The sequence below is a fragment of the Bidens hawaiensis genome, unplaced genomic scaffold (assembly GCF_021521415.1).
Source record: "Bidens hawaiensis isolate Kalapana, Puna unplaced genomic scaffold, B.hawaiensis_p1.1 tig00010577_1, whole genome shotgun sequence".
NCBI classification, from domain to species: domain Eukaryota; kingdom Viridiplantae; phylum Streptophyta; class Magnoliopsida; order Asterales; family Asteraceae; genus Bidens; species Bidens hawaiensis.
In genome coordinates, this window is record NW_027491810.1 from 198,136 (window position 1) to 270,224 (window position 72,089).

The 72,089-nt window shown below is 36.5% G+C and overlaps 6 protein-coding genes and 1 pseudogene across 6 annotated transcripts; 4 read left to right on the plus strand and 3 right to left on the minus strand.

The window, feature by feature from the left end:
- Nucleotides 1-26,077: 26,077 nt before the first annotated feature.
- On the minus strand, nt 26,078-26,845 carry LOC143535725 (uncharacterized). The gene has a single exon (XM_077029902.1). The coding sequence runs from the start codon at nt 26,843-26,845 to the stop codon at nt 26,078-26,080; it is 768 nt and encodes a 255-aa protein (XP_076886017.1).
- Nucleotides 26,846-34,520: 7,675 nt separating this feature from the next.
- On the plus strand, nt 34,521-52,099 carry LOC143535716 (serine protease SPPA, chloroplastic-like). Its single transcript, XM_077029896.1, has 13 exons — nt 34,521-34,932; nt 35,767-35,950; nt 36,044-36,181; nt 36,742-36,912; nt 49,212-49,315; nt 49,506-49,567; nt 49,879-50,042; nt 50,659-50,725; nt 50,930-51,084; nt 51,155-51,260; nt 51,333-51,420; nt 51,484-51,627; nt 51,729-52,099. The coding sequence occupies exons 1-13, from the start codon at nt 34,528-34,530 to the stop codon at nt 51,873-51,875; spliced, it is 1,935 nt and encodes a 644-aa protein (XP_076886011.1). The 5' UTR covers nt 34,521-34,527; the 3' UTR covers nt 51,876-52,099.
- LOC143535718 (serine protease SPPA, chloroplastic-like) lies at nt 38,149-39,380 on the plus strand. Its single transcript, XM_077029898.1, has 5 exons — nt 38,149-38,279; nt 38,374-38,479; nt 38,576-38,663; nt 38,742-38,885; nt 38,966-39,380. Exons 1-5 carry the CDS (start codon nt 38,177-38,179, stop codon nt 39,194-39,196), a joined length of 672 nt encoding a protein of 223 aa, XP_076886013.1. The 5' UTR covers nt 38,149-38,176; the 3' UTR covers nt 39,197-39,380.
- A 1,269-nt stretch (nt 52,100-53,368) lies between the features above and the next one.
- On the plus strand, nt 53,369-56,037 carry LOC143535726 (pentatricopeptide repeat-containing protein At1g18485 pseudogene; annotated as a pseudogene).
- Nucleotides 56,038-56,297: 260 nt separating this feature from the next.
- LOC143535727 (uncharacterized) lies at nt 56,298-57,388 on the minus strand. The gene is made up of 2 exons (XM_077029903.1): nt 56,737-57,388; nt 56,298-56,706 (listed from the first exon to the last, which is right to left on the minus strand). Exons 1-2 carry the CDS (start codon nt 57,386-57,388, stop codon nt 56,345-56,347), a joined length of 1,014 nt encoding a protein of 337 aa, XP_076886018.1. The 3' UTR covers nt 56,298-56,344.
- A 6,199-nt stretch (nt 57,389-63,587) lies between these two features.
- Nucleotides 63,588-68,270, plus strand: LOC143535717 (serine protease SPPA, chloroplastic-like). The gene is made up of 13 exons (XM_077029897.1): nt 63,588-63,755; nt 64,628-64,811; nt 64,899-65,036; nt 65,147-65,317; nt 65,403-65,506; nt 65,642-65,709; nt 65,800-65,969; nt 66,052-66,121; nt 66,198-66,352; nt 66,428-66,530; nt 66,607-66,694; nt 66,774-66,917; nt 68,030-68,270. Exons 1-13 carry the CDS (start codon nt 63,687-63,689, stop codon nt 68,243-68,245), a joined length of 1,680 nt encoding a protein of 559 aa, XP_076886012.1. The 5' UTR covers nt 63,588-63,686; the 3' UTR covers nt 68,246-68,270.
- Nucleotides 68,271-70,016: 1,746 nt separating this feature from the next.
- LOC143535728 (serine protease SPPA, chloroplastic-like) lies at nt 70,017-70,950 on the minus strand. Its single transcript, XM_077029904.1, has 4 exons — nt 70,844-70,950; nt 70,661-70,748; nt 70,456-70,593; nt 70,017-70,248 (listed from the first exon to the last, which is right to left on the minus strand). Exons 1-4 carry the CDS (start codon nt 70,948-70,950, stop codon nt 70,033-70,035), a joined length of 549 nt encoding a protein of 182 aa, XP_076886019.1. The 3' UTR covers nt 70,017-70,032.
- Between the last annotated feature and the right edge of the window lie 1,139 nt (nt 70,951-72,089).

The window sequence follows — 72,089 nt, forward strand, 5'->3', positions numbered from 1 at the left end:
ACAGATGTTACTTTATGGCCGTTTTAGCATACACAGCTAAGTGATTTTGCTTGATGAACCGTTTAAATTATTTTGTATGGGCTTACTTGTATAGGGTAGGCCTTGGGATGATGTTATTGTATGTTCGTACGTATGTTTGTACATATATTATTGTATGGCCAATAATTGGCGATGTTATTTAGTCGTTATCGACTAAGGATGTTTACGTATGCCAACTTTGTGTTTGCATATGTTGGATGAGATGTTACGTGTTTGGGTTGTACGTGTGCTCGACCCTGATGTTAATTAGTCGTTATCGACTAAGGTTGTTTGCGTATGCCTACCTTGTGTTGCATACGTTGGATGAGATGTTACGTATTTGGGTTGTACGTGTGCTCGACCCTGATGTTATTACTTGGATGATATTTATAGGGATATAATCATATAGATGTATATGTATGTATGACTACTTATTGTTGATGATGGCCTAACTGTTCATATCCTGTTTTATCTTAAAACTCTTGGAATGATTATTATAAATGTTAAATTATTAAAACTTGAACTCACTTAGCTCAAGCTGACTTTGTGTGTATGTTAGTGTGAGTTTCAGGTTAGGAGGAGGATGCTTACCGCTTAGACGTGCTCGAGGCTACTTGGACGGTTGAAGGCATATCTAGTCGGAGCGTTTCAATAATGAAGGAAGTTCTTTTAATTATTACTAGATATATTTAAACTTGGTTTTGGGCCTAATTCCCGGGTTGGGGAATTTGTTTTAGAACTTATGATTTTCCGCTTATTACATACTCTAACCGGTTTTCAAATAAAATGTATTGTTTTGGGTTAAACTTTTGTTAAGTTTTGGGATTCTTGATACTTATTATTCCGCTGTTATTTACTCTAAACTTGTTTTAAACAAAACGAATTTTCTTGGTTTTAATTTTTATGAATTTTTGGATCTGATTACCAACTGTAGGATTCCCGGGATTCAGGGTCTTACAAGTTGGTATCAGAGCCCATGGTTCGAGGGATCCGAGCATTCCCGAATGCTTTGACTCGAACAATAGAAGGAGGGAATAGAAATGCCAACCGCGATTAGCCGCACGTCAAGAGGTAAATTTTAATTATGTAGTCATTCTTACAAGTTTAAGATCACATTTCATGAATAATTGCTTAAGTGTAAGATGGGAAGCTGATATGGTTAGGGGCAGGGGGTGCTTAGGATGGGGGGTAAAGTAAACGATTAATAACACTTGATCAACGTTATTAGCAGTTTACCGTTACCTTCCATGTTCTAAATACTACTTGTGTCTGACTATGTTAGGGTTCCGTCTTTATAGGGATAGGATATGGCTAATGCTCGTGTCGTTAGCGTTAAAGGTTCATCTCATTCCTTAAATTCTCATGTTCATTTCCCATCCTCTCGAACGCTTTGTGCGTAATTGTTTAGCTGAGGCGTAGCATGCTGTCACCTTGGGTTCCTTTGTACTTGACCGCTTAAATTCCTCGCTCCTTCAAGGATGTATGTGTAACTGTTTAGCTAAGTAGGAGTGTAATGTTATCCCAGGTACCTTTTTACTGGATGAATTGCAGGTTTCGGTCTTATTCGATTCGGGTGACAGTAGAAGTTTTGTGTCTACCGCTTTCTGTTCCACGTTGAATAAATAACCTGAGCGTGTAGTCGATGTATTTGAGGTTGAGGTCGTCATAGGGAAGTCCGTTTCCGTGTCTAGGGCTACTCAGGGTTGTTCCATCAAGTTGTCTGGGTATAGATTTCGGTGCGTCTGTACTTAATGCCGCTTGGCTGTTTCAATGTGGTGCTTGGGATGGACTGGCTCGCAAGTGTTGATGCTCAGATCATTTGTGGTCAAAAACTTGTACGTCTAAGGGCCCCGGATGGGACCCAAATTACAGTCTTCGGTGATCGGAATGGTGCGACGCCACATATCATATCTATGCTTAAGGCGGGAAAACTGACGCAGCAGGGGTGCGGGGCGTATCTGGCATACACTATAAACGTGAAAGCTGCGGTGGCTACCGTCAATGATGTTCCTATTGTTTGGGATTTCCCGGATGTATTTCCAGATGATTTGTCAGATGTGCCGCCGGATCGCGAGGTCGAGTTCCAGATAGACCTTGTGCCGAGCGCAAAACCCGTTGCTCGAGCCCCTTACCGTCTAGCACCAAATGAAATGAAAGAACTTATGGCTCAATTAGAAGACTTGCTCGAAAAGGGCTTCATTTGACTAAGCATCTCACCTTGGGGTGCCCCGGTCCTATTCGTCAAGAAGAAGGACGGTAGCATGCGGATGTGCATTGACTACCGTGAATTGAATAAACTCACTGTGAAAAATCAGTACCCTCTATCAAGGATCGACGACTTATTTGATCAGCTCCAAGGAGCTAGTTGGTTCTCGAAGATCAACCTTAGGTCCGGGTATCATCAGTTGAAAATTCGTGAGGAAGGTATCCCTAAGACTGCCTTCCGCACTCATTATGGGCATTATGAATTCCTCATGATGTCTTTCGGTTTGACCAACGCACCGGCTGCGTTCATGGATCTTATGAACCGGGTGTGTAGGTCGACGCTCGATCGTTCGGTTATTGTGTTCATCAACGACATTCTTGTGTACTCCAAAAGCGAATCCGATCACGCCGATCGTCTCACGGAAGTTTTGGAAGCTCTGCGAAAGAACAAGTTGTACGCGAAATTTTCTAAGTGTTCTTTTTGGTTACGCGAGGTTCAGTTCTTGGGTCATGTTATTAACCCGAGTGGTATTTTGGTTGACCTTGCAAAGGTGGAAGCCGTAAACGAATGGGAATCTCCTAAGTCTCCATCCGAAATTCGTAGCTTTCTGGGCTTGGCGGGGTATTACCGTCGCTTCATTCCCGATTTTCGAAAATCGCTTCGTCGTTGACCAAATTGACTAAGAAGAGTGTTAAGTTTGTGTGGGGTCCTGAGCAGGAGGAGGCTTTCCTCGAATTAAAGAACAGATTGACGCATGCTCCGATTTTAGCATTACCCGATAGCACTGACGATCTGGTTTTTTATTCTGATGCCTCTTACCAGGGGCTTGGGTGTGTTTGATGCAGTAAGGCCAAGTCATCGCTTATGCCTCACGGTAGTTAAAGCCTCATAAGGCGAATTATCCTACTCACAATTTGGAGCTGGCGGCGGTTGTGTTTGCACTTAAGTTGTGGTGACATTATTTGTACGGTGTCCCTTGTTGGATTTTGTGACTAAACTGCCTAGTACTCCTAGGGGTAGCTATGACACCATTTGGGTAATAATTGATAGATTGACTAAAGGCGCTCATTTCTTGCCGATTCGTGAAACCTCTAATTCTGAGCAGCTGGCCGTTGTGTTTATTCGTGAGATCGTTTCTAGGCACGGGGTGCCGGTATCTATTGTTTCAGATAGCGATACGTGTTTTACCTCCAGGTTTTGGGAAAAGTTTTATGAGGAGATGGGTACCAAACTCCTCTTTAATACCGCTTATCACCCGCAGATGGATTGTCAGTCCGAGAGGACCATACAGACTCTTGAAGATATGTTGCGGGCTTGTTTTATCGATTTTGGTGGTTTCAATAATGAAAGATGTTCTTTTAATTATTACTAGATATATTTAAACTTGGTTTTGGGCCTAATTCCCGGGTTGGGGAATTTGTTTTAGAGCTTATGATTTTCCGTTTATTACATACTCTGAACCGGTTTTCAAATAAAATGTATTGTTTTGGGTTAAACTTTTGTTAAGTTTTGGGATTCTTGATACTTATTATTCCGCTGTTATTTACTCTGAACTTGTTTTAAACAAAACGAATTTTCTTGATTTTAAATTTTTATGAATTTTCGGATATGATTACCAACTATAGGATTCCCGGGATTCGCGGTCTTACATAGTTCCTTTATACGAAATCCTACCTTACAGCGCGGAAATCAAAGGCATTTTAATATATTTAATTGATTCAATAGACAATAATTAAATAATCAAACCTAGACGGACTCCTTACGAAGAACTAAATCTAGCAAGATCAAATAATAAAGATCTATTAATAACCTAGCACTTTACATATTTAGGTTAGCAGTACACTTAGGTTTTATTTAATTAATAATTATTATTCCCATGATCTAATCGCGAATCAATCATAAAGTAGTCAAAAACACAAAATAGATGATCTAATAGCAACCTATCATAATGACAAACAATAATCAAGAAAACTATGGAATAATAATAATTAATCAAACAATCCTAAATATCCATACGCATCAATTTAATATAATTAAACCTTTTACTAAATCATAAAACCATAACGCTAAATAAATCCCAAATCAAAACACAACGTCAAAGTAGGTTCATCATAAGCCTAGGCAGTCTATAATGTTTACCCTAACATCATAAAATAAAACAGAACGGTAATAAAGGAAATCATGGCGAAAATAAATAAGAATGGAAGATTAAAGGCGATAAAACCCGTGGTCTTCGTCCTTGGATTATAAGCACTTCGCCAGCTGATTCCTTGCCTTCAAATCCTCCAAAAGATCACCTCTTGAGCTCCCAAATTCTTCCAAGTTGGCAAAGGTATTCAAGTTTTGATTAGGGTTAAGTTTATGGGTCTTTATATAGACTTTCAAGGCCCATAAAATTATTAGAGAATATTCTGGAAATCTAAGCCCATAAACTTAATATTTGTAGAAGATTCTAGAAATCTGAGCCCATAGACTTAATATTTGTAGAATATTCTAGAAAACTGAGCCCAAAGTGCCGTGCCACGGGCCTTCTCCCATTTTGCTTGTTTTCGCTTGTTCTTCGCCCTCTTTTCGACATGATTGAAACCCGGAACCAAAAATATGCAAATATGTTAGTAATATACAAATCTTACATAAAACCAAACATAAACTAATAAAATATTAAATAAAATATACAAGGGATTTATATATATTTAGCCTTATATCAAAGGAGTTTTCCATGGTAATGTTCTTATGTGGCTAACCACTCTCACTAGTACTAGGGGAGGGTGCGAAACACCCGACGCGCACGGACACGAACTCGGTGATGGGCGCAATGTGGCATCTTGATGGCGCACTTTGCACTTCGCACGCTCGCATTACCATTCCTTCGCGCGACGCGAAGAAAACAGGTAAGGAAACTTCGCGCGACGCGAAGTAGCAGTGAAGTAACCTTGTCCTGTGCTGACACGTGTCAACACGTGGCAGGTCTAGAGTGGGACTCAGCAAACCTATTGGTCTACTTCGCACGACGCAAAGTGTGATTCGCGTGACGCAAAGGAATAAAATAATAATGGCTACTAAGTTTGTCCTTCGCGCTATACGAAGAATCCTTCACGCGACGCGAAGAAGCACGATATTTGCCAATAAATAGGCAGCCATGGGATGAAGTTTCAATCACACTCACATCACCTCGAATTTCTTGCCATACTTTCGTCATTTCCGACACGCCCGTTGTCTAGATGTACGTGCTAGTAGAAGTGCTGCCCACGTCAAGTTTAAGCTTTTCGTATAGACAAGCCATACAAGGTAGGGGTTCTGCCTGATTATTTTATTATATATGGCTTAGACTCTAGTCGGGGGTATAGTCTATACCTTGATCAGATAATTAAGTGAAATGTAGCTTTCATAAGATAAAATTATAGATGAAATTTTATTCTTTATTTTATACAAAGATATTCCTTATGAAAGGAGAAATTTGATATAAAAGTTTCATCATGATGATGAAACGTACCATATATATATTTTATAAACGAAAAAAATATCAAGGCAAAGGTTATACTAATAGATAAAGGTCTAAAGCTAGATCATAGATCTAGTTATTTATAAAATGTTATTCTCATACTATAGGTCCGAGATAAAGATCAAGCATTTATCAATGAGATACATTGATATAACAAAAGGTGAATACACTCAACCTTTTTATAGTGTGAATATTTTTACGACATGAATACGTCTATGTACTGTCCTTTTGAATGATATTTACTCTTGTAAACTATGGACTGTTATCCATATGTAAAGAGTTATGAAAGTATTTGCATAAAGGTTGGTTCAAATCCTCTAAAACGTTTTGATACAAGGTAGTACTAAACACTCAGACTAAAATACACATGTGTCTGGATCCTTACATATATGTACTGTAGTGGGCACACTACAGACATACTGACCATGAGGCAAGTGACTGTCTCTAGGGCGAGTGAAGTCCAATTATGTGGTTTGTGCGTATGTTTAGTTCCGATGAGATGGGATTGAGACCCACTGAGTCGTTGAATGCTATTATTGTTGTGTCATTACGAATTGTGAAAACCTTTTATTGAGTCAGCGTGTTCACCAACATATAGCTGACGCATTTTGAAACTGTTTTCAGGGAATCAGGAGTAATGTATAGTGGTGGATATGCCAGTGGAGATAGAAGATCACTAAGCATAGAATACAGCTGATGGCTCAGCTAATTTTGTAATGAAGCATATGTAAAACTTGTTTTTAGAAAAGTAATTTTGTAAAACAAACAATGATATTTAATTCCCTATGTTATGAAAGTAAATATTTTAAATTAACGTTTTCCGCTGCAAACTTTGATAAATTGACATAATTGGTACTAACTGTGAGTCACACTCCTAGGCCCAGAGGCAGGGATTGACAGGTTGGTATCAGAGCCATCGATTTTAGCGAATTAAGTATTTGATAAAAGTACTGAGGCTTTAACCAATTTAAGTTTATAAAAGTACGAATAAGATATATATGCCTTTGGTGAATTTCTAGAGATAGTAACTAATAGTACCTCCTATTTCTCGTCTATAGCATGTCGAAAAGAGGAAACTCAAACGTAGAAGTTCATAGTGGACCCTTAAGGAATACGAGAGGGAGATTAAAAAAAAATGTCGAAAACCAGGAAGTGAATGCTATCCCTCTCGCCGGTGATCAATTCGTTCGAAAGGAGGATATACAAGAACAGATCGCAAAAAGAATTGCTGAAAATTTTCCAGCTATGATCGAGACTATGAGGAAGAAAGAAACATCGAGCAATGAGAAATCCAACAAGTCTAAGAGAGAAGAAGAAGAACAGGTTAGCTCTAACGCTGATAGCGATTATGAAGAGAATAAACCTAAGAAATAAAAGACTAAGAAGGGTTGTAGCTATAAAACATACCAGAAGTTTAAGCCTAAGGATTTCTATGGAAACGATGGTGTCATTGCTACACTGGGATGGCTTGAAGAAATAGAAGCCATTAATGTCATCAGTAAGTGTACTGAAGAAGAGGCAATTCAGTATTCATCCCAATCATTCAAAGGGGAAGCTTTGCAATGGTGGAACACCCTTATACAAGCCAAGGGTAGGTTAAACATGTACAAGATAAGTTGGGAAGAATTTAAGGACCTCGTAATCAGGAAGTTTTGTCCGATGAATGAGAAAGATGAAATTCAAATCAAGTTCTTAAATCATAGAGTTGTTGGGACGAATTTTAAGGACTACAATACTAAATTTCTATAGTATTGTAGGATAGTACCACACTTGATAACGCCGAAAAATAACAAGGTCACTCGTTATATCTGGGGTTTGCCAAATAAGATTAGAGATATGGACAGATCATCTCTACCTCAACTATTAATTCAGCCATGGAATTGGTTGGGTATATGATGAATGGTTTGATCAGAACTCGTGAAGAAGAAAAGAAACAGAGTGTATTCAAGAAGGAAGTTGTGTTTAAAAAGAATGATAGGGAAAACAGGAAACAATATCGTGGAGAGAGAAAGAATTCCCAGTCACCAACTCCGTTATGTAAGATATGCAACTGAAGACATTTTGGGAAGTGCAGGTTTAATCAGTCAGTCACCTGTACTAATTGTAAACAAGTGGGTCATGCAACAACTGATTGTTGGAAGAATAAGATTGCTTGTTATGGTTGTGGAGAAATGGGACATTTTCAAAATGAATGTCTGAAGAAGAAAACTGGAGGTGATGGTGCAAGTGGTAGCGGCACTAAGAATGAAGGCAGAAGGGGGAATGCACGTGTTTTTGTGCTCAACACCAAGAAGGCAGTTGAAATGCCGGATGCCATAACCGGTACGTTTCTCGTCAATAATATTTATGCTAGAGTTTTTGTTCGACTCGGGTGCAAACCAAAGTTTTATAGATAAGAAATTTTGTAGTTTATTAACCGAACCCTTAGTTAATTTAGACAAATCTCTTATAGTTGAAACGGCCGACGGTAATCAGGTTAGAATATCTGAAGTCTTGAATAAAGGCAAAATTCTATTAGCAGGACATGTCATACATGTCTAGTTGTTACCCATGACATTGGCAGGCTTTGATATTGTCTTAGGTATGGACTGGTTATCCGATAACCAAGCCCGTATCTTATGTGATAAGAAAGCGATTGAAATTCGTACAAATGGGAAGACAATCTAAATCGCTGGAGACAAAGATGCAGGCCATGTTAGCTTAATCTCGATAATAAAAGTTAACAAATGTTTGCATAAAGGATGCTTAGCATTTATGGTATATGTGACAGAAGAACCCAAAGAAAAGAAATTAGAAAATGTACCAATTGTTTCAGAATTTCCTGATGTTTTCCCAGAAGAATTACCAGGAATACCACCGGAGCGTGATGATGAATTTAAGATAGACTTGATACCTGGAACCGCTCCAATAGCCAAATCCCCGTATAGACTAGCTCCAATAGAGATGAAAGAATTAAAGAAGCAATTAGACGAACTGTTAGAGAAAGGATTTATAAGACCAAGTTCTTCACCTTGGGGAGCTCCGATCCTATTCGTGAGAAAGAAAGCGGATCGATGAGGATGTGCATCGATTATCGCGAGTTGAACAAAGTAACGATTAAGAACAAGTACCCACTCCCAAGAATCGATGATTTTCTTGATCAACTACAAGGAGCAAGTTGTTTTTCGAATATCAATTTACGTTCAGGTTATCATCAATTAAAAGTCTTAGAAGAAGACATTCCAAAGACCACATTTAGAACCAGATATAAACATTTTGAATGTACAGTTATGCCTTTTGGACTTACAAATGCTCCCACAGCATTCATGGACATGATGAATAGAATTTGTAAGCCTTATTTAGATAAATTTGTAATCGTATTCATCGACGATTTACTTATTTATTCTAAATCGAAAGAAGATTATAAGGTTTATCTTAGAATCTTTCTTGAATTACTTCGTCCATGCAAGTCTTTTTCACCATTAAACCCGTTATCGAACACGTTAGGGTTGAGTTTTGATGATAACAGTTTGCTGACAGATTCGTATACGTTTATTGTAGGGTCTGTAATGCGACAATAATCCATTTTTTTTGATCGATTCTTGATTCCATGATGTTTTACTTTGAGTCTAGTTTCCAGAAAGGTATAATATATAATTTTTTGAGAGATTTGAATGGTTTTTATGAATTTATAAAATCGAGTGTCAAAGCTGATGTGGGATGACGGACTCTGGTCTGTCTTCCCGACATCATAACTCTTTTTCAAAAAGTCCAAATTAGTTGGTTTCACTTCTGAAAGTTAATATTTTGAGTTAAAAATCAAACCCAATTGGAATGCTTTAATTTGGTTTGGTAATGAATTTTATAAAAATAAAACCATTTTATTGCGCACTGAAATAGCTGCAAGTGTATTGCTGTGTTGGGGGAAATTTTATAATTTTTGTGTCCACTAGAAAAATATAATAAAAATAATTTTATTAACCTAAGACATTTATTAAAGTCTGGTAAAAATTTAATAATTTATTTCATAGGTTATCCTATGTAATAAAATGTATCTTCGCATGCTAAAATCTGCACGTTCTACTTGTTATTGATCGATAGGTTCGTTTTAGGCTTAACCGGTGGATGTTCAATTGTGTTCTTGTCGAGGCTGTTTGAAGTAAGTTTTTGCACCACAATTTTCCTAGGTATGTCCCGTATATCATACCTAAAAATCATGTCCATTGGTGTTCGTTAGATTGGTCAACTAGTTGTAGTTAGATTGTTAGTGTTCGGTTGACTAGAATTGTAGTTTGATGCGTTTAACGCGAGTGTTGAAGTGATTAACGACCAATTCAGCTCGGGGATACTTGGTTTGATGTACGGGCTGTTGAAAAATCATTTTTATAAGTTATGGGGCTGAATTGGTTGTCGGTTACTCCAACGGGTCGGTACAACGCGCAATTGCGGTTATTGAGTAGTTGGTGCGTTGTACTTGCGAGTTACCGACCCATTTGACTCGTGTAGCGTCGTGTGGACTTGTTGGCTGTGATTTTATCATAATGGGTCCACACGGGTCTGAGTTGGATGTTAAAGGCCTAAACGACTCTTAAACGCGCGTATTGGTATCACCTAGTGCTTCCGGGGGTAATTTGGGAATTCTTTATTCCCGGGAGTACCTAAGGGTCGTTTTGGTGAATGTGAGACCTCGGGGGCTGTTGTGATTAAGTTTAATGAGGTCGAGGGTTTAGGTAACTCGAACCATGTTAGAACGTCTCGTAGGATAAACGAGTCATCTTGATGTCATTAGTATTGACTGAATGTAAACCGACAGGTGTTTGAGTTTTGGGATTACTTAGGTATTCTCTAGCTCGTGGTGAATCCGTGTCTTGTGTCAGGTGAGTTCAGGATGCCCCTTTTCACTCTTTTCAAGTTTTGGGCTAGCATGCACACCTAAGTATTTTTCTTACTTGATGAAATGTTTTAAACGATTTTATATAGGCTTGCTAGTATATGGTAGGCCTTGGGATGTTAATATATATATATATATATATATATACACATTATTGTTTGGCCTATATTTGGCGGAGTTGTAGTCGTTTCGACTACGGATGTTGCGTATGCCTACTTTGTGTTTGCATGCGTGGATGTTACGTGTTTGGGTTGTACGTTTGCTCGACCCTGAATGTTATACGTGGATGTTATGTATATATATTGTTATATATATAGGGATATACTTGAAAGGATGTTTATATATATATATCTTTGGTATATGTATGTATGAGAATGTTTAGTCTTCGGTAACGATGACTTAATGGATGCACTCTTTTTACTTTAAAAACTTTTGGTATGTCTACCATATTTGTTATTACTGATATTATTTACTTAAAACTTGAACTCACTCAGCTCAAGCTGACTTTGTGTGCATGTCAGTGTGAGTTTCAGGTTAGGATGAGGATGCCTTATCGCTTGGATGTGCACAAAGCTACTTGGACGGTGAAGGGCATACGTGGATGGAAGAATGTACTTTGAACAATTTAATTTTAAATAGTTTCATGAATTATGTTTTAAAGTTGGTTTTGGGAAAAATTCCCGGGTTTCAGGGAACTTACTTCACTATTTATGTTTTTCGCTGAATTTACACTCTGAGATGTTTGTTTTAATGGAAGAAACCGTTTTCAAGTTTAATTACTTTAATCAATATTTTGTATCAATACCAACTGTGGGGCTCCCGGGGTTCGAGGCCTTACAATTGAAGCGATAGCTAAATGGGAAATTCCTAGATCGCCAACCGAAGTTCGAAGTTTCCTAGGTTTGGCTGGATATTATAGAAGATTTATCGAGAATTTTTCCCGCATAGCAGTTCCCTTAACTTCTTTAACATGAAAGAATGTTAAGTATGAATTGGGAACCAAATAACAAGAAGAATTTGATTTACTCAAACAAAAGCTTACTAATGCACCTGTACTGGCCTTGCCAAAAGGTACAGAAGATTTGTTGTATTTAGTGACGCATCTCATTCAGGTATGGGTTATGTACTAATGCAACGAAACAAAGTAATAGCTTATGCTTCTAGACAATTGAAAGTACACAAAAAGAATTATACAACTCACGACCTGGAGTTAGGTGCCATAATTTTTGCCTTAAGGTTATGGAGACACTATTTATATGGATTTAAGTTTATCGTGTACACTGATCATAAGAGTTTAAAACACATCTTTGATCAGAAAGAACTTAACATGCGTCAAAGAAGATGGATGGAAACCTTAAACAATTATGATTGTGAAATCATCTATCACGAAGGAAAGGCAAATGTAGTAGCTGATGCATTGAGTCGCAAAGAACATGAAAAACCCAAGAGGGTTAGAGCCTAAGACTGGAACTACAAATAGATTTAATTGAACAAATCAAGAAGGCTCAGAAGAAAGCAATTGAAGAAAATAAAATCTCCGAAGAAAAACGTAATGGTACAATTGATTCTTTAATCAAAGGAGATGATAATATACTCAGACTTGGAAATATAATCTGGGTACCGATTGTTGATGATTTACGTGAAAGGATCATGAGTGAAGCTCATCGATCAAAGTATATGATGCATCCCGGTAGTGATATGATGTATCAAAATCTTAAACCTAACTACTGGTGGAAGGGGATGAAAAAGGATATTGCTCTGTATGTAGCCAAATGTTTAACATGTTTGCAAGTCAAGCCTGAGCATCAAAAACCTTCAGGTTTACTTCAACAACCTGAACTACCTGTTTGGAAATGGGAGATGATAACAATAGATTTTAATATAAAACTCCCTAAGACTACTCGTCAGCATAATGTTATCTGGGTTATCTTCGATAGGTTAACTAAATCTGCTCATTTCATACCTATCAATGAATCTTACTGTATGGATAGATTGGCACGAATATACGTAGACAACACAGTATCGTTACATGGTGTGCCTTTATCTATCATATCCGATCGAGACAGTAAATTTACGTCTTATTTCTGGAAAAGTTTTCAACAAGCGTTAGGAACTCAATTGAATCTTAGCACTGCTTATCATCCTCAAACTGATGGGCAAAGCGAAAGAACAATTCAAACGCTTGAAGATATGCTCCGAGCTTGTGTGATTGATCTAGGAGGAAGTTGGGATGATCATCTTCCTTTAATGGAATTCTCGTACAATAATAGTTATCACACGAGTATTCAGGCCACACCATTTGAAGCATTATATGGACGGAAATGTAGAACGCATGTATGCTGGTCTGAAACTGGAGATAATCAAATGTCTGGACCTGAGATAGTCCAAGAAACAACGGATAAGATAATACATATCCTTGAACGACTTAAGACAGCAAGAGATTGACAAAAGAATTATGCTAATATTCGCCGTAAGCCGTTGGAATTTCAAATAGGTGACAAAGTTTTGTTAAAAGTATCACCCTAGAAAGGTGTTGTACGATTCGGCAAGAAAGGAAAGTTAAGTCCGCGTTTTGTGGGACCATTCGAAGTATTAGAACGAATCGTTATTGTCGCTTATCGTTTACGATTGCTAGAAGAAATGAAAGGAATACATGATGTATTTCATGTTTCTAACTTACGCAAGTGTCTGTTGATGAAACTTTAGCTATGCCTTTAAAAGATGTTGAAATCAACGAAAATCTAAAATTTGTAGAACAACATCTACAAGTTGAAGATTTCCAAGTGAAGAAACTTAAACAGCGAAATCTAAAGTTAGTCAAAATAAGGTGGAACTCCCGAAGAGGATCAGGGTTTACTTGGGAGTTAGAATCGGAAATGAGAAAGAAGTATCCCCATTTGTTCTAGCGAATCTCAAGTACGAGATTCATTTCAAGGTGGGGAGGATGTAACACCCATAAAGTTTCAGTCCAAATTTGACAAATTTATAAAGATAAAGGACCAAAAATATTATGAGATGCGTAATGGGAAGAAATGAGAGAAAGAAACAAAAGCATATTATGTTAAGGAAATAAGGAAGCTCCATCCCACATGGTAAATGGGAAAGAAATGAAAGCACTTTATAAGGAAGGAGTTTTCCATGATAATGTTCTTATGTGGCTAACCACCCTCATAAGGGCCGCTTTAGTAGTTTTGAACTGTGGAAGAGAGATCGAGATATGAAAAGCTACCAAAGACAAGGGAATGAAAATGAAAATTTAGTTCCTTCGCATGGCGCGAAGAAAACAGGTAAGGAAACTTCGCGCGACGCGAAGTAGCGGTGAAGTAACCTTGTCCGGTGCTGACTCTTGTTGACACGTGGAAGGTCTAGTGGGTTGACTCAGCAAACCAATTGGTCTACTTCGCGCGACGCAAAGTGTGCTTCGCGCGACGCAAAGGAAAAAAATAATAATGGCGGCTAAGTTGGTCCTTCGCGATACGCGAAGATTCCTTCGCGCGATGCGAAGAAGCACGATTTCTGCAGATAAATAGGCAGCCATGGGATGAAGTTTCAATCACACATCACCTCGAATTTCGTGCTATATTTTCGACATTTCCGACGCGCTCATTGTCTAGAAGTACGTGCAAGTAGAAGTGTTGCCCACGTCAAGTTAAGCTTTTCTTATAGACAAGCCATACAAGGTAGAGGTTCTGCCTGATTATTTTATTATATATGGCTTAGACCCTAGTCGGGGGTATAGTCTATACCTTGATCAGATAATTAAGTGAAATGTAGCTTTCATAAGATAAGATTATAGATGAAATTTTATTCTTTATTTTATATAAAGATATTTCTTATAAAAGGAGAAATTTGATATAAAAGTTTCTTCATGATGAAAAAACGTACCATATATATGTTTTATAAAAGAAATAAATATCAAGGTAAAGGTTATACAAATAGACTAAAGGTCTAAAGCTAGATCATAGATCTAGTTATTTATAAAATGTTATTCTTGTACTATAGGTCAGAGACAAAGATCAAGCATTTATCAGTAAGATACATTGATATAACAAAAGGTGAATACGCTCAACCTTTTTATAGTGCGAATATTTTTACGACGTGAATACGTCTATGTACTGTCCTTTTGAAAAATATTTACTTTTGTAAACTATGGACTGTAACCCATATGTAAAGAGTTATGAAAGTATTTACATGAGGGTTGGTTCAAATCCTCTAATAGTACTAAACACCTCAGCTAAAATATACATGTGTCTGGATCCTTACATATATGTACTATAGTGGGCACACTACAGACACATTGACCATGAGGCAAGTGACTGTCTCTAGGGCTAGTGAAGTCCAATTATGTGGTTTGTGCGTATGTTTAGTTCCGATGAGATGGGATTGAGATCCACTGAGTCGTTGAATGCTATTGGTGTTGTGTCATTACGAATTGTGAAAACCTTTTATCGAGTCAGCGTGTTCACCAACATATAGCTTACGCATTTTAAAACTGTTTTCAGGTAATCGCGAGTAATGTATAGTGGTAGATATGCCAATGGAGATAGATGATCACTAGGCATAGAATACAGTTGATGGCTCAGTTAATTTTGTAATGAAGCATATGTAAAACTTATTTTTAAACAAGTAATTTTTAAAACAAACAAGGGTATTTAATTCCCTATGTTATAAAAGTAAATATTTTAAATTAACATTTTCTGCTGCAAACTTTGATAAATTGACATAATTGGTACCAACTGTGAGTCACACGCCTAGGCCCGTAGGCGGGGAGTGACATGAGATACACAGTTTTTAGGGATGATTGGCTATTATAGAAGATTCATTCAAGGCTTTTCCAAGGTAGCCGCACTGTTGGCCGGTATGACTCGAAAAACTATAGTATTCAATTCGGGTAAGCATCAAGAAGAAGCATTTGAAGAATTGAAAAAAAGACTTGCTCAGGCTCTAATCCTTGTTTTACCCATTGGTAATGAGGATTTAGTAGTTTATACGGAGCTTCACGTCGTGGGTTAGGTTGCGTGTTGATGAAACGAGGAAAGGTCATAGCCTATGCCTCCAGACAGTTGAATGTTTATGAAAGTACGTACCCGATGCATGACTTGGAGCTAGCAGCAGCAATGCATGCTCTCAAGATTTGGAAACATTACCTGTATGGTACTAAGTGTACTATCTATACCGATCGTAAGAGTCTAAAGTACTTCTTCAAGTAGAAAGAGTTAAATATGAGGAAGAGAAGGTGGTTAGAATTGATTAAGGACTATGACTGTGACATCAAGTATTATCCTGGAAAGGCTAATGTGGTCGTTGACGCCTTAATCCGAAAGAACGAAGAAGTCATCGCGACGTTGAAATCTTATAAGTTGATCATTAACTCAGATTTCTTTGGAGAGATCAGCAAGGTACCGTCAGAGGTGCTTATGGATGAAAGGTTTATGAAGAAAGAAAGAATCTTTGGGTAACAGAACGAGTTGATAAATAACACTCATGGGGTAAAGACCAGATTTGATCGGTGTCTTCCACGCCACGGGAATCTTAGAGGTCAAATCCTAGATGAGGCTCATAAGTCTCGATACTCGATTCATCTAGGATCTACCAAAATATATCAATACCTGAAGAGAGACTACTGGTGGTCGGACATGAAGAATGAAGTAGTAGATTATGTCAGTAAGTGCTTAACTTGGTTGCAAGTCAAAGCAGAGCACCAAAAACCGTATGGAAAGATACGGACACTGGAGATACCCGAATGGAAATGGGAACACATCATCATGGATTTCATAACTAAGCTACCGCGTACAGCAAGAAATCATGACACTATCAGGGTGCTTGTGGACCATTTAACGAAAAGTGCTCACTTTCTGCCTATACGAGAGGCTATCTCGTCAGAAATGTAAGCGAACGTGTTCATAAAGGAGGTTGTGGAAAAGCATGGAGTGCCATTATTGATTGTGTCCAACAGAGATATTCGCTTCACTTCAAGATTCTGGAAGAAGTTCCATGAAGCTATGGGGACAAGACTGAACATCAGCACGGCGTATCATCCTCAAACAGATGGGCAGTCTGAAAGGACTATCCAAACCCTTGAGGATATGCTACGTGCTTGTGTGTTATACTTTGAAGGAAGTTGGTATAATCACTTGCACTTGGCAGAATTCTCTTACAACAACAGCTACCATTCGAGTATTGGTATGCCGCCGTTTGAGATGTTATATGGTAGACGTTATAGAACTCCTGTATGTTGGGGAGAGATTGGTTAGAAAGAGCTCGGAAGTTTAGAAGTCGTGCAAGAAACCTCTTCAAGATTTGGTCAGATTAAGGCCACAATGAAATGAGGAGCCATATCCGATTAGATGAATATGATTAGAGAGAGAGAGATAGAGTATGTGTGTGTGTGTGTGTGTGTGTTTCTGGAGTGATTTGAGCATCGTAACGAGAGGATTCTCGAAGTAATAAACTTCTCATTACTTTAGGAATAATTACAAAGGTATATATAGATGAAAAGGTCATTCGTTAAACATCCCCTTAACGAATGACACTCATTCGTTACTATTACATTAAGTAGGCGAATGGCCCTTTATTCGTTTAACCCATTCGTTAACAATCTTAACAAATGAGCTTTACAATTAGCAAATGGTCATAGCACTATGTATATTCTAGAAGATTGTAAAGAAAAACAAAACTCGAATATGCTTTCATTTTACAAAGTAATTTTTTTAATCTTTAAATTATAAATATATGCTTAAAAGTCGATCCATTTTTTGTAAAATCAATCAATTTATCTATAATTATTATTACTATTATTATTATTATTGTAAATTGTTATATAAATTTATAAATTATAAGTATATGCTTTAAATCTATCCATTAATTTTCGGTTATTTTAGTAAACTATATATGTGTTAAAATGTGAGGATGGTATATACCAATCACTTTCAAACATGTAACAAAGTTTATCATATTTAATTGGAAAATTGAAATTTAATAATCCCAACTTTTTGTTATTGGCCAATAATAATCCCAACTTTGTTTATTCCCACAAGTGGTCCCAAATTTAAAAAATTTGGCTCTCAATGGTCCCACATTAAAAAAACCTAACGGCGTTAAGTTTTTTCCGAATTTCAAACTGATTTATTTTGATTGTAAGGAGGATACGAGTCGATTAACATAAAACTTAGCTCGGAATGATGCTTCAAATGGCTTGATTAGTGCTTCAAATCGGGTGTTTGAATTTAAAATCAACAAAAATTAAGTTATTTGGAGTATCGTTTCGAGCTAAGTATTACATCAATCGACTCGTATCTTTCTTCCGATCAAAAGCCCTAAAAAATCAGTTTGAAATTCGGAAAAAACTTAACGTTGTTAGGTTATTTTTAACGGGGGACCATTGGGAGCCAAATTTTTTAAATTTGGAACCACTGGTGGGAATAAACAAAGTTGGGATTATTATCGGCCAATAACAGAAAGTTGGGATTATTAAAATTCAATTTTCCTATTTAATTTCTTAGTTTTTTTTTTAACAAGGATTGTTTCGGGTTTTTTGTGGAACTTAATTAAATTAAATTTTTATAGGTTAAAAGTTGGTAAATAGATTGTTTAGTCCAAGTTAACTACATTTAGATCAAAATTTGTTACGGATCAAAAATGGAAAATTTGAGTATTATTAAAAGTTTGAGAATGCAAATAGATTTATCATCGAATTTGTTACGGGTTCAAACTGTTGGCTTAAAAATGTCAAAACGGATGAAAGTAGAACTTTAAACATAATTCGGGTTTCAAAATTATTTTCAAGGGAAATTTTGAAAATAACCAAAAGGTTCGGGATTTGGCAAATTGACTATTTTTCCTCCGACTATTAAAATTTAAGAAAAGATTGCGAATACTTTCGACATGCTACTCCTAGACCTATCAATGCTTTTAACTTTTGTCAAATTTGAAATATTTGTGTAAGCATTAATTTTTCCGGTAATCAGAACGTTGTATAGTAAGCATGTCATACAAAACTATGCTCTAATGAAGCAAAATATTCACAAAATTGAATGGATTAACATGCTACTTTTTATGTTTTCATTATGACAAAGTCGAGAAGCCCCCTAAAACTTATCAAAATCTTTTTCATGGTGTAGCTCAGTAAAACTTAGTTTTTGAAGAAAATGAGTCGTTACAATTTAATATTCTCATTTCCTTCAATGAGTGGTAAATTGATAAATATATCAACAACGGTAACACTTATTCTGTATTTAGACTGGGTGGTTAGAACTACTATTGTATGAGAAGTCTTATTCCCGAAATTGGTTAATAACCAAAATTCTTTTGATTATACGTATATGACACTGAGAATGAAATTTTCAATAGAAAGAACTTTTTCGGGTACGCTTCTGCAGGTGCATTTTTTTAACTAAGTTCATTTAAAAAAAATCATTTTGTGATATAAATAAAAATAATTTATGTACACATAGTATAAATACAAGCATAGATGTAATACATTTTTTTCCTATACATTATGTAATTATTTAAAGTTTACTTGTAATTTTATAATTTGGATCATGCCGTGTTTGACACGGGTTTTAAAGCTGGTTAAAGTAATAAAATATGAACATGGTTAACTCATATTTGTTAAGACGTATCGTCCAATCATATATTTTTTTAAGTTCTTTTGCACTATTTGTGTTTTCTTTTACATGAAACAAAGCATATATCACATCACATTTAGAATAATGTTTTCTTTTTACGACAAACCATGATACACCTAATTAAACTACACTTTTTTTAACATCCTACTTTCGTAAATAAATAACAAAACCGTTATTTAATAAATTGTATGTTATTATTTAATTATATTGAATAATAATTAGTTGAGTGTGGGCTTGAAAACTAAACAATGGATTGAGGGATGGTGGTGGGCCTTAAGGCCCATGGGCTTGGGAGTATATAAACACCATAAACCTTCCTAAACACCAAAAACCCTCATTTCCGTCACATTTGCCTCCACACACGCAAACACTCCTCTTTCAAATCCGGATCCAACTCCGAGCTAAAGGAAAGTAGATTTCGTGTCCACGCATCATCAACAACAAGAAACTAGCACAATTCACATGTTGATTTAGATATGAACCAAACCAGATCCAAGAAAGGTACGTTTTTATATTAAAAGGTTAAGTATTTGAAGTCGGATTGCTATGAAACTTGGTAGGATAGTGAATCAGACCTTAGAAGGTAGGAAAAGCATAAACTTGATCTTAAACAAGCTGTTGGGAATGATTTGGGACGAACAAGTGACATTGGGACCATGTATGGAACAAGTAGATAAGGTTGTTAAGACCTTAACTCGTTAAAAAGGGTAAAACGAACCTAGGAGGAATGAACGAAAATGATTATAGCTAAAAGACATGAAAACAAGATTTAAATTGAATTTATAGGAATTCAATTCGTTTTGAAATTCGATTCGATTCGTTTTGGGATTCGATTTGATTCATTCTGGGATTTGATTTGATTCATTTTTGGGATTCGATTCTATTCGTTTGGAACTCAATTCGATTCCTTTAAAAAGTCGATTTTCTGATGAAGTTTAATAAAGACTTATTAACGAAAATAAAATTTTTTCAAGCTAATCTGGCAGCTTAACCCCAGCCAGGGGCTCTGCCCTTGGACCCTGGTAGGGGCTGCCGCCCTAGGATCCTGCTATCGAAGCGCTGCCCTCGAACCCCATTCATTAGGGGCTTCACTAACCTAGAAGTATGATCTGATTAAGAGTAGTAAGTGATGCTTGTAATTTGTTACATAGTTAGCCGTGCCTAACTAAAAAAAGTGTGACCGTTAACTCCGAGAGAAACAGGATTCATGTGAGTTTCTAACCCCATTTCTCTGTTATGTATTTTTCGGAGCTGTATGCATACTCCTATGCGTTTAGTTAATAGACTTACCTTAAGTGGTAAGTGTATGTCGTATGAATGTTTATAAATGACACTTGATTGATATAGAAAGAGTTAAGGGTACGTATGTAGATGTATATGCAAATATATAACTAAATGTATGTATGGTTGTATGGAAAAGAATGTATGGTTGTATCATTGTATGGTTGTATGGTTGAATGGTTAAAGGGTTGCATGCGAAGGATAAAGGATTGTAGACCCTAATAATATATGCGAAGGTTAAAGGGTTGTAACAATATCTGCAAAAGTTAAAGGATTGCAAACCCAATCTGCGAAGAACAAAGGGTTACACGCCCTAATAATATCTGCGAAGGTTAAAGGGTTGAAGACCCTAATAATATCTGCGAATGTTATAGGGCGAAAAGCTTTTTAAAACATAAAATGATTATGTATGTAGTATGTACTAAATAATGAAAGTAACTTAAGGATATGAAAGTATGAAAGTTTGAAAGAATGTATGTATGTATGTATGTATTTATGTATGTATATAAAAGGAAGGTAGACAGGTTAAGTATATAATATGTATCTTCGGATACGTATATGTAAGTATGTATATGTAATCAGTGGCGAATCCAAGAAATTTTCTGTACAGGGGTCGGAACTATTTTTGGGTTGGTATTCAGTTATATACATACATACATATATATATATATACATTATACCGACCAATATATATACATATACAGGGGTCGGAACTATTTTTGGGTTGGTATTCAGTTATATATATATATATACATATATATATATATATATATATATATATATATATATATATATATATATATATATATATAATTTGTTCGAATTCGGCCATTCTCTTTTTGGTCTGGTTCAGACGTCCTGGTCGGGTTGAATCGAGTCAGGTCACACATATATATATAGTCAAACTAAATATCATTAGAAATGTATAATTAAAATATAATTTATTTAAATTTGTATTCGACGGGTTCTTATTTTTTTAAATCTAACCAAGCATCATCTACTTTGTCATTGGCGGAACTCTAAAATAGACATTATACCGACCAATATCTGTTTTAAATATTGAAAATATTGATAAGTAAAATAAAATAAAATATAAGCAATAAAGAAACAAAAAAAAGTATATGTGTTTATTATGTAGATTGTAACAAAAATAATAAATAAATTATAAGTTTGAGATTTATTATATATTTTTGAAGTTTAAAACAATAATATAGATGTTTTGAAAACAAGAGAAATCTTGTATGAAACCATCTAATCCTTTCTGAAACAAGAGAAATCTTTTAATGAATTAAAGTTTTTATTTTTTTAAGTGGGCCTTTAAGCCAACGCAGCAAAAAAAATAAATACGGCAATAGTTATGTATCTCTTCCTTCTTTCTTTCTTTGTCATCCAAACAACACAGGAGGGTGAAACAACAGCCGCCTAGCCGGAATAAAAATTTCCAAACATTCTACTTCTTTCTGCCTTTGTTCTTCTTTCATCATCCATCGAATTTTGAATTCCACAGGGATCGGTGTCAAAATTTCACAGGGGTCGATCAGGATTTTAACACAATATTAACACTAATTATTTTTTTTTCACATGGATCGGCCGACAAATAGGTCCGCCCCTGTATGCAATGTATGTTTCCTGATTAACTAGGACCCACTCAGCGTAACTGACTTTTAATGTGCACGCAGACAAATAGAATGAAGTAGCTGGCTTGAGAAAGGCACATTACATGGACTGAGTTGGCTGGAATATAGAGAAAAAAGTTATAATGAATCATGTTATGTTGTTTTATGTTATGTTTAAGATAGGTTTGAATTCTGTTAAGACAGTATTTAACGTTTATGTAATATATGATTTGAATGTTAAGTCTTCCGTGCAAAGTTTTAATTCACTCTAATATTTAGAACTGTGTTTATAAGTAAATCCGACATTCAATGTAGGGCACCGGGTCAGGACCTTACACTTTTTTCTAAAGTAATTTCATACTCTAACTCTCCAAAATTAAACATGAAACTTCACGCTAAGATGCATAAGCTTATATGAATAGGCCAAGAACAACCGAGCAACTACCCAAGTGGCATCTAGAACCATATATACAGAAAAATACATTCCACTATACGTTATTACATCCAGGAACATAAACATTTAGACAAGATCTTATTATACTTTTTATCATTATTACTATTAGTTATTCAAGGACTAATTGATGGAACTTACCAAAATGTAAACACACAATAATTAATATTGAATAACTCCTGATATATTATATAGAAAAAATATAATTCAAAAAACCTATTACACACTAGCACAACCAGTGTAAAACTGACAATAATGATTAAACAAAAACTACAAAGATAGCACACGTTGTGCACTACTCCCCGGCAACGGCGCCAAAATTTGACGTGAGGTCGAAGACTCACTCAAAAATAAACCAATAACAACTAACTAGATAGTGATAAATGGGTATTGAACACAAGGAGCTTGTGGAATATGCGTTAACGAAGTAGTTTAGCAATTAAACTATTGTAAAAAGTAAATGACAAAAATAATTTTCAAGTTGGTTTTTGATTTGATTTTAAGAACTAAATTAACTAACACGAAAGTTGTAAGCAATTGCTTAAACAAGTATTCCTCTTGGTGTTCGGGTTATTACGCAACACTCTTGTTAAAGTTCAATGGATAAATCATAATATCTTGATTTTGTGTAAATGTAATTGTTTGTGATTAATCAAGAACTAAGTACTCGGATTCCTAGAACGCAAGGTCGTTACTTGGTAATCAATCAATATATTCTTAACCTTAATTTCTTCTACTAAATCTCAACTGTCAACAACACCAAGAACGTATAGAATGAAACTAGGTTAAAACGATACGGACAAATTACAAACAATCAAACAAACATCATGATTATACTAACATAAACGATTAGATAATCAATCCAAGTGCAAGAACGATAAACATAAAGTGTTTTGTAATAACCTTACAACCAAGAGAAATACCTAAGATTTTAGCCACACATGATTGGTTTTCATCAATCCAATGTTTAATCCGATGTAATCAAAGACTATGATGTTAATCTTCAATTAGAAACACCCAAAATATTGTTCCACGGCACCAAAATCACCCACACCAATTGTCTAGAACGGAATGGCCTCAAAGGCATGTCAAAAGGCAAATATAACATCTTTTTCGAGATGTGACCGTCACCAGCGCTCAGGGTCCACCGTAAGCTACGGCGGCCACCGTAGCTTACGGTGGCTTCAGAATCACTATGGTACACAACTTCTGTTTACGGCAGCCTCGCTACGCTCGACCTCTACTGTAGCTTACGATGGCTACCGTAAGCTACGGTAGCCTCAGCACCAAAACTCTCTTGCTTGTTTGACTTGTTGACTGCTATCACCAACTCTCGAGTCCTTTGCTCCTCTCTATCATAGTTCACTTGAATCTCCTTTTCTCAGCACCTATACCTGCAAACATACACAATATAAGGTAGTAATCCTTGAAATAACAAGTAAACGCACATGTTTTAATTAGAATTACTACACTTAAAGGTGGCTCTACAATCCACCCGTCACATTCCCACACTTACACGTTGCTTGACCTCAAGCAACTCAATCAATTTCTTTCATATATATATATATATATATATATATATATATATATATATATATATAATCTCTTAAGCTCAATAAACACTTTCTTTAACAAGGTTTCGGTCAAGGTCCAAGATCATACCCTATTCCTTGTATTTCATATAAACTATAGTCATACTTCACAATTTCAAACAAATCAAACAATCAAATCTCTAGCCAAACCTAACATGTTTCTTTAATTATCTCATGCAACATCCCATACACGATTACATCTTAATCCGGTGCCTTAATCACAATCACCAATACTCGGACAAATGTGCAATCCTACTATAATAAGATCATACAACTGTCAAACCTCCACCTACAATTGCTTTAGTAATTGTGAAAATCAAGAGGTCTTATTTCGGGTTGTAATAGGGCCAAGTGTTAAGGGTACGGAATGGGAATTTTTTGAAAGTAGCGCGCGTGATCCGATCCGGCCAAGTTGTTACATACTACTCATTAAACTACTATAAACTTTGCTAACTATAATACTGAACTTTTTTTTACTTCATACCACGGTGTAGTGGAAACAGCTAACAACTGTTCATCCGGAAATCTCTCATTGATTTCATGTGAATCTTCAACACCTTCCAAAGGAATTCTCGATAAGTGGCCCGCCACCACATTTTCACACTCCTTATTATCTTGGATCTCCAAATCGAACTCTTGTAACAATAAGACCCAACGAATCAACCAGGGTTTAGCATCTTTCTTCTCCATGAGGTAACGAACCGCACTATGATCCGAATAGACCACAACCTTACTTCCCCATATGTATGACCGAAACTTATCCAAGGCGTACACCACCGCAAGTAACTCTTTTTCAGTAGTGGTGTAGTTCAATAATGCCTCGGATAACGTTTTGCCTGCATAGTAAATCACCACCGGCTTCTTGTCAATTCTTTGACCCAAAACTGCTCCAATCGTGGTGTCACTAGCATCACACATAATCTCAAACGGCTTCGTCCAATCTGGCGGTTGCAAAATCGGTGCTTGCACTAACTTTTCCTTCAAAACATCAAATGCTTGCAAACACTCATTAGTAAAATCAAATGCAACATCTTTTAATAACAAATTGCATAAAGGTTTAGTAATCACACTAAAACCTTCAATAAACCACCGGTAAAACCCGGCATGCCCCAAAAATGGCCTTAACCCTTTTACATTTTTCGGTGGTGGTAATGAAGAAATAATCTTAATTTTTGCTTTATCCACCTCCATTCCCCAACTCGAAACTACATGACCCAACACTATACCCTCTTGTACCATGAAATGACTTTTCTCCCAACTTAAAACCAAATTAGTCTCGACACAACGTCTTAAAACTTTTTCCAATTCATCAAGACATCTTTCAAAAGTTGACCCAAAAATAGAAAAGTCATCCATAAATACCTCAAGTGAATCCCCAACCATGTCCGAGAAAATACTCATCATACATCGTTGAAACGTGGCCGGGGCATTACACAATCCAAATGGCATCCGCCTAAAAGCAAAAGTACCATATGGACATGTGAACATGGTTTTGTGTTGGTCATCGGGATGGATTGCAATTTGATTATATTTTTGACCCGACAATTTTTCAGTAACTTGGTCAATAAAAGGTAATGGAAAATGGTCTTTTGAAGTAGATGCATTTAACTTCCTATAATCGATGCATACTCGCCACCCGGTGACCGATCGGGTGGCGATTTGTTCACCACTTTCATCTTTAATTACCTGAATGCCAGCTTTCTTTGGGACTACCTGTGTTGGACTTACCCATGCACTGTCTGAAATGGGATAGATAATTCCCGCATCCAACCACTTGATGACTTCCTTTTTCACCACCTCTCACAAGTTGGGATTCAACCTCCTTTGAGTTTCCCGAGTAGGCTTTGCATCATCCGAGGTAATGATTTTGTGCATGACTATAGATGGACTAATACGCTTCAAATCGGCTATAGTCTACCCAATCACCGCCTTGTGAGCCTTCAACACTTCTAACAATCCTTCTTCTTGAGCCTCATTCAAGTTAGAGGCAATGATAACTGGCAATGCCTCACCTTCTCCCAAAAACGCATACTTAAGATGACTTAGAAATTCTTTCAATTCCACCTTGGGAGGACAAATCAAAGAAGGTTTAGTATCCGAATTGATTTCTGTTGGTAGACTCTCAACCTGATGAGTCCATGGTGGCCTGCCTTCTTGCAATGCCAATACATCTTGCTTCCTTTCCACCAACTCTAATACACAAATGTGAACCTGTTCAGAATCATCACAAACACAAACATCCAACATACCTTCCTCATACTCATGTGGTACACACCTATCTATAATATATGCCATAAAACATTCCTCACTAGCCAATGAATTAGCAATATTAGTAAACACATTTAAACGCATTTTTCTATTTCCAAAGGCCATGTCAACTGTACCAAATCGGCAATCAATAATAGCATGAGCAATGTTTAAAAATGGCCGACCCAATATAACATTTTGTTGTTGTGTTGGGTCAACCAACAAGTAATCCAAAACCAAAAAGTCAACAGGATAATAAAATTCCTCTACTTTTACAATAACATCCCGTACAATCCCCCGAGAAAGTTTGTGAGACAAATCAGCCAATACAACAATGGTCTCAACTCGTTTAAGTGGACCAAAATAGTATTGGTCATACAAACCCCCTAGTAGGATACTCACACCCGCTCCAAGATCCAATAGCGCCCATGACATTTGAAAGTCACCCACTTGAATGTTAATCAAGGGCGCTCCGGGTCTTGAAGCATAGGTGGGAGATCACCTTTAAGAATTGCACTCACTTGTTCAGTTAAATCAACTCGTTTAGGAACTTTTTGTTGTCTTTTCATGGTACAAAATTCTTTTAAAAACTTCGCATAAGCGGGTACTTGTTTTATTGCCTCAAGTAAAGGAAGATTGACTTTAACCTGTTTAAATACCTCCCACATCTCCTCCTTTTGAGGACCCCGTTTTAAAATCACGTTTTTCTTACCCAGATCGATCAAAGCCGAAGGAAATGGAATTGGAACCTCTTCCACTTCCTTGCTTTTATCATTTAAAATCTCATTTTGACCCGAATTTTTGTTTGAAAACTTGGATGGTTTAGGGGGTTGAATGGGTGAAGATTGTTCATCTTCACTTTCTAACCCCCGTCACATCCTCCACCACACCTTCAACTAATTCCGGTGTGGTATTGATTTTAAACTCCTTACCACTTCTTAAAACACTTACCTGATTAATCGACACATTGCGAGAAGTAGTATGAGTAGGGTTCACCTTGGTGTCACTCGGGAGTTGACCTTTGTTCTTCTTCAAGTTGGATACCTCGGTTGCAAGTTGGCCCATTTGAGTTGTCAACAATTGGATGGCCTTGTCACGAATTTCATCCTTTTGGACACGAGCCTCATCCAATTGATTCCTCTTCTTCATCTCTTGCTGCATCATTTTTAACATGTCCATCACTTCATTCCCACTTGATGAACCTTGACTAGAAGACCCACTTTGATTTCCACCTGGTTGTTGAAATTGACCTTGATTTCCTTGGTTATTTCCACTTTGAGCATTTCCTTGATTGAAGTATTGTTGGCGAGGAATAAAGTGGGTTTGAGAAGTTCCTTGGAAATTAGGATTTAGTTGAGTTGATTGATTATCATATCGAAAGTTCAGATGGTTACTCAACTCGGGATGGTAAGTATTTGAGTTCATGTTAAAATTTCAATTAACACCTCCTTGTCCTTGAATTGCATTCACTTCTTCAACTTGCCCTTCTACACCGGTACACACATCACTTGCATGTCCCAACCCATTACAATTCATGCACACATCATACACTTGATTGGAAGCTTGAGGTGTCTCATTATTAACCGCATGCACTTGTGTTCTTCCAATTGCCGGCCATGCTCTTCTTGCAGTTTGAGCTTTTCTTTTTGATGTGACCGACATATGCTCTAAGAACAATCATCTTGTTCATAATTTGTACCAAATGTACCATTGGTGATTGACATTAGATCCCTCTCATCTTTCGCATTCAACCCCTCATGAAAATCATTTAGCAACTCTCAAAGAGCTATACCATGATGAGGACAATTCTTGATCATCATATTGAATCGCTCAAATGCTTTGTAACGCCCGCTAATTTATCGGTTTAAAGATTTCCTGCCTATAGAGTATGTATGTTTTCTTGGGAATTGTCCGGCATCTTTTGTTGACCCGACCATCTTACCGGTACGTTAATTTATCTAATTAACGTGTAAAAGGCATGGGGAATCAAAAGTGATCTTTAAACCGATAAATTAGCGGGCGGTAAGATGGTGGATTCAGAATCACTACGGTACACAACTTCTGTTTACGGCAGCCTTGCTACGCTGGACCTCTACCGTAGCTTACGGTGGCTTACGGTAGCCTCAGCACCAAAACTCTCTTGCTTGTTTGACTTGTTGACTGCTATCACCAACTCTCGAGTCCTTTGCTCCTCTCTATCATAGTTCACTTAAATCTCCTTTTTTCTGCACCTATACTTGCAAGCATACACAATATAAGGTAGTAACCTAAATCCTTGAAATAACACGTAAAGGCACATGTTTTAATTAGAATTACTACACTTAAGGGTGGCTCTACAATCCACCCGTCACTTGACCTATGATCTAGAAAATCTCGACTTTAACAACCCTCTTAGTCCTCATCATCTTGGTCTTTATCATATCGGTCTTGACGTCCAGGAACTCCTCTTGATCCATAGATGTGCTCTTTCGGCTCTTCCGAACTCGACTACATCCGTGACCCTGTTACCAACATTCTCTCAGTCGTATGAACTAACATATCCACTCCTTTGGCTATGATTCCGGCCATCAAATCGAGCGAACAACAATCTTCCTTTATCTTCTTTTGTTCCCGAATCCAAACATGAGCACATCTTTTAAGTCAAAACATTTGTCAGAACATAACTCGTTCAACCCGAATAAATAACCAAGTACCAGTTAAACTTTATTTGTTTAACCGATAAAGAAAAAAACAACTTTTTCTTCTAAGTCCTCTTGGCACCAAATGAACTTTTGACGTTTTAACCAAGCAAATATTTGTTTAATGAATTCCTTGTTTTACTTAGATTCAATCACAAATAACAAGAGAAAAATATTAAAGTATTCCTTGTTTAATTGGAAAACAATAATTCCTTTTCTATTCTTCTTGTTGCTACAACGGTGCAGCTAACAAGAGTATGGCAATCTAAGAGTATATCCAAACCAAAGCTTCTATACCTGCTAAAAATCAAAGAAAACACGACCGGTTAGTCTCACCATAGGAGGGGGTCTCCTACGATCAATCTCCGACGTGAGAATCTGTGATATGATACGATTATAAGGTTGTAGGAATACAAAGAGAGAGTTAAGAAAAAACGGGATGAAGATGGAATGAGAATGCCTTTGGTGAAGTGTTCCTTATATAGGAAGTTGGAAGCTTCCCTAGGGGAAGCTGAAGCTTCTTAAGAGGAAAAGGTCATCTTTCCTTTCAGCATAAGTTGGCTGGGTGTATGTCATTTCCATATAAGCTTTGCTCAGCTTTTATTTGTCTTTTTGTTACTTTTACTTTATGGCAGACACCAGCTTTTATCAGCTATGACTTTATCTGACATTACTGTAGCAGGAGCTTCCTGGTCAACTTAGGAACCTTGTTGGGCAAGTGTCAAGCTCCCCATCTGGAAGCTTATGTTTATTGTTTTCTTGTTCCTAAGCTTCCCTGGCTTATAAGCTTCTGTTTGCTGTTCCTTTATTCTTAAGCTTCTTTAGCTTGTGGGTAGGGTACTCACGTCATCACTTCTCGATGGCCCTAGTTATTGGCCGGCTTCCACGTTACCTTGGCTTCCATCCCGGTAGCAACTATGATCAGCGACTTTTGATTACAGCTTCAATTTCGATTGACTCTTCTTTTCTTTGACCATGACTTTGACTGAACAATTTCAAGAGCATAACCGCTCTGATCAGTGGCAGATCCAGAAAATATTTTCAGTGGGTTCACTATTCGGGTTGGTTCGGTTGTTCGGGTCGGTTCGAAGGTTCTAGTTGTTTCAATGGTTCGAGTTAGTTAAGGTTTATAATATAAAAATACAATATATAATAACAAAAAATATATATCTGAATCGCAAGTCAAAACACCAAATAAACCAAAAAATTTTAACAAATTTCAGATAACAAAATGCAACATATTTGAATCAAAAGACCAAATAAAAAAAAACACCAGGTTGGCTCAGTTGGGTTTTATGAAGAGTTAAAGTGTTGAACAATGTGGGCTTAGGGATGTGACCGAAACAAGTTAACCACTTATATATTGTGATATAGAATAAAACCATGCTGAAAGAGGGATAAAAACCCGGTTTCCCACATTAGGAAACCAAGATGTTTACCACTAAGCCAAGGATCCAGTTTGTGTGTGGTTCACTCAAAAAATATATATGGGTTCACTTTCATATTTTATACATGCGTTTTATATAAAATCCGAGACTCAGTGGGTTCCCGTGAACCCACGCCATCAAATGTAGATCCGCCCCTGGCTCTGATACCAATTAAAGGACGAATTGATATAGCTCACCAAAACGTACACACACAATAATTAATATTGAATAACTCTCAATATATTATTTAAAGGAAATATAACTCAAAAACCCCTATTACACATAATTCATGTTTCTCTAGATGAACCCTAACTCGGTTGCATCTTGTGTTTATTTCTAATGTCATTTTGATCGATTAAGTTGAAATTTCAAAATTCAATTTGCCGAACACAATAATATAAACCATTATATTAAAAGAAAAAAGTGTGTATTTATCAGTTTTATAATTATGTAGTTATATTTTGTGGGTTAGGTTATCTTGTAGAGATCTCCTAAATTTAGAAAAAGGTACGATGAGATAATAAGTAACAAAATATAACACAATGCTGGATAAAGTATAACACAATGCTAAGAAATATAACATAATATCGATTTTTTTTTAAATTATAATAGCAATAAAAGGATCCGATTACAATAGAGAGATAGATAAGCGGGCAACAAGCTGTGTCGCCACCCTCTTTTGAATGATAAATCAAATCCTACCGAAAACAAAGACGAAAATAAACAATCAACACAATGATAAATAAAAAGACACAATGTTCTGAACAAAAATTCTAAAATCTACAAGCTAGAAATCGAAAAACAAAAAACCTAAAATCAGATATTGTTGACGATTCCAATACTGCTAGTTTGAGTTCAAGCAGAGTCCGTTTGATGCTTTTTCTAGGATTTTCTAGTTATAAAAGAGCATGTATTTGAGCCAACCCAATATTTAAGAGCGACCAAAGAAAATACAAAGTATTGTACAAATATTGGGTATGTTTGGTAGTGAGCTTTTAAAAGCTTTTAAGAGCTTCTAGCTTCAAACTTTTAAGAAAAATTTCATACTCAATAAAAAGCTTTGTTTGGTTGAAGGAGCTTGAAGCTTTTAGGTTATGAGAAAAAGCTTCATATTTAAATGTTACTACTACTAGTGTTTAAGAGAAAGCTACAAACTTTTATATTTAAATTTACAAGTTTAGTACTTAAACTTCCATCAACTTTTATTAATTTATATAATAGTTGCATATTTAACCCTTATTCAAAACTAACTACCCCCCCCCCTCCTAACTTTTTAAGAGACCATAACTTTTTCACACGTTAATATTTTTTTTAAAAAGTTGCATCATAAAAACGAGCATTTTATTCTCTTTAATTTGAGTATGATATTGTTTAGCATTCCTAAAATTTCTGACCAAATTTGACAAATTTATAAAAATGAAGGACCAAAAATATTCTTAAGATAAGTAATGGGAAGAAATGAGATAAAGAAAATAAAAAACATATTATGTTAAGTAAATAAGAAATTTCATCCCACATGAAAAAAAGTAAAGAAACGGAAGCACTTTATAAAGAAGGAAGTTCCCATAGTAATATTCTTATGTGGCTAACCACTCTCAGTAGTCCTAGCAGAGGGTGCGAAGCACCCGACGCCCACGTGCACGGGCACAGGCTCGGGCGATGGGCGCAATGTGGGGCTTTGATGGCGCACTTTGCACTTCGCACGCTCGCATGAAGATAGATCAAGACGTGACGAGCTACAAGGACTAAAAATGAAAATTAAGTTCATTCGCGCGACACGATGGAAATAGGTAAGGAAACTTCGTGCTATGCGAAGTAGCTAAGAAGTAACCTGGTCAGGTGCTGGCACGTGTCACCATGTGGCGACACTTGGCAGGTCTAGGAGATGACACACTAGACCTATCTTTGTCCTTCGCACGACGTGAATGACTATCAAATCAACTTCACGCTACATGAACGACAAGAAATATCAAAGGCGGCTAGTTTGTCCTTTGCGCTACGCGAAGGAGCACATTTCAGCCTATACATAAGTGGTCGTAGGGTGAGACCCACTTCATCCGTCCACACCTACTTTACCTCGAAGTACATGCCATAATCCCAACATTTCCGACACGCTCGTTGTCTAGAAGTACGTGTAAGTAGAAGTGCTGCCTACGTGAAGTTTTAGTATTTCATATAGATAAGTCATATAAGGTAGGGGCTCTGCCCGATTATTTTATTATATATGGCTTAGACTCTAGTCGTGGGTATAGTCTATACCTTGATCAAACAAATAAGTGAAAATGTAGCTTTCATAAGATAAGATTATAGATGAAAATATTATTCTTTATTTTATATAAAGATATTTCTTATGAAAGAAGAAATCTGATATGCACGTTTCTTTATGAAGAAGAAACGTAACGTATAATGTTAAACATATGTTTTATAAAAGACAAGATAAAGGTTATGCAAATAGACTAAAGGTCTAAATCTAGATTATAATTCTAGTTATTTATGAAGTATTATTCTCATACTACAGGTCTGAGATAAAGATCAAGCATATATCAGTGAGATACATTAATTATAACAAAAGGTGAATACGCTCAAACTTTTTATAGTATGAGTATGTTTAAAAGTTTCTTTATGACGTGAATACGTCTATATATTGTTTTAAAGATATTTACTCTTTTAGATTATGGAGGGTTATCCATATGTAAAGAGTTATAAAAGTATTTACATGAGGGTTGGTTCAAGTCCTCTAAAACGTTTTGATACAAGGTAGTACTAAACACTCAGGCTAAAATACACATGTGTCTGGATCCTTACATATATGTACTGTAATGGGCACACTACAGACATATTGACCATGAGGCAAGTGACTGTCTCTAGGGCGAGTGAAGTCCAATTAAGTGGTCTACGCGTATGTTTAGATCTGATGAGATGAGATTGAGACTCACTGAGTCGTTGAATGCTATTGGTGTTGTGCCATAACGAATTGTGAAAACCTTTTATCGAGTCCGCGTGTTCACCAGCATATAGCTGACGTATTTTTAAAAGTGTTTTCAGGTAATCAGGAGTAAAGTATAAAGGTGGATATACCAGTGGAGATAGAAGATCACTAGACATAAAATGCAGCTGGTGGCTCAGCTAATTTTGTAATGAAGCATATGTATAAATTGTTTTTAAACAAGTAATTTTGTAAAATGAAAAAGGGTATTTAATTCCCTATGTTTAAAAAGTAAATATTTTTATTTAACATTTTCCGCTGCAAACTTTGATAAATTGACATAATTTGTACCAACTATTGGTCACACGCCTAGGTCCGAAGGCCGGGTGTGACATATTGTTATACTTCTTTAACTTTAAAAAATTAACATAGTACATAATTACCAGTTAGGATCAGTAAAAAGTCGAGCTCGGGTCATGTGTAAGACCAAATTAGGGTCGGAACAAGTCGATACGAAAAGGTTAATTTAGTCTGGTTCGTGTCGGTGCGGTTGTGAGTCAAAAGTGGTCAGGTCAGAAAATGTTTCAGATTATAACAGTGCCGGGTCGGAAAGGAATTCAGATCAAAATATGCTAGTTTAAAAAATTATTTATTTGAAATTACTGTATATTTAAGCTTTGCTTCTTGATTTTCACTACCGGTTACACGCTTCCTGCCTTTGCACACGTCTACATTCAGAATATGTGTGCACTGTCATCTGGTAAATCATGTACCGACACTGATTATGCGGTTGATGTCAGGTTACGCGCCCACTCTGTCGCGCCGTACGCGCACCCAACTAGTTTTGTTAAAATCTCCGGTTACTCGGTCAAACACTAACAACTACCTGCGACCTCCACCTAGTTTTGCCGAACATACCCTGTTCTATTTTGATCGTTGATCTGGGTGATGAATCGATTCGAAGCCAATATTAAAGACCAAATACATTTGGCGACGTGGTGGATTTCCAATCCATGCTTCTTCAGTCACCTCCGGGCCTCCTTCTTCTTCTATCTAATTCTTCCGGCGTTCATCTCCGTCACCGGAATGTCTAGGCTTCTCACCACCACCACCGTCGCCATCCTCACCAAATCTCGCTCACCACTTCACCTTCATCCTCCGCATTTCACTCCTACTCCTACTTATTATCATAACCGTCTTCTTTCTATACCTAATCGCACCAGTTCTATCCGAGCCGTCAATTCGTCCTCTGACACCAAAAACGACAACGTTAAGGAGGATAATAATGAGGATGGGAACAGTTTTAAGTCCGAATTGGATAATAATGGCAGTTTAAGAAGTGGCGGCGATGGTGATTATCCGAGTGGCGAATTTGAATTCCAACAGCCTGGCGCCTGGAAGAGCTTCCTGGTGAAGCTGCGGATGCTAATTGCGTATCCCTGGCAGCGTGTTCGTAAAGGCAGTGTTCTCAATTTGAAATTGCGTGGACAGGTTCTGTGGTTTACTACCCTAATCCCCATTTTGTTTGTGCATATTTAGGATACAGTAAACGACCCTCGAGCTCGGCTCTAACTCGGCTCTGAGTAGTCATTTCAAGCTCAGGCTCGAATAGGTTGTTGTTTATTAATAGGATTAAGATATGTGCGTTTTTAATTATTTTTATATATTTTGAAAAAAAAAACTATAAATGAGCCAAAGATCGGCTCGTTTTGACTTACAATAGCTCGTGCTTGGCTCGTTTTGAGCTCTAAAGCTCGAACTCGGTTCTTGAGTTGTCTTTTCAAGCTCAGGCTCGAATAGTTTGTTATTTATCAATTAAGATATATATGTTTTTAATTATTTAGAGAAAAAAAACTATAAATGAGCCAAAGCTCGACTATGCAGGGTGAATTTAATGCTTGGAAATCAAATGAGGTAATTTAAAAATACACACGGCTTGTTAAGGCTCGTTGAGCCTAAACGAGCTTCCCATACAAGGCTCGATCTTGGGCTCACGAGCTTTATTTGAGGCTCGGGCTCGGCTTTAGCTCGAAAAAGCTCACCTCATTTTGAGCTTTTTATCAATCTGATCTCGAGTTGCTCGTGAGCGGCTTGGGACATTTGCACCGTTATCAATAACCCTGAAAGTTCTTTTTATATGTTTTTCAATTAATCTGTTTGTAGATATGCTCATTTTGGTAACATTTGATGGATTTTATATAACAGAATAAGATGAATATGGGCTTGTTAGTTCAAAAACTTGTTAGTGATGAATTTAAATATTATGTGTATCCAAATTGAATCTTATAATTATTAGTTTTAAATTTTTACTATTGCCAATTTCAGATTTCTGATCAGGTGAAGACTCGTTTCTCTTCGGGCCTATCACTGCCTCAAATATGTGAAAACTTAATAAAGGCAGCATATGATCCGCGCATATCTGGGGTTTGTCTTCATATTGAAACCCTAAATTGTGGATGGGCTAAAATTGAAGAAATTCGAAGACACGTATTGGATTTTAGGAAGTCAGGTAGTTTAGGCATTACCTTTTATAGAATTTTAAATAAATTACGTTGTGTTGAATGTGAGTTTTATATATTTAAATTGTGTTAATTCATTTCAGGAAAATTCATTATTGGTTATGCACCTCTATGGGGTGAAAAGGAATATTACCTCGGTTGTGCTTGTGAAGAACTGTACGCGCCTCCAAGTGCTTATTTTTCATTATACGGTTTAACCGCTCAAGCACAGTTTCTTGGAGGTTAGTTAAAATCATTGTTATTAAATGCGATAGGCAAACTCAATGCGCATAGGCCTTGCCTGGGGCCTAGGTGCAAGGCGCAAAATAAGCGAGGGCCTGAGTAAAAAAAGTGCACTTAAATAAAAAATAAAAAATATATTATGTATATGAAAATAATATTATTCTTCAAACAAAATAAATAAAAGCTACTCTATAACATTTTATATCTAGTTAGTACCAAAAGTTCTAAAATAGTCAAGATTCAAATGTAATTCCAAAATTTGAATAGAAAAATGTTCAATGTAATTCCTTTGACCTCCCTATATCTAAGTTTCAATAGCATTCCCTGCGTTTCTTTTGTCCGGCTTTTATCTTCTCATGTTCCTATCGTGGACAATGTCGAAGCGCTCAACTAGGAACTAGAAGCGCATTTGTTGAGCCTCGCCTGAAAAAATTGGCCCAGGCGCAACAAGCGAGGGCTTTTAATAACTATTGTTAAAGTATTATATTATAGAGACATGCAATTGACCATGTTATTTGTGAGATCAACATCTAATTATACCTGATTTATGTACATAAAGGTGTACTTGAGAAAGTTGGTGTGCAACCACAAGTGCAGAGGATTGGTAAATATAAGAGTGCTGGTGATCAGTTAACTCGCAAGAATATATCTGAAGAAAACCGTGAGGTGCTTAATACATTGCTTGATAATATCTATGGAAATTGGGTTGATAAGATTTCTCAAGCCAAAGGTGAAGTAACAAGTTTCTTTGTGGATTCATATTAATCGTTATATGTTAATGTGAATAATTTGATCTTTTGTTTGTTTACAGGGAAAAAAAAGGAAGAAATTGAGAGTTTTATTAATGAAGGAGTTTATCAAATAGACAAGTTGAAAGAAGATGGATGGATAACAGATATCAAATATGATGATGAGGTATGCTGTTTAATCAGGAATAGATTTTAATACTTCTTAACGTTTTACATTTAATAGAATATGGAGTTCATAATGTTAAAAAAAGCTTGATTATTGATGATTGGGATTTGCACTTTCAATACAAAGGTAGTTTTAGACTCTAGTGCATCATAGGCCTCACTCTTGTTTCCTTTTATGATAAATATACCATTTCAGATATGTTGCTGGTAATGTGTAACCGTTTCAGGTTATATCTATGTTGAAAAAAAGATTGGGCATTGCAGAAGAGAAAAAACTTCCGCTTGTTGATTATAAGTAATTAGCTCTCTTTTACAGTTGATACCTTACACAGTTTTTGGATATTTGAGAACCGTTCAGTTTATATTATGTTTTTACGAGTCAGATCGGTTTTCAGTTTTCAATGCATGCAAAACCATAAGCCGAACTGGAAATTCGATTTTTGAAAAAACATAAAATCACTATTGCTTTTGGGTTCAGTTATTTTGGTTATGGGTTGGTTATAGACTATATTGTTCTTTATCTAGGAAATATTCACGAGTTAAGAAATGGACTGTTGGGTTATCTGGTGGGAAGGATAAAATTGCAGTCATTAGAGCTTCCGGAGGCATCAGTCGTGTACGGGGACCATTTAGTTCACCTAGTTCAGGCATCATTGCAGAGCAATTTATTGAGAAGATTCGTATTGTAAGGGGTATGTTAAAATAATTTATATATAGTTAATCAGATCTTGGAAATTTTGTCATATAGGGACCAAAAAATGACTTTTATAAGAATTTCGTGCTCATTTTTGGATCTTGATGTTACTAATTTGTGCTAATTATTTTCAGAGTCGAAAAAATATAAGGCTGTTATCATCCGAATTGATAGCCCTGGAGGTGATGCCCTTGCTTCTGACTTGTAAGTTTCCTTAATAGAAAAGGCGTAATTTACTGAAACTTTAGATTCATATTCCTAAAGACTAGCTAACAGAAAGTGTTGCTAGATTATTACATTTCTAATGTGGTTAGCTATATTCACTTTTGTGTAGGATGTGGAGGGAAATCAGACTATTGGCTGAATCTAAGCCGGTAGTTGCGTCAATGGTTGATGTGGCAGCTAGTGGAGGATACTACATGGCCATGGCAGCACAGACCATACTCTCAGAGAACCTTACTTTGACTGGTTCAATTGGTGTTGTCACAGGTCGGTTACATTATCCTGTAAACATTTTTCATAAATTGTAAACTATTTGGCTGTAACCATTGCTAGATCTTCCTAATCACTGTATCTGTTTTAGGTAAGCTAAATTTGGGGAAGCTTTATGAAAGGATCGGTTTCAATAAGGAAATTATTTCACGGGGACGGTTTGCTGAGTTGACTGCTGCTGACCAACGGCCATTCAGGTGAGTGAGTCGGTTCTTATTTGTTAGATTTTCAGAATTGGATTTTCTAGTATTTAGAGAGAACATGGTTCTAAGCATTTGAATATCTGTGTGCAGACCCGATGAAGAGAAACTATTTGCAGAATCTGCTCAAAATGCTTACAAACAATTTCGTAACAAGGCAGCATTTTCAAGATCGATGCGTGTATGTAGTTATTTTTCAAGCAGTTTTAGGTGCTTGTTGAGTATGAAATCAGCAGGCTGACAGTGAATATAATTGCAGGAAGATAAAATGGAGGAGATTGCTCAAGGAAGAGTATGGAGTGGTAATGATGCTGCTTCACGGGGTTTAGTTGATGCAATCGGAGGCTTTTCACGCGCTGTTGCTATAGCCAAACACAAGGCCAACATACCTCAAGACCAACAGGTCGGTCTTGCTTTCTCTTAATGGCTCTTAGGTTCAAATAATTGTAAGAATGATATAAATTGTGTACAAAATGCATACAGGTTACTTTGGTTGAGTTGTCAAAATCATCACCCTCTTTACCAGAAATTTTGAGTGGAATAGGGAGCTCGGTGGTCGGGATAGACATGACATTAAAGCAACTAATGGACGGCTTAACATCAAGTGACGGGGTGCAAGCACGTATGGATGGAATCATGTTTCAAAGATCAGAAGGATCTTCGTATGCAAATCCTATTTTCAATTTGCTTAAAGACTACCTAAGTTCTCTTTGATCCAGAACCTTATTCATTTCGACAAGCATCACGAAACATGTTGGTGCAAAGGTCGAGACGCCTTGTTTTATATGTTTTAGGCCCTGTTGCCTATTGTCAAGTCAGAAATCAGATTACTGAACCCAAAGGTAAGAATACCATATTGGATGTAGCTTATAGAATTGTATATTTTCACTACAATACAAATCAATGCTCCTGTTTTATAGTTGTGATGACTGTGAGACTTAATTGTCCCTTGCTCGAGGGGCTGGTAATCTTCGGTGATGAACCATCTGTTATGGTCTATATGGTTTGTATGTGTATGCGAGCCATATAGAGATTTTTTTTTTCAAAATAGTAGGTTTAATATTAAAAAAAAATGGTTTCTAGGTCTCTGACAATGGATTAAATGGATTTTAGGTGTTCAGCTATCTCAAATGGTTGTATTGGATTCATCTCTCTAGTGACGGTCCATGTAAGCGACTACGTGTAAGTGTGTGGTGACTAGATCAGCCATCTTAGATGGTTGGATCTAAATGTATTCCCTTACACATCATTCTGCTACGTGACAGTATAAGATGAGACCAGCCATTTGAGATTGCTAGGTTAAACTCATATTTTCAATTTTGGCAAGCTCACGGGTGTAATATTTTGAAGATGAAAATATGATTTGAAGGCATATAAGTTGATGAAATATAACACCTGTATTTTTGTCTTGATATTTCCGTTATATGTTCTAAACTAGTAACGGAATGTTTTGTTAGGTATCTCTGTGAATGACTGATTACGTTTTTCTATTTAATTTTGATAATGGTTTATACATTCTGGCTTAAGAATTCAGCTACTATACTTACACGTTTTGACACGTTACATGACCACTCATTTTTTGTTACCTTAGCCATGAATAAACATGGAAAGCATGACTCTCCTCATAACAAACCACTTGCGGAGTACCAAATTTACACACTAACTTGGGAAAATCATTTAACATCATTAACGTTATTTTACATCACCATTTGTACATTACTACAAAGCATTTGCTATTGATGGTGTATCTAAATGGGAGCTGTGTTGGGTTTTAACAATATTATTAAAGTGATAAAACTTTATTTTTATCAAAAACGCAGCGGATATATGTTTTAAATCTTGTTAATTTTAGGTGTATAAAACAAACTTTATACATGCAAAATCCAATCCCGGATCCATATACGAAATACATACTAATAATCACATGCATGTCACTATAAGTCCATGCATGTCAAGACTACCTTTCAAAACCAAGGAAGAATGAAAGAGATGATGAAATGGTAGGCAAGAACTTCAATGGAGGAGTTCCTCAAGCTTGTATACCCCAAGCCTTCCAACAAACACTTTGTTTTAGCTAGGATTTGCTTCAAAACTTTTTTTCTTCTTCCCTTTGGTCCCTTGGCCGAAATATTTGAGAGAGAAAAGGAGAGGATTAAGTTTTGTTACTTGTAAAAAAAATGATAGTGTGAAAGAGAGAGTTTTAGTGGTCTTTCAAGACACCACCCACTAGTCCAATGAGAGACCTTGCATGCACCAACTAACTAGTAAATAATAATAAAATAAAGACAATTGAAATCCAATTTTGTTATTATTTATTATGATATAAAACATTTTCATGTTTAATAAAAATGTTACATAACATAAGACTAGTATACATGCAAATGAACAAGTCTTACATATTGTTATTTAACTAACTTAAATAACACTATGTAATGTCCTCTCTTCAAAATATAAATCATCCTTATGATCTATTCATTTCACAAGTACAATGATTTAGAAATCCCATTCCAAATAACGCAAGTGTTAATATTTATTTACATATGATCATATCATATATAAACAAATATAATTGGTGTTTGTCTAGCTTGTTATTGGGTATGACCCGACTTGGATCATAACGTACTAGCCACATCAATTATAATATGTGTCTTGGGCAGATCGAGTCCAACAATCTCCCACTTGCACAAGATACATAGAAGATTGATGCAAGTAGCAAATACCGCCTAACTACGGTTTACTACCCCTAATACGCATGACGAAGTGCCATTCAATAACATCATTCCCTTCAAGTCCCTTACTTGAAATGATTTAGGTGAATCTATCATTTATCCTTTTGTCTCAGATGTCATGTCAAATCCAGAGACACAGAGTGATCATTCTCTGTTGATTTAACTTAGCAGGCCTTAGACATCTTACTCTCAACGAATAAGAGGGACAAATCCCCTTTTGACTACATATGTCTCTCACAATCACCTTGTACCATACCTGATCTTAGCCTTATGTACCGTCATGTTTCAGAGCAGCGAAGAATTAAGTCAAAGCTTAATACTTGGTGAATATCAAGACCCAATATGTAACTCAGGTCAGAGGATACTATGATATTCGCCTTTCCTCAAATTTACTTATGATCAATCACAAGGATTCCATGTAGTAACATTTGAGAGCGGGTCAGTCCACTATTTATATCCCATAAATATCTATAAACCTTGGCAGCAACCTTTTGCTTTATATTCATACCTTATGAATATCCACCAATCCAAGTTCATAATAGTCTTACCTTTATATTCACTCCCACAAATATGAGCGACTACGGACATTTAGAATAAGTGACTTATTCATGGATTTAAACATGCTAAAATGAAACATAACTCAAAATGTCATAATCATAAACCATAATCATATGATGAGTCAAATTACAATTGTTCCGATATCCAAATACAAAATTTGATCAAGTTCAATCACTAGAATATCGAAGTCCTAAGGCACAAGTGTGACCTTCATGCTTTGGCCTTTCAAGGAGCTTCGTGAGTGGATCCGCAATGTGTTGATCGGTGTGAACTTTGTGAATACATATCTTTCCTTTCTCAACTTCATCCCTTATGTAGTTGAACCTCCGCTCAACGTGCCTCGTCTTTTGATGAGCACGTGGTTCCTTGATTTGAGCAATCGCACCCTCGTTGTCACAAAAGATTTCTAGAAGGTCCTGAATGGTACGGACCACCCCTAGATCGGCAATGAATTTCCTTATCCATGCAGCTTCTTGAGCTGCCAATGAGGCGGCGATGTATTCCGATTCTGTGGTGGACAATGCTACCACATCTTGTTTCAAGCTCTTCCAAGAGACTGCCCCACCGTTCATAATGAAAACATATCCCGATTGTGATCGAGAATCATCTCGATTGGTTTGGAAACTCGCATCCGTGTAACCCTTTACAACGAGTTCCTCCTTACCCGAACCGTATATTAGAAACATGTCCTTAGTCCTTCTAAGGTATTTCAATATACTCTTGACAACCATCCAATGGCTACTTCCCGGATTTTGTTGGAATCTACTAGTCATGCTTAAAGCGCATGACACATCCGGTCTAGTACATATCATTGCATACATGATGGCTCCTACAGCCGATGCATACGGGATTCCATTCATTTTCTCTTGCTCTTCCTTTGAGCTTGGACATTGAGATGCACTCAATATCGTCCCTCTTTGAATAGGTACCAAACCTTTCTTAGAGTTCTCCATCTTGAACATTTTCAAGATTTTGTCAATGTATGTACTTTGGTTTAAACCTATCAACCGTCTTGATCTATCCCTATAGATCTTTATTCCTAAATATAGGCGGCTTCACCAAGATCTTTAATGGAAAACAACTTTCAAGCCATGCTTTTACACCTTCCATGGTTGGAATGTCATTTCCAAATAGTAGTATATCATCAACATACAATACTAAGAAAGTGATTATGCTCCCACTAGCTTTCTTATATACACAAGCTTCATCACCATTCTTGATGAATCCAAATTTCTTAACTTCTTCATCAAAACGGTGATTCCAACTTCTAGATGTTTGCTTCAATCCATAGATTGATTTCTTTAACTTGCATACTTTATTAGGATGTTGTGGATCGATAAAACCTTCGGGTTAAACCATATAGACATCTTCCTCAAGATACCCATTTAGAAAAGCGGTTTTGACATCCATTTGCCATATCTCATAGTCATAATGTGCGGCTATGGCAAACAATATCCTAATAGACTTTAGCATTGCTACGGGAGAGAAAGTTTCATCATAGTCAACCCCTTGAGTTTGAGTGAAACCTTTTGCTACAAGTCTTGCTTTGTAAGTATCCAAGTTTCCATGCATATTGGTTTTCTTCTTGAAAACCCACTTACTTCCAACAGGTTTGGAATTAAGAGGTGGTACAACCAAATCCCATACTTGGTTGTCATGCATGGATTGCATCTCAATGTTCATGGCTTCAAGCCATTTATCACAATCGGATTGTTACATAGCATCACGGTATGTGGTGGGTTCATCCGAATCTACCACATAGCATCCATCCATGAAAAATCCATATCTTTCGGGTGGATGACTAATTCGACCGGATTTGCGAATGTTTTGTGTGTCTTGATCAACCATTTGATCATTCTCAACATCCTCTTGTTGATTGCTAGTATCAACCAAACGTGTATCGGCTTGTGGTTCTCGATCCTCCTCGAGTTCCACCGTTCTACTAGTACCTTCCATAAGGAACTTAGTTTCCAAGAACTCGGCCTTTCGAGCAACGAATACCTTTTGCTCGGTTGGGTTGTAGAAATAATATCCCATAGAATCTTCGGGATATCATACAAAGATACACTTAGTGGATCGACTTTCAAGTTTGTTTTGGGTGTTGTTCTTGACATAAGCCTCACAACCCCATACCTTTAAATATGATAACGATGGAGCCCTTCCATTCCATATTTCAAAAGGTGTCTTGTCCACTATCTTGGTTGGGGCCATATTTAGAATACGGGCCGCGGAGAGCAAAGCGAAACCCCAAAATGATAGAGGCAATGTGCTTCTAGTCATCGTAGATCAAACCATATCTAATAGAGTTCGATACCTCCTTTCGGACACACCATTGTGTTGTGGTGTTCCGGGTGGAGTAAGTTGTGAGATAATCCCACAACTTCTTAGATGATCATGGAAAGTATCACTTAGGTATTCACCTCCTCTATTCATTTTGGAAGATTTTGAACATTTCAAAAGCTTCATCTTTGTGTCTTAACAAGTACACATACCCATAACGACTATAGTCGTTAATAAAGGTAATGAAGTATCTTTCACCATTCCTTGTCATTGCCTTAAAAGGACCACATACATCTGAATGTATGATACCTAATAAGTCTTTTGCCCTTTCATTTGTTCCACTAAAGGGGTCCTCGGTCATCTTTCCTAACATACAAGATTCGCATTTATCAAATGAATCATCACTTGATACCAAAAGACCATCCTTTTGAAGTGTGTGTATGCGATCTTTGTTTATATGACCAAGGCGACAATGCCAAAGATAAGTTTTACTCAAATCCATTTTGAGTCTCTTGGTGCTTGATTGGTATAATATGTTATCATAAGATGTGTTATTATGAACCAATTCATAAATGCCATTAGATGGCATTGCTTTAAAATAAAATACATCATTCATGAAAACATAAATACAATCATCCATAAACTTAAAATCATAACCATATTGTCTTAGAAGTGAATCGGAGATAATATTCCTAGTCAAACTAGGAGCATACAAAACATTATTTAAAATAACTTCCAAACCATTTGGAAGCTTCAAAATGTAGTCCCCTCGGGCTTCGACAACAACCTTTGCTCTGTTGCCCATGAAGAGACTACTAATATCTCCTTTCTTGAATCCTTCATTTCCTTTGAACCCCTACAACAAATTGCAAATATGAGTTCTACATCCGGTATCCAATACCCATGTGTTAGAGGAAATAATATTAAGATCAATATGAATCATGAAAGTTGTACCCGAGGTTTGCCCCGCATCCCTCTTAGCTTTCAACTCTTTTAGATAGGTTGGACAATTCATCATCCAATGCCCTACCTCCCCACATCCAAAGCACGGATCCTCCGCGCAAACCTTTGGCTTCTTTTCTTTCGGTTTGGGTGGCCCCGCTTTCGTCTTTCCCTTGAACTTAGCCATGACTTGTCCCTTACCTTTGGCAACCTTTGCCTTAGGTTCCGGGTGATGCCTCTTCCTATTACCACCTTCATTGATTGTTAGAACGGGTAAAACCTTTTTACCCATTCCCGCCTCGGCTGTCTTGAGCATTGCGTGAAGCTCACCAATGCTCTTGTCCCACCCATTCATGTTATAATTCATAATAAATGTCTCAAACTTTTTAGTTAAGCCATTTAGGATCAAATCCGTGGCTAACTCGTTTGAGACGCGACAATTAAGGCGCTCGAGATAATCAATGTGGATTTTCATTTTAAGTACATAAGATGAGACCGATTGGGTTTCTTCCATACGACATCCATGAAGCGCTCGAACCATTTCGAAGCGTTCTACCCTAGCTTGTGTAAGGAACATTTCCTTAAGTTGGGTGATCATGTCGTATGCCCCATGAAGTTCAAAATCCTTTTGAATTTCGGGAATCATAGTTCCCAACATGAGGCAAGAAACTTGCACAGAATCCTCATTGTGCTTTACCCAATTGTTATAGTTATCGGCATCGTCAACGCTAGGTTCTTCGGGAATAGGCTCGTCTATCACGTAATATTTCTTTTCTTGCTTGAGAACGATTCTCAAATTTCGATACCAATCCATAAAGTTGGTATAGTTTAGACGATCCTTATCAATAATAGATCTTAGTGATAGGTTGTTAACAGGTGGAATAATAACGTTAGGTGGATTATTGATTGCAACCATCTACAAATATAACAAAGCTCAATTTTAGTATTTTCAATATCAATAATTAATTTTAATCGTTAATACCCTTTATGTCTCCTAGACAATTAATGATTAAAATCTAGAACCCAACGTTACGTTCAAATAGTAGTTAGGTGACCTTTATCCTACTATTTAAATTAACAATGTAGTCAACGCTTGACGATTGCAACCCTTTGCAACTTCTAGTTTTATGGGACCGGTTAAGCATCTTATACTTAGTTGGCATGTTTAATCCCATCAACACCATTGCATGCCATGCTTCGGTGACCCTATTCACATGGTTTCCAATTTAAGTCGTCTTACTTATACACACATGTGAGTTTACACATACAAACGGTTAGGTGACCTTTATCCCACAAATATGGCAAACCCACCTCAAACTCACAAGTTTCCTCCAATGCGGTTAGGTGATCTTTATCCCACATCGAGTTCCCAAGTGATTCGAGTGTCGTATAAAAGGACGGTGTTCAACTTATTTTATAAAAGGGATTTTAGTTTTCTAAATTCTAGATTGAAAAACCTTTTATGTACCTTCCATTTGCATGCATTCAAATGTATGGTACTTAGTTGAAAAACTCATTTTCAAAGTTCCTATTAATAAAACTCATTTTATTATGAAATCATTAGACTTTAATAAAATCAATTTTTTTTATTACATAACGATTTCTAAGGAACCAATTTTATGTTAGTTGTTGATTTTAAGTAGTTAACAATCCAAATTGTAATAACATACACAAAAGTAAATCAACCATGCAAGCATAAAACATACAACCACAAGTTCATAACCATAGCCTCCTAATGTTGACTACACTTGTTGACCGAAAACAAGTGTGCCAAAAGGTCTCTCCTAAGGGACTCAAAAGGACATAAGCTTGTGTCGGTGAACTCCCACTTGATCCCGCATCCAAATGCTCCAAGTGTTCACCCCGTGTTGTGGTCTACATCATTTTATTTGGGCTTCCTTCCTTGCATCTTCTTTTACAAAATATATCCTAATACATTTTTTCTAGTAAAAGAAAAGTATCTAATCTACTTATTATTACAAACCAAATGAATGAATAAATAGATTACAAACCCAAATAAAATATTACAACCATATCGAATAAACAAACAACCACTTGAATGAACAAACACATCAACACAAACATTCAACCAAACACAAGGCCATGGCTAGGTTATGAACATCCAATACACATCCAAATATGCAATAATAAAAGACCAATATGGTTCCCCTTTTTCCCTCAAAACTTTCGGCCATATCTAACCAAACCAAAAGTTTTCGGGTTTTGTCCAAACAATACAATCAATCATCCAAATGACCTAGTTTTTCAAGATTACCACATGCATGTAAAGTATAACCTTGAAAAACCATGGGGAAACCAAAACCCCAAAAACTTTCGGCCATGGTAGGATTTTCAGTTTTCTCTTTTGATGAATATGCGATTTATGTATATGATTTAAGCATTTATTAACTCAGTAAGATGTTCATAAGGTCTAACTAGAATAATGCGTCTGTTTCCTAAACTGTTATTTTCATTAGTTGCTGAACAGATGATCAATAGATTAATACATTAGAAAGTTTTAAAGTACATTTGCTTGCAGATATTGCTCATTTGTATCTGATTTAGTAGACATGTGTTTGAACGATTTCTTCCTGATCGATACGTTATTTAACAGCATCAAAATGATCACATTAGATCTGTATTGGCTAGCAGAACTTTTAGTTTTCACTTTTGATGAAAATATGATTTGTTCAGTCATTATAGATGTTCATAAGGATGGACTATGGAGCATTTTAGGTTTATCTAACATAGAATAATACTGTTTGTATCCTAAGCTTTTAGTGTATTCAATTTCAGATATCTGATCAGCTTAAGTCTAGCTTCTCTTCTGGTTTATCACTGCCTCAAATATGTGAAAACTTTATAAAAGCAGCATATGATCCTCGAATATCTGGTGTTTTTCTCGAAATTGATAAACTGAATTGTGGATGGGGTATACTAGAAGAAATTCGAAGGCACATACTGGATTTTAGGAAGTCAGGTTAATTAATTAATTTATTAGTATCTTATTATAGGACCTATATTAAATTAGCAAATTAAGTCTGATACATTCTTTTATCTATTATGACAATTCAATTAGGTAAATTCATTGTTGGTTACGCACCTGCTTGGAGTGAAAAGGAGTATTACATTGGCTGTGCTTGTGAAGAGTTGTACTCCCCTCCATGTGCCTATTTTTCTTTATATGGTTTAACTGCTCAAGCATACTTCTATGGAGGTATGTTGACATATTGTATTTCATATATATGTTTGTCATTGGTATTGATGCTTCTTACTTCTAAGAAAATGTTTTGCTATTGGTTCACTCAGCCGAACTGCAAGTTCTTGTTCACTTGTGCTAGAACTATATGGAGTTGTTACTAAAGGAAGTTAAACACCTTCCATAAATATGTTTTTACTTGATAACTTTTACTATAACTGAAAAACTGGAGTTGATTCATAATGTGGTACTTATCAAATAACTATAAACTTTCCGAATGCAGTCTGGTTTTGACCTGTGCAATTTGCAATTTTAACAATCATTAATTGAGTTATTTGATTGTCATTTTAGCTATTTGATGTGCCATATGGGTTGATTTGGGTGTATATCATCTCTAATGCATCAAACGAGTAAAGCAAAAAATGGGTCGGATATTGCATAAAGGTCATGTTAATACATACAACCTCTTGCATAATAAAAAATATCAGATTATTGTTGTGGTAAAATTCTTGAAGCCTTTTGTTTATATTTTTATTATAAAGTGGACAGAAAGTTATTTTGGGTCAACCCTGCGTTTTGACCAGTTACCCAAATTTCCTAATCCTCCCATTTTCTACCTTTAAGCATGTTACTAAAAACTACCTTTTTTTTACAGAAAGTCAAACTACTTTCTTTAGTGTAGTTTTACATAGAATTATGGTCATGTATATATCATTATACATTTATGCCTATGATATCTCGAGAACAACTTCTTAAACTAACCAGAGTTATGTGCATGAAGGTGTACTTGAGAAAGTAGGCGTGGAACCACAAGTGCAGAGGATAGGTAAGTATGAGAGTGCCGGTGATCAACTAAGTCGCAAGAATATGTCTGAAGCAAACCGTGAGGCGCTGTCTAAATTACTTGATGATATCTATGCAAATTGGGTAGATAAAATTTCTCAAGCCACAGGTGAAGTTACTTTGTGCCTTCCCTTATTATCTTGATATATATATAACAAGTTGAATTGAAATATTACAGGAAAGAAAAAAGAAGAAATCGAGTGCTTTATTAACGAAGGAGTTTACCAAATTGAGAAGTTGAAAGAAGATGGATGGATAACAGATATCAAATATTATGATGAGGTATGTACATTCTTTAAGAAGCATATATAGATATTTTAGTTCAAAATGCTAAAAAGCTTGATTATTGATGATTGTGATTTGCAAATTCATTTACTGAAAATGCATCTCTAGTGCAGCATAGACCGCACTCTTGTTTTTCTGATAAATATACCAATTTTCAGATATGTGCTGGTATTTGTAACCTTTTCAGGTTACATCCAGGTTGAGAAAAAAATTGGGGATGGAGAAGCCTGTTTCATTTGTTGGTTACAAGTAATAATCTCTCTCATAGTGTTCATTTAGTAATTAGCCATGCTGCACACACATTTGTATATATATTCTGAAGATTGGACAGTTGTGCTTCTTTTAAGTTGTGTAGAAACCAAATTTTTGTAACTGAAAACTAACAATCTAAATCAATATACAAAAGTGGCTGTATTATTTACTAATATCCTATATCTAGATCTAAATTGTCATGGCAGTAAAATAGTTGTTACTTTCTTTAATATGAATATCATGTAGCTAACATGGTAATATGCATATAATGAAATAACTTATAGAACACTTTCAATTCATTTCTACAGTGGTTACTCAAGAGTTAGCAAATGGATATTGGGATTATCAGGTGGCAGTGATGAGATAGCAGTAATTAGAGCCTCTGGTAGCATCACTCGTGTACATAGGCCATATACTTCTAATTCAGGCATCATAGCTGAACAATTTATTGAGAAGATTCGTGAGGCGTATGGTATGTAAAACAGCAAAAGTAAAACATTATATATTTTCTTTGATCTTAAAAGGTTACACGGAAAGGACTAAAATAAAAGACATATAATTAGTAATCTGGAATATAGAACAGATTTACATCTTATTTGTTATTTGATACAGGATTATTGATATTGTTTTGGAAAAGAACTTGTTCATACTTACAACTGCACTATATGTATAATAGTTTTAGTCTTTTTTTTTGCTTGAATGGTTACATTCTTATATTACTAAAAACATACAAAATCAAGCCGCCTATTGGAAAAAGCAATAAGAAAAATTTGTAGAGGCATCAATTTCGACGCCTTTGCTCTTCAATGGGTTCAACAGAGTGAAAGTTACTTAAAGTATATTTTTAATACCCCGTAAATTAATATATATAAACATTATATTGGTATTGAAAATATAATATTTGTAATCATATTTAAGGCTAATTTACTGTCTCATTAGATTTCCTTTTGTTTCTACTCAACTATGATCCTCATATGCAATAGTTTACACCTTTACAACTGTAGTTACAGACTCTTCTAGAAATTTCATGCTTACTCTTTTATTTTGATATCATTTCATGTTTATAAACTTGTGCTATATAATTTCAGATTCACGGTATAAGGCTGTCATCATCAGAATTGATAGCCCTGGTGGTGACGCTCTTGCTTCTGACTTGTAAGTGCTTATGCATTTTTTCACCAGATTTAAAATAAATAAAAAAACATAATTTATTCAACCTTTACACGCATCCATGATAAAGTCTATATTCTTGATCTTAATATAAAAGCAGAAATGAAGTTGAAAAGGAAAGATTAACAAAGAGAAAATGTTACAAAACGATTTAAAATTTTAAATTGGCTTTTATCTGTTTTTGTGTAGGATGTGGAGGGAAATCAGACTATTGGCTAAATATAAGCCAGTAGTTGCATCAATGGTTGATGTGGCAGCTAGTGGAGGATACTACATGGCCATGGCAGCAGGGACTATAGTCTCAGAGAATCTTACTTTGACCGGTTCAATTGGTGTTGTCACAGGTGAACTACATCATCTTGAGCTTGTTTGACTTTTCAAGGTAGTATGCTCAATCTCTGTTTCTGTTTTTAGGTAAGTTCAATTTGGGGAAACTTTATGAAGGGATTGGTTTCAATAAGGAAATTATCTCAAGAGGACGATATGCTGAGTTGACTGCGGGTGACCAACGACCATTCAGGTGAGTCAGTGGATCATTGATTTGTTAGATTTTTCAAAATATATGATTCTAAGCGTTTGCATATCTGTGCAGACCCGATGAAGAGAAACTATTTGCAGAATCTGCTCAAAATGCTTATAATCAGTTTCGTAACAAGGCAGCATTTTCAAGATCAATGAGTGTATGCAGCTATTTTTTAAGCATTTTTAGATATTAAATTTCCAGACAGTGATTATAATTGCAGGTGGATAAAATGGAAGAGATAGCTCAAGGAAGAGTATGGAGTGGTAAGGATGCTGCTTCACGAGGTTTAGTTGATGCGATTGGAGGGTTTTCACGGGCTGTTGCTATTGCCAAACACAAGGCCAACATTCCTCAAGACAAACAGGTCACCTTTACTTTTGAAATTAACAAGTTGTAATCTTGACTTGCTCATTTTCAAGCAACGTAAGGCGATAGGTTTGTAACCATATTGTCGGTTGTGTGCAGGTTACTTTGGTTGAGCTGTCGAAATCATCACCCACTTTACCAGAAATCTTGATTGGCATAATGGACACAACTCTAAAGCAAGTGCTGGATGGCGGCTTGACATCAAGTGATGGTGTGCAGGCCCGTATGGATGATATTAAGTTTTAGAGATCACATTTGCACACAAAACCGTATAATTTTGCTACCAAACTTCACTCGGATATCAGGAGATATTTTGATTTTTGACACGTACACGAAGCAAGCCGGTGCTAAATGAATGTTATAGTTCCTGTTGTTAAGCACCACATTCAGCAGTTAAAGTTTGAAACCAAAGGAAATTAGATCCAATGATGGTTTAATATCACTATATTACTAAGCAAGCTTCTTGTTTCTTCTCTGGTGGTGTTAGAGCATTCATATCACATCTCCTACTCCAAACCAAAAATTACACTAAAACTCATTTTATTTCTCTCTTCATTTCAATTAAATAATACTTTTTATACCTTTTATCATTACATTTTCTCTTTCCTTCACTCACAACCACTTTCAAAATATATTAAAAAATTATAGGGGATGAACACTAAATTTTCAAATATACAGAAAAATCAATACTTTTTCTAAAATATAAAAACTCTTCACTCACAACACCCTAAATCACTCTCTAAATTATAAAAACACACCTCACATAATATAACGGGTTGGATGAGAATGCTCTAATTAGAGTGCTAGTATTCAATGGATGCTTAATGCTTGGCATTAAGCGGGTTGAACCTAACACAAACCCGAAAATCATGTCATTCCTAGTTGACACAAACACCACTTTTGTAACCCAAAATATTGAGTTTATATAAATATTTTGCTTATTAACAGTCCATAATATATACATACAACCAAAATTACAAATAACTACTTTTATGGTAAAACATTAATCCTTTTACCTTTTAATTTATCTACTTAGTCACTTTGATTTATCACATAAATTACATTTCTTAACAAAGTTATATAAATGTAAATAAATCAGACCACGAACTCATCCTGTTTAGCTAGCCATGTTTACAATTCAATATGATACATGGACTATGACTTATTTTCTATACTAAATCTAAACCCAAAATTTCTTGATTTTTTTATCGTATCAGTAATTTATAAAGTTTTTTATATATCGTATTAATAAGGGAATATCTGTCAGTTAACGAGCACGAGTTTATATTGCCTAACAAGGAGATCTCCAACTGTGGTCTAGTGATAGAAGGTTTGCCTTCTTCAATGGAGACCGAAGTTTGATCCCTACTTGTGTCACTTTAAATGGATATTGACAATTAAGGATTTGAGCTAGGCAATTGCGAGATTGTCAGTTTGAATCCCGAGCCCACCCGGGTTTTAGTCCCACCATGTGTTACATCAGGGAGTTCTTCTCTAGCGATGGCACAACGACTGTCAAGTGGCAGCTGGCGGTATTGTTTCTCGGGGAATACGCAAGCCAAACTTTGAAGCTAACGTGACCCGGTTAAAACGACATAGTCTGGTAATAGTGATTAGTGAGACAACGGGAGTCTCTAAAATTGGAGAATGTGGTTGCCTAACGTACAAGAAAATCGCCATTAAAAAAAAGTTTAAAAGAGCAGGAGAAAAAGAAATGGTCAATTATCTTTGCATTCGTCATGACCATGATGTCACCCCCACCACTCGCCGGAAACCACCATCCATCTCCACCTCCACGTCACTCCATCACCACCACCACCGGACTCGTCACAAAATATAACCTTCTTCGCCGACGTCACCTCAACACTCACATTACCACAACCTATTCAAATTCACCTCTTTTTTCCCAACAATTGGATAATAATAATAATAACAATAACAATAACTTGTATCAATTGAACACAACCATGAGCAAACATACCAAAAACAATCTCTGGTACGAAGCCATACTCGTCTTTCACCAGCTTCTGCAAACAGATCACACACCTGATAACTTCACCTTACCTTGTGTAATCAAAGCCTGTATTAATATCTCAAATTCACCTTATGGATTGATGATACACGCAATGGCAATAAAGACAGCTTTGATTTCAGATGTTTATGTAAACAACGCATTGCTTACAATGTATGCCAAATTTGGGAACATTGATGATGCAGTTAAGGTGTTTGATAAAATGCCTCAAAGAAACTTGGTCACTTGGAACTCCTTGATTTCCGGGCTTGCGGAGAACAGGTTTTATCAAGAGGGTGTTGATGTGTTTGTGGAGTTGTTGATCGGGGAAGATGAGTTGGTACCGGACGTTGCTACTTTGGTGAGTTTGTTACCGGTTTGTGGTGCTGAGAAAGATGTTTGGCTCGGGAGAATGATCCACTCGTTGGCTGTGAAACGAGGGTTGTATCGGGATTTGATGGTGCAGAATGCTTTGATGGATATGTATTTGAAATGTGGATACATGGCGGAAGCCGGGACTGTTCTTGATAGAAACGAGAACAAGAATGTCGTTTCTTGGAATTCGATTATATTGGGTTGTTCTAAAGAAGGTGAAGCTGAACAAACATTTCAACTTTTGCGTAATATGCTAAGTGGAAGTAACCGAGTGAAACCGGATCAGGTCACCATCTTAAACGTGTTAAAAGTTTGTGTACGTGGTTCACAGTTGCAGAAAGTGAAGGAGCTTCACGGGTATTCAATTCGACACGGGATTGAAACAGATCAGTTTGTTGCAAATGCTTTCGTTGCAGCTTATGCGAGATGCGAATGCGGGTCATCATTACGCTCGGCTGAGAATGTTTTCAGCATGATGAAGAATATGAGTTTAAGTTCTTGGAATTCACTCATCAGTGGCTATGCACAAAACGGTAACCCTTTAAAGGCGATAGATTTATTTATAAATATGGCATCTTTAGGGTTCAAACCGGACTGGTATAGCGTTGGCAGCCTGCTTTTAGCTTGCACCGAGCTCAAGTTGCTAAAATATGGCAAAGAAACTCATGCTTATGCGATTAGAAACGGGCTAGAAATTGATTTACATATTGGCAATTCACTACTTGCATTTTATTTTCAATGTGAGAAACCCTTGTCTGCAAAGTTCATATTTGATGGGTTTGAAAACAAGAATTTGATATCATGGAATGCAATGATTACCGGTTACTCACAGAATAAACAGCCAAATGCAGCATTAGATCTCTTCCAAACAATGGTTTATAATAAGATCCAACCGTATGAGATTGCAGTTACAGGTGTATTGAGTGCTTGTACACAGTTATCTGCTTTGAGGCTAGGACAATCAATCCATTGCTATACATTAAAGAAAAACCTCACGAGGGACGCAATCATTAATACTTCAATCATAGACATGTACTCAAAAACAGGTTGCATAAACGCATCTCAAAAGGTTTTTAACCAAACAGATAAAAACCATATCGGACTCTGGACGGTTCTGATTGGAGCGTATGGGATTCATGGGGATGGAAAGAAGGCAGTGAAGCTATTCTATGAAATGCAAGAATTAAACATGAAGCCTGACCACTTTACATTTATTAGCATATTAATGGCATGTAATCATGGTGGATTGGTGAATGAGGGTCTTAGTTTTTTCAATGAGATGCAAACCGTTCACGGAGTAAAGCCAAAACTGGAACATTATGCTTGTTTAATCGATATGCTTGGTCGTGCAAGACGGTTTGATGATGCTCTGATGCTTATTAATGAGATGCATGAAGAACCTGATGCTAGAATATGGAGTTCATTGCTAAGTTCATGTAGAGTTCATGGTAATATGGAGCTAGGAAAGACAGTTGCAGATAAGTTATTACAACTCGATCCATATAAAGCAAAAAACTATGTTTTGTCATCAAACCTGTTTGCTAGTTTCAGCAAGTGGGATGATGTGAGACTAATGAGGCAAAGAATGAAGAAACTCAGGCTAAAGAAAGAAGCCAGTTGTAGTTGGATCGAATTTGAAGGAAAAATGTATAATTTCTTTGCGGGCGACAATACTGTTTCTGATGTTCATGACACGTGGAGAAAACTGGAGGATGATATCACCCGACACGGATATAAACCAGATACTAAATGTGTACTTCATGATCTTACTGAAGATGAGAAAGTGGATATCTTAAGGGGTCATAGTGAGAAACTTGCAGTTTCTTTTGGCTTGTTAAGAGCATGTAAAGGTGTAACATTAAGAATTTTCAACAATTTGCGTATCTGTGAAGACTGTCACAATGCTATCAAATTGGTGTCGAAAGCTGTTGACAGGGAGATTATTATACGGGACAACAACCGGTTTCACCATTTTAGACACGGGCATTGCTCATGTGGAGATTACTGGTAAATAGTTAAGGTGGTTTCTTAAACCCATGAATATAACATCATATATTATTGAATCTTGTGTATATGAACCAAGAACTGTTCAGCAGATGCCTATTTCAACTAAAGAAAACAAGGTATTGTATTAAAGAAACCATGAGGGTGGACTAGAAATTAACTTAAGCATAAAAATTTAACAAACCCACATAAAAGATCACTTCAATATCAGTACTTAGTAAGAAGATAATATAACTTCTCTCAATAACAATATCAGTACAATAATATCTACATTTCATGGACTGATACTAAAACTTCAAAACCATACAAACTAATCTTGCCACTTTCAAGCATGACTAGCAACCCTTTCTGCTTTCTCGAGTTCGTAATTAGGATCATCAGTTGGCAGCTCATAACGACAAACAGGACACGTGTTCCATATACACAACCAAGGAACAATGCAATCCCCATGGTAGTGATGACTGCACGGAAGCTGTTTAGCCTTTTCCCCTACACTGATTTCATCCTTGCAAACAGCACAAAGCGCGTTCTCACTTTCGTAATCTTTAACAGTCATCACCACAGACAAAAGATCATCAACCGCCCTTTTGGAAGCAGGCGGTTTAACCAAAGCCGAATCAACATTATCCACAAACTGCCCAAATAACAAATCGTGCTCCGCTTCATTGTAGTCTTCTTCTTCTTCTTCTTCTTCTTCTTCTTCTTCAAACTGATTACCAACATTCAAGAAAACCTCCCAATTATCATTAACTGGATAAAGTTCAAGATTCCGAGAACTCAAAAAAACCTCCCAATTATCCGCTTCCAGTTCCGCATCTACAGACATGTTCAACACTTCCCTTACATCACCATCCACTTCTTCCCACTCAAACGGTTGACGCACAGGTACATTAATATCATTATTATCATCGTCGTCGTATAGCTGAAAAGCATCCCAACAAAGGCTAAGACTTGCTTCACCATCATCAATATCATCATCCAAACCAATAACCTCATTTCCAGGATCCTCATCCGAATCACCCCCCAAGAAATACGTTTCCAATCGATCACCATTCGACATCATTGCACCCGACATGAAGAACTCATCGCCGCAATCAGAAACCATAAACCCACAATCATCATCATCATCATCATCATTACATACTTCCAGAGCAAACCCTAACCCTAACCCCAAATCATCTATGTCTGAATCTGTGGAATCAATATCTTGTCCATCCATTTGACTAACCCTAACCCTAAGATCAGAATCAACCACATGGTTCTCGACAATTACACGCGGCGATTGATGAATCGAATCGAATAGGAAACCGTGGAGATGGAGTTGATCTTCATCTTCATCGTGAAGGTGGAGGTAGGTAACCTCCGCCATTGATGAAGAATCATCATCATCATCGTACTCAGTATATCCCACCAATAACAAAGCTATGGTAGGGTCTGAGGAGGGTAAGATGTAGACAGCCTTACCTCTACCCCATAAGGATAGAGAGGCTGCTTCCGGTGAGACCCCCGGCTCGATAGTAGTTTTGCATCAAGCCTTGGACATAAGGCACATAGCACTCAATCATCGGGACACCGGCTGATCGGTGCATGTACCCTTGTCTTTCGGCTATCAACGCCACTACATGATGCCTGATTAACCGTCCGTCACTTTTAACGTTATTTTCACGAGATTAGTAAAATAACGTCAAAATTAGTGCAATTTCACTTTTGCCCACCCGAGGGTTCACACATATATACATCATATGTGCGCACCGCAAGCAGGGCTTTCATTGATGAAGAATGATATTATTATTATTTTGTGAAATCGTAAAGGTTTGTTTAAGCATTGTAAACTAAAAATCTATTGTCCGGACGGACGTAATAAATCCGTTGGCTAAAGGTAGCCCAAGCCCGGCTACGAGTCCGGACGGATGGAGCCCCTAACGGTCTGTCTACTGAAGAATTCCCAGATAAAACCCGACCCCCACGCTCGCCAAACGGCACAACAGCAAGGAGCCGGTAAAACCGGGTGAGATCAAGACTCGAACCCTGACAAGCCAGGGTCATCCCTCATATATCCCATATAAATTGGTGATGGTGAGGCATGAACCCCTGCCTCTCACTAGTAAAGTGAGTGTTCTACCATTGAACCACATCCAATTTATACAGGGTACACTTGTATAATATTATTTAAGTATTATAACTATTATTAATCTGGTGGGGGCTTAACACCATGAAAAAAAGTAATGTTGAAATGTTTTATCAAACTCAGTATGTCAATAGGAACGTTGGGCCCGTGCTTTGCGACGGTAACGTTCCTGTTAAACCGAACAAAAAGTAGATGTAAAAAGTGTTCAACTATGCACGCTCGTTGTGGTGTGTCAACACGCAAAAATTAGGCCTAAACGTAAAACATATAAAAGAATAAATAAGTCGACTTACAACCGAAACGTCAAAGTGGAAAAAATAAACGTAAAAACCACGCATGCGCATTGTAGCATGTTAACTCGTAAAATTTAGATCAAAACGTTAAACGAAGAAGAATTGTAAAAGATGAAAAATATTCGGGACCAAGTTGAAACTGAAAATTGTTGTGGCTATAAGTAAAAAATATTTTGTGATAAATTTGTAAAAGATAAAAAATTTAGAGTGAAAATTGTGTATTTATAAATTAGGGAAAGTTTTGAAATTTTGAAGTTAGATTTTTTAAGCAATTGAAAATTTGAAGTTAGATGCTATGTGACAAACTTTGTGCTAATATAGTGATGAAGACCATAAGAATCACATGTATGAATGGGTATCATTATGACCCAAAGGTCAAGCATATCCCTTAAGTGAAAGCTTAGATCGTATGTAGCTTACCTTATAAAGCAACTTAGGTAAAGTAGTACTTCTGAACATTTATGTATTTTGGTTATGCTTTCTAATCATCACTGGCTCAGATGTCACATTTTTACGGATTTTTGACGATGTGTATGGATAGTTCTTGGCTTCATGCTCCGTTGCAATGTGGCCAGGTAACCACTAGTTATTACAAAACATAGATGTAAATAGTGTTTTTAAAAGACCGTATGTGATCTACCAAATATAATCTACATATATATTTGAATCTTTCTGAATAACATATGTCATAGTATGTTAGTGATTCTTCCTTGTCATCATTAGTATACCATGACATAATTTCATTTTATTCTTTTTAAAAGCCAATTTGAAATAACATCTCTCCAGGTTAGAAAAGCCTAAACCAAAAGATAAAAGGAGTTACATAATTTTCATCATCTGTAATCATCATCTACAATCATACTATGTATAAATGATATCGCTTGTTGTTTTCAAGCTTCAAGCTCTTGTTAGATCTTGTACCACTATTGTCCATGGAGCTTGGGGGACACTTTTGGTTTTTAACATATCTTTTAGAAATCCTTAGGCAAGAAGCACAAAGCATAATTTTAAAGTTTGTTAACACTAAACTTACCAAAGATCCATATGTAATCAAAATGTAAACTTTATAAAGCCATGCATAGGTGTTAATACCAAGTTAGCAACTACTGAAGGGAAGTGGTGGATCTTTATAAAAATAGATGCACATCTAAGATATCCACACTAAGCAACATTTCTTCAAGTGGTCAAGCCAAGATAACTATAAATTCTTGAACAAAATATGTTAGTGAAATGAAAGATGGTTTCTTAAAGAAATATATGCCAAAACTATACCATTTACAAGGATTTTGTAGCAATTTTGTTCTATCAGCTTTATCAATAATTTCTCTCATTTTTGCTCTCTCTAGAAGTAGTGGCGGACTTAGCATGTAACTAGGGGTAGCCTCCGTTATCCCTCAACTTTTCGTAAGTAGCGCAAGTTTTTCTTTTTTCGGTTAGTTTTCGTATTTCGCTACCCTTGAAAAAATATATCATTACCCCTATTTGTTTAAAGCTCAACCAAATTAAAAGGTAAAACCAATTAAAGCCCAACCAAATTTTAAAGATCTACCAAATTAAAGTCCAAACCAACTAAAACCATTATTCGTTGTTCCCCTTGGATTAGGGATGAGACCGGTACCAATCGGTCCCGGTCCCGAAAGTCGCAAATATTTGATACCGGTACCGAAATCTTCGGTTCGGTACCGTCAGAGGCAAACAATTCGGAAATACCGGTGCCGGTACCGATACCGAAGCTCAAAATTTTGGCACCGATTTGGTAAATCGACGGTACCAAATCAGTAACGATTTCGGTACCGGTACCAGTCAGTACCAAATTTGCTCATCCCTACATTGGATAACTTTGTTTAGGCTGGACATCAACATTTAACAAAACAAACTTTCATTCGGCCATTGTCCACCCCACGCTGCTTGCACCCCACACTGTTCTGGCTCCCTGCTGCCCTCCTCCGATCACCGCACCTCCACGTCGCAGCCGAGTAAGCGACGGTCAGGGTTTTCTCAGTCCCTCTTCCATGGTTTGACTTCTACTGCTAAGTTCAAGCATTCTTCTACTTTTATCTAAATTTGTAATTGTTAATTTGTTTATGTAAATTGTTAATTTGGATGTGTTTATGGGCAATTGAATCTTTGAATGATTGATTATGGTTTATTGAATATTTGGATAATGTAAATTGTAATTGGTTAAAGATTTAGGGTTTATATTTTGTTTCTTCTAAAATTCAGGAACTTGGAAGATGAACCGACAAAATCTTATTAACAATATTTTAAACGAAAATTCCAAGAAAATGATAATATTGGTCTAACACCAAGTTAAAAAAATATATATTATATGAAATAAGGTAAAAAAAATCAGTTATTATATGAAATACGGTAAAATATTTTTTAACGTTACCCCTGAGATTTCCGTCTAGATCCGCCACTTTCTAGAAGTATATTGAATGAGACAGCTAAAGAAGGCTAAGCTAAAACCAAGTATATAGATAACACTTTTATGTAATTCAAATAATGTGTACTTTCATGAAGAATATAACAATCAATCAAAGATATATAAAAATCAATCAAAGAGGCTTCAAAACCGCCCCCCCCCCCCCCCCCCCCAATTTATTTTTCCCAAAGAAAGTTTTATGGAAGGCCTCACCTTATCACGCGCAAAAATCAAGTATCTTTTATAAGATATCACCAACATGGCAATGTATATAATAAAAACACACTTGAGTTAAAAAAATCCGTAAAAATCCTATGTAACATCGTTTTTTTTTACATATATAATATATGTTGTTACAATTAATAAAAAAACATCAAAAAATTTTAAAAAAATTGTTTTGCTACTTTTTTACATTTATTACTAACTTTTACATATATTTTCAGGAGAGAGAAAATGTTATTTTTACCTTAATACTTTTTATTAACTTTAATTGTATATCACAAGATTCAAACTTTAATTAAAAATGTATGGCTGAGAATGAGTTTCTCAAGTTTTCATAACTCAAGTGGACTTTTATTTTATCCTAACTCTTACCAACATAATAATTATGAAAGGAATATTGGTTTTAAATAATCCCAACTATGCCCTATTGGTAAATATCAATCCAAATTTTGCACTTGCCTGCTGGCAGTCCCAACTATTGGTATATTTGTTTTTAACGGGCTGCGACTAACGGATGACTAACTCCGTTAGTGATTTGTTGATGTGGCACGCCTGGTTGTCAAAATATTGCTTATATGGCGGCTTACGTGGCCCAGTATAACAATTTTATCTCTCTCTCCCTCCCCTGCAATTCACCCACCACCACCAAACCCTAGCCCTTTTCAGAAACTCGATTGCTTCTTTTCTTCTTCTTCCTTGATCGCCTTCCTCATTATTTTCGTCTTGAAGAAGTCGACATCATAATCATCCCCCGAAGACACCGACTGATTCTCCTTCTTCTTCTTCTTCTTCTTCTTCTTCTTCTTCTTCTTCTTCTTCTTCTTCAGTGAACACCACAAGCAACCAATACTCCGTCGCACCGGTGACATGCTTCTCGACGAATTAAACGAACCAGATCTAAAACTCGATTTTGATTTACCAATTGATGAATATTTAGGTTTCAAATCTTGATTTCCATTGGAATATTCGGTGGATTTCTTCATATGCAAGTTGCGTTCGTTTCGATCTCCGCCGGTGTAGGGAGACGAATTTTCCGGTAATTTCTTGTTAGGTGATCGAGGGAGGTGGCAGAGGGTGGGAAGGAGGTTGCAGGTGGCGGTGGCGGCAGGCGGCAGAGGTGGTTAACAGAGGTTGCAGGTACTGGTGTATAAGAAAGCTTGGAGGAGAGGCGGTTGTAGCGTGGAAGATCTATTGTAGCGGCGGTGGTGGCGGAAAGTCTGGTGTGGCAGTGGTGGCCGGTGGTGGAAGTGGGTGGTCGTGAAGTGAAAAAGGTAGAGGAGCTGCAGATGGTGGAGGTAGAAGATGGATTTATAGAGATCTACGGTGATTCTCCTGCTTATGTTGTTGGGGTTGCCACCTAAGCTGCCATATAAGCAATTTTTTGACAACTAGGCGTGCTACATCAGCAAATCACTAACGGAGTTAGTCATCCGTTAGTCGCGGCCCGTTAAAAACAAATATACCAATAGTTGGGACTGCCAGCAAGCAAGTACAAAATTAGGACTGATATTTACTAATAGTAAATAGTTGGGATTATTTAAAACCAATATTCCTTATGAGAATGATGTTGTCTTGCATATTCACCGTTCAATTGCATTTGTGCTTACTTTGGTCGTACTATCTATATTTCATGTTGGTTCTTTTAGGTATGTTTGCAACTTTGCATTGATCCATTAAATCATTCATTTGTTATCAACGTTGATGCCCTGTATTATACAAGTTCCTTATGCATATTTTGGTCCCCCACATGCCTTTCACTCAAACACCACACTTACCACCACACATCTCACTTACCACCACACATCTTTTTTCTATTATACTTTGTATTCATTTTATAACAATACAAATATCTATCACAAAAAGCATTTTGTTTAATTAATTAACATTTATATATCAGTGTTAATTTATATAATATATAAAGAATGAATAAACTAAAAAAAATAATTTATAATAACGAGCCAAGTTCAAACTTAAATTGTTACTCTTGAGTCGCGCTCAAGCTGTACATATGGAGTTCCAAATGAGCTACGCACAATAAACAATTAATACAATATAAACGAACGTGGTTCGAACTTGAGCTTCGTTTTACACGTTTATCCCTGAGTCGAGCTCGATCTCAGTTTAACTTTTCACTAAACGATTTTTTTAAGACGTTTTTACAAATTATATAACCTATTAACTTTTTAAAAAAATTATAAGTTATAACAAGACTTAAATAAACAATCTCAAACACGACATTAACATAATGTTAAAGACCAGATGATCTATCCATCAAATCAAATCAAACCTCAAAAGTCTTTTACTTAGAGAAAGAAAAGAACAGTTGACTTGGCTTTGACTTTTCTTAATTACAGCCATTTTTAACGAGCTTGATCACCACTACACTATCTAATCTAACCACCAATCATGGCTTCAACAAGTAAGCATAATAATTACATCTATTTAATTATTATATTATATTGAAATAATAATCTAACACCAAGATGATGCTTCAGACGGCGAATTCAAATCCAAATCGGATAACGCCGGCGAGTATCCTACCGGCGAATTCGAATACAAAGCTCCAGGCGCGTGGAAGAGACTCGCGGTTAACCTACGCATGATAATTGCTTATCCATGGCTTACTGTTCGCAACCGCAGCGTATTGAATATCAAATTGCGCGGGAAGGTCTGTTTTCGATTGATGATGAATTACATAGTTTGATTGCGAATTTTCAATAATATATAGGTTTTAGGCTTGGGCTTTTGAAAATTTTAAAACAGTTTGGTTTCGGTTTTGCCATATAACTATATATAAGCTTGAAAGTTTTGGGCCGGAAATAATAAATTTGGGCCTGAAATGTTTTGTTGAGTAATAACAAATTGATTATTATAAATTTAGGATAAAATATGTGAGTTTCATATTTATTCCATTAATATAAATTACTTGGACAAAAAAATGAAAATCTATAAATTCGGTTTGTTGTTTTTTTTTCTGGGTTTTTATTGCATGCAAAATAGGGGTGTCAATCGTGTTGAGTTGGCGGGTTGACTGGTTGAAACGTGCAACCTAAACCCGACCCATATTATTGTTTGTGCCAAATATTTCAACCCTAACCCGCACACACACAAATTCGGGTTGAACCCACCTGAAAACGACCCGTTTGAACCATTTACCAAAAAGATTAAATGATTTTTTATAAATAAAATTGATATATTTTAGAGTTGGTAGAGAAAATGAGTAATATGATTTTTTTTTAAATAATTAAAATCATGAATTTTGATTGAAAATTGCAAGAGTATATTCGGAAAATGGAAAATGGAAACATGATTTTCAAAGTTTAATTTTAATTACTTAAACGGGTTAACAGTTAACCCGACCCCGACCCGTTTTCTTAAACGGGTTGTGTTAGTAACCAAAACCTGTTTTTTCCGTGTTGGGTACGGGTTGTTTTAACAATTGACACCCCTATGCAAAACCAAAACCAAACCGTTCGTTTTTGTTTCAGTTCAGTTTTTTCGGTTTCACGCGCGCCCCTAAATTAAATATGCGAAATTCAGATATCTGATCAGTTGAAGAGTCGTTTCTCTTCCGGTTTATCCCTACCAAAGCTATGTGAAAACTTGATCAAGGCAGCATATGATCCTCATATATGTGGTGTTTATCTTCACATTGAAACCCTGAGTTGTGGATGGGGTAAAATAGAAGAAATTAGAAGGCACATATTGAATTTTAGGAAGTCAGGTAGATGATGATATACAATCTTTTATATGGTTTACTTTATGTTTCAGATATTTTCTAATATTAGCTGTGACAATACAATCAATATAGGAAAGTTTGTTATCGGTTATGCACCTGAATGGCATGAAAAGGAGTATTACATTGGATGTGCCTGTGATGAGCTCTACGCCCCTCCGAGTGCTTACTTTTCGTTATATGGTTTAACTGCTCGAGCCATATTTTATGGAGGTAAGTTGACACGCTATATTTTAGTTCCACTAAGAAGAATGGCTCTTGGTTTATTATCATGTGTTCAAATGATTACATATATGAACTTAACCAAAGTGGTGTTTGTAAAGGCGTGCTTGAGAAAGTAGGTGTGGAGCCACAGGTAAAGAGGATCGGTAAATACAAGAGTGCTGGTGAGATGTTAACTCGCAAGAACATGTCTGAAGAAAATCGTGAGGTGCTTACCACATTGATAGACAATATCTATGAAAATTGGGTTGATACGGTTTCTAAAGACAAAGGTGAAGTAATTTGTGTAATTGTGTCTTTCCTATTAATCTTGATGCATTAAAGTAAAGCGTTTGAATTGTTTTGTTTCTTTTACAGGAAAGAGCAAGAAAGAAATTGAAAGCTTTATTAACGAAGGAGTTTACCAAATCGAAAAGTTAAAAGAAGATGGATGGATAACGGATATAAAGTATGACGATGAGGTATACAAATGAAAAAAAAAAATGTTGTCTAAACTACCTATTATAGCGGAACACAATTGTTTAAGAATTCAGGAAACCATTTAAATGCTTGAGAGAAACATTATTGATGTTTGTGGTAATGCTTAACCTTTTTAGGTTACATCTATGCTGAAAACAAGATTGGGCATTGTGAAGAAGAAAAAACTTCCACTTATTGAATACAAGTGAATATCTCTCGTATAATCTTTATTTTTCTTCTCTCTATATTTTTCATATTTCTGCATTTATAGACTACCTTATTATCATGGTTTCAGGAAATACTCAAAAGTTAGTAAATGGAGTGTGGGGTTATCAGGTGGCAAGGACCGAATTGCAGTAATTAGAGCTTCCGGTAGCATTGGTCGTGTAGAAGGGTCTTCATTTTTTTCACCTAGTTCAGGCATCATAACCGAACAATTCATCAAAAAGATTAGCAAAATAAGAGGTATGTAAAACATCATATGCTTCATTTTTTCTTGGAAACATGCATATTCTCTTATGGACTTAAGTTTTTGTTTACATTTCAGATTCAAAAAAGTATAAAGCTGTAATCATCCGAATTGATAGCCCTGGAGGTGATTTTCTTGCTTCTGACATGTAAGTGATTTTGACCATATATGTCTTTTACCTCTAGATACACTTATCCAACAATAAAGGGTATCCTTTTGTGCAGAATGTGGAGGGAAATTAAACTATTAGCTGAATCTAAGCCAGTAGTTGCATCAATGGTTGATATGGCAGCTAGTGGAGGATACTACATGGCAATGGCGGCAGATGTTATAGTCTCCGAGAATCTTACTTTGACTGGTTCAATTGGTGTTGTCACAAGTCAGTTACAATATCCTGCAATTATTTTCCTTAAATTTGGAGTTAAGTTTTAAATTCTGACTAAGTTTGTTGCAGCTAAGTTCAATTTGGGAAAGCTGTATGAAAAGATTGGTTTCAACAAAGAAGTGATATCGAAGGGACAGTATGCTGAGCTGTATGCTGCTGACCGGCCATTTAGGTGAGATTATTCTTGACCGTAATAAAAACTTTTGTAGTTTTTTAAATTCCTCACCACTTTACAAATCTCTGTGCAGACCTGATGAAGAGAAACTGTTTGCGGAGCGTGCTGAGCATATCTATAAACGGTTTCGTGACAATGCAGCCCATTCAAGATCAATGAGTGTATGTGGTAACTTGATTATGTAGCTTATAATTGTTTTTAGATTTTACACCATTAGCAATGAAGTGGTGACGAGTGCAGGTGGATAAGATGGAGGAGATTGCCCAAGGGAGGGTATGGAGTGGTAATGATGCTGCTTCACGGGGTTTAGTTGATGCGATTGGAGGGTTTTCGCGGGCTGTTGCTATTGCCAAACACAAGGCCAACATTCCTCACAGCAAGAAGGTTTGTTTCATTGTGCTCTCTGTTTGCTCTCTATGTTTGTCAAGTTTGATTAATATTAACACATATATAAAAAAACCACATTATCAAACTGCTTTTTTTTTTATTTATCATGTGAACTATTGCATTTCTCACATGATGGAGACAGTGTAACGGGTCGGTCGGGCTGGTTGGTAACGGGTGAAAACGGGCTCGGGTGAAAATAGGTTCTGAACAAGTTGACACTCTAAAAATGTCAATTTGGTTTGTACAAAACCGAATCTGGTCGAAAAGGAAATGGTTGAAATAAGACATTTTAGAAGAAAAAAATAAAAAAATATTAAAATAGGTTCACCCGTTTTTATTTTTATGGCGACTAGTGGCGACGGGTGAAGGTGTCAGCTTAGGTGGTGGCGGTGTTGCAGTGGTGCCGGCGCAGTGAGTAGGTGGGGGGGTTGGTGGTGGAGTCGGCGGTACTTGTGGTGGCATCGATACTTAGATAGTGGCGAGAATCAATGGTCGTGGGTGGTGTTGACCCATTTAGGCCCGTTTTAAATTTGTAACATAAAAGTGTCCTGTTTTGACCCTTTATCTAATTTGACTAGACCTATTGACACGCATAGTTTGAGTGGACCCCAAGTTAACCCAACCCATATGCAAAGAATCTTTACCGAAATCGACCCATTCTTCGAAAAATGGTTCATGATTGTTGCCTAGATCCAATGGAAATGTAACTAGAGCAAGTTCTTATCTCACACAGGTCCATTTAACACTAATCATTTTTAAGGGCCAGTCAAAACGGGCTGGGTTGACCCGGCAACACTTTCTTTTTTCTTTTTCTGAGTTTACAGATTACTGATCCGTTACTAAAAATAATTATTTACTTTATTAGATAGAATGATTTAAGAGGTCATAAGCATTCATGCATGCTTTGGACAATTTTCATCCGTTTAAACCGTTTGACCCACCGTCTCCATAACGGCCAAGTCTTTTCCAATTTTGTCTGCTTGACTGATTGAGTTATCCCCGCTTTTATATAAATGGGTTGAAATTGCTACTTCTGTCAAGCTACATGCTAACTTACGACCCATATGTTTGTTATCGCAATATTGTTGATTTGTTGATCATGCCAATAGGTTACTCTGGTTGAGATGTCAAAACCGTCATTCTCTTTACAAAAAATCATTTTTAGCATGTTGACTTCAGCAATTGGGATAGACACAACACTAAAGCATCTGCAGAATGATTCTGCGGCGTGTGATGGAGTGCAAGCCCGGATGGACGGAATAATGTTTGATGGGTCAGAAGGTTCTTCATTTGGTTTGCTAAAAGATTACCTGACTTCTCTTTGATCTCAGGTTCCCTAATTATTTCGATGTTTATATAATGCCAAAATTAGCAGTGAATAACTTTATTTGTTCTGTTTCATATATACAAAACGTCGTGTAAGTTAAATCTTATGTTTTAAGTTATTGCAGTATTGCCGTGTTAATATGAAAAATCATTGTACCTCAATCATGCAAATCAACACTAGCTGTTGAAAATATGCGAGTAAAATTATTGAAACTGCTGCTATTTATCTCTCTGCTAGTCTTACATCAATACTTAATGCGACACGTGAATCCTTAATAATATTAGAGCTTGGATAAAAGCTTCACGAATGTATTCAAGTCCCTTGCTGATGTTCCTTCTTTGACTGCGTCAACAACTGCTCGGCTGAGCTCCTTAACTTTAACCCTCTCGGGCGTGCCAACCTTCAATGACTCATCCAACAACTGAGCCAGCTTGATTGAGTCAGGAACACTCTCGGGTCCACCATCACAAACTCGCTTCCCAATGCCCAACTGATCAACAAGTAGTGCGGCAATGACAAACTGGTCTGCACCCATTGGCCATGTCAGAATCACCACACCCGATGCAAATCCTTCCAATGTTGAGTTCCACCCGCAATGAGCCACAAAAGACGCTGTAGTATTGCCAATTGTGGTGCCCAACCTTTGACTATGAACCCTTGAGCGCCTACCTGTTGCTCAAACCCACTAGGGATGAAGCTCCAACCACTTGCATGCACACACGAAATAAAATCTACCTCACTAAGCTTGAGTGCATCCGCCAACGCCTTCATTCTCGTCTCACTTAATGTTTCTTTGCTCCCAAAGCATATGTATAAACCGAGTCGTCACGCTTTTGGTCCAACCACATGAATAGATCACCAGGTGGCACCGCACTCGACCCACCACGTCCTGTGCTACTTTTATTTTCAATACAGATCACTAGGTGGCACCGAACTCGTCACGCTTTTGAGTTTCAGTGCCGGTATTTCGCAAATTTTATTTTCAGTACCGGTACTGGTACCAATAATTTGCGGTTTTCGGGATTGGGATTTTCGGTACCGTACCGGTACCGATCTCATCCCTAGTGAAAGGAAAGGTTTACTCACTCATGGAGGTTCATGTATGGGAATTGAAGCCCCGGGTTCAATTATTGGCTCATGTGCACACTCCGAAATATGAACACACCACTGTAAAGGGAATCTGAACCTGGGTAAGGTAGGCTATGCATGGGTGATAAGCCTTTTAGAGTCTTGCGGCAACCAGTTGCACTTGGCAGTTAAAAAAACAAAACTAGTATTTCTTATGTGGGACTTGTGACCTAACATTGCGACGCTTATCCGACATTCTGTAGGCTGTTAGTTGTTATTTTCTGTCGCTATATTGTCGCAAATTTGTTGAATCCAAGACCTCCGAACCCGGGTGCTAAGGACTTTCTCTTTACCAATCTCGCTCTCTATTGCTTAACCTAATTCTTACAAGGTAAGTTTATTTGTAAAAGAATATTTTGTGAGGTCCCTTTCCAACGGATTGATGATGACATCTCTTCTTCTGTTCTATTGATGAGGATTTTCTCACATTCTTTTTGTCTTCTGTCACGTCACCAAAATGGTCCTGTCTTATAGTCGTCTGCTTCTAGAAGGTTATCATAGCACAAACTAAAGCTATAGCAAGTAGCAAAGACAATGATAGCAGTTACCAAACAAATACCTTTATTCACTTGTTTACAATTCAACACCACAATACTAATTCCAAACATAAAAGATGGACAAGTATAATAACATGCTTCATAACTTGGATTCTCCTGATCAAAGAGAATTTAGGTAATCTTTTAGCAAACCAAATGAAGATCCTTCTGACCTGTCAAACATCGGTCCGTCCACGCGCGCTTGCACCCCATCATGCGTTGCAAGATCATCCTGCAGATGCTTTAGTGCTTTGTCTATTCCAGTTGTTAAACTAAGCATGCTAAACATGAATTTTTGTAAAGAGAGTGATGGTTTTGACAACTCAACCAGAGTAACCTACACAGACAATCAGCAATATTAGCAGTTTCATTAGGTAGCTTTGTTGTTTTATAACAACAAGCATCATAGTCGAATATATGTATTAGATCATCATCATTATTATTATTATTATTATTATTATTATTATTATTATTTTGTAAATGATTTTATATTAGTCAAACTTGACAGCCAGTAAAAGCAAGCATATAGCACAAGAAAACCAACCCTTTTGTTTTGAGGAATGTTGGCCTTGTGTTTGGCTATCGCTTGTGAAAACCCTCTAATCGCGTCAACTAACCCGCGTGAAGCAGCATCATTACCAGTCCATACCCTCCCTTGAGCTATCTTCTCCATCTCATCCACCTGCAGTATTCTTGCTAATTGTGTAACTTAAAATAACAATAAACTATATAATCAAGTTACCACGTACGCTCATTGATCTTGAACTTGCTGCCTTGTCACGAAATTCTTTATACACGTTCTGGACGCGCTCTGCAAACAGTTTCTCTTCATCAGGTCTGCACAAAAATTTGTAAAGATGTTAGGATTACAAAAAACTACAAAACTGTTTATTATTTGTCAACCATACCTTAAATATCAAAGATCATCTCACCTTAACGACCGTTCCGCAGTACGCATCTCAGCATACCGTCCCTTTGATATAACTTCCTCGTTGTAACCAATCTTTTCATAAAGTTTCTCCTTATTGAACATAACCATAAATAACAAATTTAGTCGGAAGTCAAAACTAACTACAAAACTAAGGAAAAGAATTGCAGGATATTGTAACGGACCTGAGACTACACCGATTGAACCCGCTAAAGTAAGATTCTTGAAGAATTTGTACCTCATCATCATATTTGATATCAGTTATCCATCCACCTTCGTTAATAAAACTCTCGATTTCTTCCTTTGTCTTTCCTGCAGAAGGAACCATTCAAACTGTTTACTTTGGCGCGTCAAGTTTAACATGGAAAATTCAAATTTACTTCTTCACCTTTGGCTTGAGCAACCGTATCGACCCAGTTTTCATAGAAATTGTCTAGACATCGAATAACCTTGACATTGTAAATATACCTGACTTCTTAAAATCCAACACGTGCCTTCGAATTTCTTCAATCTTACCCCATCCGCAACTCAGGGTTTCAATGTGGAGATAGATACCACATATCTGAGGATCATACGCTGCCTTGATGAAGTTTGCGCATAGTTGTGGTAGCTATAAACCAGAAGAGAAACGACTCTTCACCTGATCAGATATCTGAAGTTGACACATTCAAATCCATCATTCACAGCGGAAAATGTATATATGAACTCTCTAATATTTCAAATATACTATTCTAAATTTGCAATCAGAATTTGAAGAACATATAAAAGTTAATAAACCTTGCCGCGCAATTTGATATTCAATACGCTACCCTTGCGAACAGTCCGCCATGGGTAAGCAACTAGCATGCGTAGGTTTACCACAAAGCTCTTCCATGCACCTGGAGTTTTGTACTTGAATTCGCCACTAGGATACTCATCGTCGCCAGTGTTAACATCCAACTCAGACTTGATATCACAGTGATTCTGATCCTCTGAAACATCAAGAGATAATATATTTCAACAGTTATGATAGATATTAAACGGGATTATTATGGTGCATGGACTATGGATACTTACTTGATAAACCCAAGCTTGCTTGTTGCTTGTGAATTGTGATCAGTTATCTGATAAATCAATTTGCTTAAATAGGCTTGTAATTACTAATTAGTAAAACTAGGGAAGGTTTATGTACAAAATAATCTTAATAAGAACGTAAGAAACGGTACCAATGTACCAAAAATGAGAACGTAGGAAACAATATCAACTACAAT

Bases quoted from the DNA above. Each gene is read 5' to 3' on its own strand.
- LOC143535727 (XM_077029903.1), bottom strand. From the start codon at position 57,388: ATGGCGGAGGTTACCTACCTCCACCTTCACGATGAAGATGAAGATCAA. The intron at 56,707-56,736 runs GTAATCAGTTTG...AAGAAGAAGAAG, and splicing joins GGAGGTTTTCTTGAATGTTG to AAGAAGAAGAAGAAGACTAC.
- LOC143535725 (XM_077029902.1), bottom strand. From the start codon at position 26,845: ATGTCATGGGCGCTATTGGATCTTGGAGCGGGTGTGAGTATCCTACTA.
- LOC143535716 (XM_077029896.1), top strand. From the start codon at position 34,528: ATGTCTAGGCTTCTCACCACCACCACCGTCGCCATCCTCACCAAATCT. The intron at 49,316-49,505 runs GTATGTACATTC...TAACCTTTTCAG, and splicing joins ATATCAAATATTATGATGAG to GTTACATCCAGGTTGAGAAA. The intron at 50,043-50,658 runs GTATGTAAAACA...ATATAATTTCAG, and splicing joins GAAGATTCGTGAGGCGTATG to ATTCACGGTATAAGGCTGTC.
- LOC143535728 (XM_077029904.1), bottom strand. From the start codon at position 70,950: ATGGTTATGTTCAATAAGGAGAAACTTTATGAAAAGATTGGTTACAAC. The intron at 70,594-70,660 runs GTACGTGGTAAC...AGAATACTGCAG, and splicing joins CAAGTTCAAGATCAATGAGC to GTGGATGAGATGGAGAAGAT. The intron at 70,249-70,455 runs GTTGGTTTTCTT...TTGTCTGTGTAG, and splicing joins ACATTCCTCAAAACAAAAGG to GTTACTCTGGTTGAGTTGTC.
- LOC143535718 (XM_077029898.1), top strand. From the start codon at position 38,177: ATGGTTGATGTGGCAGCTAGTGGAGGATACTACATGGCCATGGCAGCA. The intron at 38,280-38,373 runs GTCGGTTACATT...TATCTGTTTTAG, and splicing joins TTCAATTGGTGTTGTCACAG to GTAAGCTAAATTTGGGGAAG. The intron at 38,886-38,965 runs GTCGGTCTTGCT...AAATGCATACAG, and splicing joins ACATACCTCAAGACCAACAG to GTTACTTTGGTTGAGTTGTC.
- LOC143535717 (XM_077029897.1), top strand. From the start codon at position 63,687: ATGATAATTGCTTATCCATGGCTTACTGTTCGCAACCGCAGCGTATTG. The intron at 65,318-65,402 runs GTGAAGTAATTT...TTTCTTTTACAG, and splicing joins TACGGTTTCTAAAGACAAAG to GAAAGAGCAAGAAAGAAATT. The intron at 66,918-68,029 runs GTTTGTTTCATT...TCATGCCAATAG, and splicing joins ACATTCCTCACAGCAAGAAG to GTTACTCTGGTTGAGATGTC.